The 72,089-nt window shown below is 40.8% G+C and overlaps 2 protein-coding genes and 1 pseudogene across 6 annotated transcripts in view; 2 read left to right on the top strand and 1 right to left on the bottom strand.

The window, feature by feature from the left end:
• Positions 1-15,884, bottom strand: part of DCUN1D2 (defective in cullin neddylation 1 domain containing 2) — a 20,660-nt gene extending 4,776 nt beyond the window's left edge. Inside the window, exons 1-3 of one of the 2 annotated variants that reach the window (XM_016212891.2) lie at positions 14,983-15,884; positions 11,913-12,081; positions 6,863-6,993 (exon numbers count right to left, since the gene is read on the bottom strand). In XM_016212891.2, coding sequence (XP_016068377.1) covers positions 6,863-6,993; positions 11,913-12,081; positions 14,983-15,157 — 475 coding nt within the window. In that variant the 5' untranslated portion in view covers positions 15,158-15,884. The remainder of the gene's footprint in view (positions 1-6,862; positions 6,994-11,912; positions 12,082-14,982) is intronic. The other variant, XM_016212890.2, reaches the window with a different exon arrangement.
• A 6,368-nt stretch (positions 15,885-22,252) lies between these two features.
• On the top strand, positions 22,253-67,011 carry SLC9D1 (solute carrier family 9 member D1). Of its 4 annotated transcripts, none has more exons than XM_016212882.2 (15): positions 22,253-22,349; positions 23,731-23,819; positions 26,342-26,421; positions 28,001-28,499; positions 29,398-29,577; positions 31,717-31,908; positions 33,369-33,497; positions 35,929-36,021; positions 41,778-41,964; positions 48,223-48,343; positions 55,794-55,989; positions 60,043-60,193; positions 63,391-63,470; positions 64,436-64,585; positions 66,361-67,011. In XM_016212882.2, the coding sequence occupies exons 4-15, from the start codon at positions 28,056-28,058 to the stop codon at positions 66,472-66,474; spliced, it is 2,037 nt and encodes a 678-aa protein (XP_016068368.2). In that variant the 5' UTR covers positions 22,253-22,349; positions 23,731-23,819; positions 26,342-26,421; positions 28,001-28,055; the 3' UTR covers positions 66,475-67,011. The 4 variants fall into 4 exon arrangements, with proteins under 4 accessions (XP_016068368.2, XP_016068370.2, XP_016068366.2 ...); XM_016212884.2 differs by having other exon boundaries at positions 22,254-22,349; positions 27,976-28,499; positions 48,226-48,343; XM_016212880.2 differs by having other exon boundaries at positions 22,254-22,349; positions 27,976-28,499.
• A 3,964-nt stretch (positions 67,012-70,975) lies between these two features.
• LOC107536946 (transcription factor BTF3 homolog 4 pseudogene) lies at positions 70,976-71,630 on the top strand (annotated as a pseudogene).
• Positions 71,631-72,089: the final 459 nt, after the last annotated feature.

The raw sequence follows: 72,089 nt of genomic DNA, 5'->3' as shown, positions 1-72,089 counted from the left end.
AAGCGGGTGAATAAATATTTAAGGTAACAGATCATCTTAAATGCAAAATACTAAAAGATTTTCATCTAAATCTTGTTTGGTCCCACTTGGACAAAGATTACTAAAGTTACAGCTCTAACTTGAGATTTCCAGGGTCGATCATTATTAAAAAGAGATGTATGAACAGTGATCAACTTTACATAAAATACCACATTCCGTCTGTGTTTGAAGTCCATTATAGACCTCCTCAGTCTTAAATACCCTGCAGTCACTCAGAAAGAAAGAAACGGTCAGAAAGTTTCAAGGAACCAAGAGTGCAGAAAGGCTCGCTGAACCTTACCTATGGGGCCCGCAGTAAAATGCTAAGATGATTAGTCTTGTCCTGCTAAGTCTACATCCTTACCACTTAGGAAGAACGTTAACTGAAATCTATACTCAACTCATCTTAATGATGAAAAGTCTCACACTGAGAAATGGAGGTAAACCTGGGAAGGAAAAAAAAATAGTTTTATGGCAGACATTTAATCTAGTTACTTTTGGACTAGTGTGGTCCTAGGAATCTCTCTTATAAAGTTCCTGATTTGTATGTTTGTAAACCACATGACCAAAAGTAAATGTATGCATTGTCAATATTTAATATTATTACCTTGTAAAATTTTTAATATTATCCTAATGGACTTAGCCATTTGCAAAACAACAACAACAAAACTCAAAGTGATAAAACTTGAGAGCTGAAATCAAGAACAAGAGTTACTCTAGAGGTTAAAAATCATTCTCATAGCAGCTATTTTCTTTCCAATAACCTCTGAAAACTCTTATCCCCTCAGTAAGAAGATGTTTAGAAGAAGGTATTACTGTTTAAAATCTATATGATACTCCATTTAGAATTAGATAATAAAGATGTCCCTTCTCTCAAAAAAATCCCATCTTTGGGCAGATATAAAAATTAGCTAATCACGAGACTACTACAAACCAAGATTTCTCAAAGCAAACTAATTCTCACTTTGAAAAAATAAAGCTAAGGCCCTGGCCAGGTAGCTAGCTCAACTGGTTAGTGTGTCATCCCAATATGCAAGGTTGCAGGTTCAATTCCCGGTCAGGGCACATACGAGACTCAACCAATGAATGCATAACTAAAACAACGAACTGATGTGTCTGTCTGTCTGTCTCTCTCTCTAATCAATTTTTTAAAAAAAGACTAAATGCTTAAAAAAAAGGAAAATGAAGCTAAAAAAGACTGTAAGAATTAAACTACTGAAAAGAAAAGCATTATCTAAATTTTCCTTTTGAAGTATAATAATCATCACACTCAGAGATAAACTAGCTAAATATTAGGAAAGCCGTGGGAAGCATTATTTCTAGTTCAGGTGGATATTACTTAGGAAAAATCAGGAAATGGAGAGAAGGGTGTCTTTTTGTTTTTTTTAAAGGCAGCATTAGAACAAATAATATCCATGGCAGAAAGAACCACCTGTTGGGAACAGAGCGCTTGTCCTCGGCACATGAGCAAGTCTTATCACGGATGTCCCAAGAACGCCGAATGAGCCCAACCCAAATCTTCTTCAGTACTGTTATTCTGTTGTCTGTTTGTCTGTTAGTTTCTAGAATACTGGGTGATCAAGGTGTAAACTAAAACAGGCTTAATTTTTAGTGACTATTTTGCTTCAGCCTCTTAAGAAGGAATAGAGCAGAAGAGAGGAGATCAGAAGCAAGAGTTTTAGTTCCAAAAGTAAAAGATCAGCTGATAAAGAACAGTTTTCTGCACACCCACTAGGATGGCTATCATATATATTAACAACAACAAGAAGCAGACAGCAACACGTGCTGGTGAGAATGTGGAGCCATTGGAGCCCTGTGCACTGCTGGTGGGAACGTAAAATGACACAGCTGCTGTAGAAAACAGTATGGAGGTTTCCCCCCCAAAAATTTAAACACAGAATTACCATATGATCCAGTAATTCCACTTCTGGGTGTTTACCCCAAGGAACTGAAAAGCTGGGACTTGAGCAGGTATTTGTACACCCTTGTTCACAGCAGTCTTATTCACAGTAGATAAAAGGTGGAAACAACCCAAGTGTCCACTGACGGATGGATAAGCAAAATGCGGAAATACATACAGTAGGTTATTATTCGGCCTTAAAAAGGAAGAAAATTCTGACACATGGACAGAGCTTGAGGACATAATGCTAAATGAAATCATGAGTAACAAAAGGACCAACGCTGTATGATTTCATTGATGTAAGTTATCTGAAGTAGTCAAATTCAATGAGAAAGCAAATGGAGTGGTGGCTGTCAAGGGCTGGTGGGAGGAAGAATGGGGAGTCATTATTCAATGGGGACAAAGTTTTAGTCTGGCAAGATGAAAGAGTTCTACAGATGGATGATGGTGATGGTTGGACAGCAATGTGCCACTGAGCTGTACACTTAAAAACAGTTGAAATGGTTTTAAAAAACCCCAAGGACCCCAAACTTGATGATTTAAGAACAAGCAGTTACATGCCTCAGCCTCTCCTTTCTATCCTCTGACAAGCAATTGATGAAAACTTAACACTCAAAGGCACTTAGAAGGGTCCTTGGAATGGTGGTAGAAGAGGTAGCATAGTTTTTAAATTTCTCTGAATCTTCATATAAAAACAGATAAAGCAACTAGATAGCAGTCCAAAACTTAAAGGCAACATTAACAATGAAATCAGGTGAGAAAGCATTACCATGAACCGAAAATATGCGTAGGAAAGGATAGACCCTTAGCAGCCACAAGACCTGCGTGGTGTGTGGGAAGGGGGGTCAGTGGGGCACAGGGTCTCTGATGGGTATGGCGACAGGGGGCCTCAGAGCAGCCAGCAGGTGTTCACTGCAAAGCCTGGCCAGGATGAGGTGAGGACAGAACCTACACTGGGTCATTGCTGTGACCAGTGGGAGGTGGGTGCAGGGACCTGCCACAAAGGCTGTAGGGGCTGAGGCAACCTGGCTCCCACGAACCTCAGAAGTGACCTACTACAGCACCTTCTAGACAGTATCTCACTGTAGAGAGGCAGCTGGGAGTGCACAAGTTAAACAGGAAAGAACCGCAGAGACAAGAGATAAAAAACGGGGCAGAGGGATAAGGCGAGAAAATCTTACAAAGCAAGCTTTGCATTATTGTACATGACACTCATACATGTACACAGATGCAAGTGTGTGTGCAGGCACAAACACGTGCCCACGTGCACACAAGCAGCACATCATGCACACTTGTGCACGCACCCCTCCCAGGGGGCGTAGCTCTATGAAGTTAGAACGCTGCCCTGAACCACCCTCATTCTAAAAGTCCAGGAAAGCTCATTTCACATGAGTATGAGCAAGAGAAAAGCACTGGGGTCAAATCTCTTACAACACTGTCCTAAGAAAAAAGATAGTACAGTACATCCCCAGAAAATGAATGTATGCCAGGAAACATGCCAATACAGATCAAAATTGTGACCTCCCATTTCAAAACAAGCTAAAAGACATCAAGAAATGACACAAAACATGAAAGAACATATATCAGAATTAGAAAAACTCAGAAACAAGGGGACAAAACTCAAGAATGAGAAATTTAAAAAATCATTTCAGAAATACCTAAGAGAGACACAAGGGCAAATACATTCAACCGATAAAAGAATGAGAGGTGAAAAAAAAGAGGAGAGTTTTTAATAAAAAACAAAGTAGAGATGAAAAGGGCTTGAGAGAAAGTGACCAGCTGGACTCAGGCCTCTGGACTCAACTGCCAACTGTCACCCCCAAATAACACAGCACGCAGTGTGGCTCTTCGCCTCCACATGCAGTCATTCAGACTCTGCATCAGCACCGCCACAGTCTGACTTGCCACCTCACAGGGTGTCACAGAGCCAATAACATTTTATACGTTTTTCGTAGTCTTCCCAACGTAAGTAAAATAGAGAATACCACTTACACTGTTAAATAAACCAGGGTTTGGCAACCTAAGAACTTCCTTGACGACGGAAGGTACCACTGCGCAGCCTAAGGCTAAGTTCCTGGCACTCCCTGCGCTTCCCGTGTCCTTCTTGTCTTTCAGATGCCCCTCTCTCAGAGGGTCATGACACCTGAATGCCGACCTGCTTCAGTGGCAGCCACCCAATCCTTGCTGGAGTGGAAATGGCAGCGAAGGTAGGTATACTTCCTCCAGGCCTTTATAAGATTCCTGAAGAGAAACAAGTCTTTACGGTGGAAAAGAATGGAGCTACAATAGATCAGATAAAATAATAAAGCTGAGGCTGAAAGTGTGATCAGGTAGTTGGGCCTGTGGCGTACACTGACTGTCGTGGTCAGTCTTGGATCTGGACATCAGAGTGGCAGAGAAGACACAGGGGCAGCCAGTGAATCCCCAGCTGAGGCGGCACCGCTGGGGTGACATGCTGTTACTCCACTCCAAATGTTAGCCCTCGCTGCTGAGTAGCACTGCACAAGTTATTTCTTTTTAAAGTATGCCAAGTATTTTCATTTTCCCAGGAGCACAAGACCATGAGTCCAACTCTCCACTCTGCATCAATCCAACGGGAGTCATCTGAAATTCTAATTTAACCGAGGCCCTGCTACCAATGTCTCAGAGTCCTGCCTCCCTGCGGTCCTTCTGGAAGGGCCTGGAAAGCTCTTCTTCAGGCAACACACCGATAAGCACAGAGAGCCCAGGGGCAAATCAGGGCCTGTGCCTGCAGTGGCCCCTCAGGCCCCTTATCTCAGTCGGTTGACCTCATGTTGTTCTCTATAAGGAGCGAGAACAGACAAAACCCAGCTGCTGCTGCTGCTTCTCACTGCTCACACTCAACTGTCAACCTGGTGAGCCGCAGACTCTCCTGTCCATTCAGTCTGTGCGCTTGGTTGCAAACCAGATCCTTCACTGATGTCAGGCCAGACAGGAAATCAATCATTTTCTTCCCAAACAAATGTGTCAGAACCAACTCCTCCCATGGGGTCCCACAAAAGTTTTCCATGACCTTGGCTCTCTGACTCATGACAAAATGGGGAATGTGGGAAGCCCTGTGATGTAGGAAACTCCTCGCTGCTGCCCCTTTATACAACTGACACCTCTATTTGCTCACGGTTTCCCTGAAGAGGAAAAATAACATTCGTCCCTTCCCAGCAGTTCTCCCATTTCCACCTTCTGGAGTTTTAAGTAGATCCATTCAAGTAAGTTCCTGAACGGGACGCCTTGAGGTTAGAGGCCTTTATCACTCCTCAGGTGGCAGGTGCATGATCTGTGAGGTGCCTTGCAGGGCAAGAAACCCGTCCACATGGTGGACCAACCTAGATAAAGGGAATCTGACAAGAGACTCATCACAGTGTGATGCACCAACAGTAAAAACAAATGACCTGCAACAGTGGAGAAAACAAAGAAAACGATCCCTGCCATGGGAACTAGGAAATACTGCTTAGGAAAAGAGAGCTGCCTGTCTTCCTGCTCTGAGACAGAAGAGCCTGCTGCCACCTTCCTGAACTGAGGGAGAAGTGCCTACTGCCATCACCATGGTCTGAGACAGAAGACCCTACTGCCCATCTCCCTGATCTAACCCAGAAGTGCCGGCTGCCTCAGGCTGCACCTGCACTCGATCTGCCGATAGAAGGAAAGGAAGAATGTCAGAAAGACAGAGGCATAAAAATGTCTACTGCACACACACCTGCAAACATGCACAAGTGAAATCAGGACCGGAAACTAGATGCCTACAGTGGATTTTTCTATGAATTTTCAAGCCCCTTTCAGGTTTCCTATCTAATTTTGACCATCATATATTATTGCTTTTATTTATAAAAACTTTTCTTTGAAATGTACTAATATACCTGTTTAATCCCTATATAACTCCCCCTTCCAAACTTGTAAGAGATTTGAATGAACTAAATGTAAATACATTAGTTCTGTTACATTAGGCAACAAACTGTCAGTCAATACAGATTTATTTTTACAAAGAGATAAGACAAAAATAAACTATATAGTACTTAGGGGCAAAACAAAGGAAAATAAGCAGAATAAAACCCTCAAATAAACCAAAAATTCAAACTAAAATTTTAAGTTAAAAGTTCTCCGAATGTAGCACACACAGTAATATACAAGTTATATCATAACAAAATCATACAACTCTGAAAGAAGTCCAGGCATACCTCAGAGATGCTGCAGGTTCAGTTCCAGGCCACCACAATAAAGCAAACATCACAATAAAGAGAGTTGCACACACTTTTTGGTTTTCCAGTGTATATAAAATTTATGTTTACACTATACTATAGTCTATTAAGTGTGCAATGGCATTATGTCTAGAAAACAATGCACATACCTTAATTTAAAAATACTTTATTGCTAAAAGAGGCTAACCATCATCTGAGCCTTTAGGGAGTTGTAATCTTTTTGTTGGTGAAGGATCTTGCCTCAGTGTTGATAAAAACACAGTATATGTGAAGCACAATAAAATGAGGCGTGCCTGTACTAAAGTAATCCAATGCACATCTGAATTGGTCTTGAGTAAGTTAAGTTTAAATCTCCAGATTAGGACAAGACTAATGTCACCTGGCAATCTTAGCTACGCCATCGGTGGGATCACGCACCTGGCCAGTACAAACATGCCCACTGTCAACATTAATTGCTGACCTCTCTAACTCATATCAGTATGAGACAACATAGATCATTTGCAAATTCATTTACATTTTAAAATTTAAGTATTTAAACCCAGAATTTGAGAGCGATATCAGTTGAGGTATTCGAGTATATGGTACTACAAACTGGTCTATCTGCACATGGAGCAAATCAGAGACAGAAAAAAACAAACGCAAAGAGGGATGGGAACACTACAGCAGGCAGGATCACGCCCCCTTACAGTCTCAAGATGTGGCTTCTTCCAAGTTTGGATTTTATACTCACCTAAACCTTTTTGCCCAGGGTTCTTAGCAAAGGTAAAGGTAAACTGGTAGAAATCCTTAAACTTCACTGTGTCCTTAAGCTCTTGCTCCAATCTTGGCAGAAGAGCTTTCAGCTTTTCTGTGCTGTCACACCTGTGATGAGAGATGGAGACAGCGCTCAGCAGACAGGTCTCCCCAATCCCGAGAAAGTCCTCAACTTCACTGTGACTTGGTGCAGCCTGAGGCTTGGGTCTAAGGGGGGTAGGTAGGTGGAATTCTCGTGGGCCCGTTTCTCTAGCTCAAAATGCTCCACACTGATTGTGGTGATGGCTGCAGAGCTCTGTGAATACACAGAAGCCACCAAGTTGTACACTGTAAATGGGTAAACTGTACGGCCTGTGAATTATATCTTACTAAAGTTGTCTTTAAAAGAAAAAAAATCAAAACCCAAAATTGCTTGCCCTCTTCTGTGTGAACTGAAATAGGACCATGGTTTCACTCTGCAGCTGTGATATCAGAGGCCAATGCCCTGAAATGACAGAGTGACAAGACCCCATTTTCTCTGCCAGTCTGTACCACTGCTACTGCTGTACTGTCCTACGAGAGGAAAATAAACCTGTAGCACTTAAGCTAAAGGTTTCTTCACTGTAGTGGGTTAGATTTAAAATACCCAAGTATAATAAAAATCTCTATTGTTTTAAAATTGAATTGTCCTCCAAAGTCAATAAACTTTAAGAATATTAAAAAGCCTTAAAAGCAGAATCTAGAATAGCAAAACATAAAATTCGTCATTTTTATTTTGACTGCACAGCAAGGAAGAGAAGAAAAGTAATACTTTACTTATCCATGCACCCAAGCAGAGCAGGGCTGCGGAAAGACAATGGAGAACGTCTTGGAGTGGCCAGAACCACTCACAGACCAGCAAGTCCATGAACACACTCAGGGGCACAAATGCACACCTTCAGGGACTGTCATGGGTGCTCCTCAGTGCAGCCCACTCACATCAGGAACCTGGGTGTGGCTGCAGGCCCCTCCCCATTACAACCCCTTTCCTCCACGTGGTCACTTCCTTGCTCTTCTTGATGTCTCCATCACTCCAACAAGCACTCCTTGACAGTGTGCCAGTTACCCCAGTTTCTCAGCTTCTTAAAATTTTGTTGTTAATCCTCACTCGAGGATATTCTATCCATTGGTTTTTTAGAGAGAGAGTGTGTGTATGTGGGAGAAACACTGGAGAAACACTGATGTGAAAGAGACACATCGACTGGTTGGCTGGGGATCGAACATGCAATCCAGGTACATGCCCTTGACCAGGAATTGAACCCATGGCCTTTCGGTGCACAAGCCGAGGGCTGTTTCTGAACTTTTAAAATGGGAACTCACAGTGTGTATTATTCTGTGTCTGGCTTTCTGTCATTTATGCTGACATGTGTGGCTGTGGTTGGCTCATTTCTGTTGCCATATAGCATTCCACTATATTCATATTTCATAATTTATATATTCTACTGATGATCAATATTTTGGCTGTTTCTAGTTTTCTGGTTACAAAGAATATTGTTAAAATATTTCTGTACATGGCCTGGCCGGCATGGCTCAGCGGTTGAACATTGACCTATGATCCAGGAGATCTTAGATTGATTCCTGGTAAGGCACATGCCCAAACTGAGGGCTTGATCCTCTTCGGTGGGGCGTGTAGGAGGCAGCCGACTAATGACTCTCTCATCATTGATGTTTCTATCTCTCTCTCTCCCTCTCCTTTCCTCTCTCTGAAATAAATAAAAAAATATATATTTTAAAAATGTTTCTGTACATGTATCCTGGCACACACATGCATGCATTATGTTAGCACACCCAAGAGCAGAACAGCTGGGTCACAGAGCCTAGGCACCTTCAGTTCAATAAGTAACGTCAAACCGTTTTCCAATGGGATTGTCCTACTTTACACTCCCACCAGTACACTAGAGTTCCTGTTGCCTCACATGTTCACTAATATTTGTAACTGTGTCTTATTTTAACCATTGCAGAGAGTGGGTTTTAAGGTTCTATTTCACTGCAGTTTTAATTTGTACTTTTCCAATGAATGAGATTTGAGCACATTCTTGTATTTTCACTGGTCATTTGGAAATTCTCCTTTGTGAAGCGTCTGTTCAAGTCTCTTGCCCATTTTCAATTAGGTTATATTTTTCTTATTGTTTTATAGGAGATTTTTATATCTTAGAGATGCAAGCCTTTGTCAGTTAAGTATTTTTAAAGTACCTCAGAATATGGGCTGCCTTTTCACTTCCTTGGTGGTGTTTCTTGATGATCTATTGTTTTTAGTATAGTACACTCTAACAATCTTCTTCTTTATAGTGTTTTCTTAGTGATGTTTTATAATGTTTCCAACTGTATGATCATAAAGATAGTCTCCTACATTATTTTCTAGAGGCTCTGCCTTTAGCCTTTTACATGGAGATATACAATCCACTCGGACTGATTTTTATGTATGGTGTGAGGTAGGGATCAACATGAATTTTTTTCCATGTGCCAATCTTCCCAGGACCATTTACTGAAAAGATGTTCTTTCTCCACTTTCCTAAAATGCTGCCTTTGCCATACTCAAATGTACCTGTATACATGGATTTGTTTCTGGGCCTTCCATTCTGTTCCACTGGTGTATTTATCTATTCTGGTACACAATACAGTCTTAGGTACTATAGTTTGAAAAGTCCTGACTATCTGGTAGAGCAAATTTTCTCACGTCGTTCTTTTTTTCTTTAAGAATTGTTGGCTATTCTTGACTGTGCATATTCATATAAATTTAAAATCTGCTTGTCAAATTACACACACGTAAGCCTACTACTTATTAGAGATCATATTAAATGTATAAATAAATTTAGGGATCAGACACTAAGTGGTCCAACTTATAAATGAGGTATATTTCTCCATTTATTCAGGTTTCTTGTCTCTCACTGAGTTGTTTTCTCTATGGAGGTAGCACACAATATTTAATTAAATTTATCCTAGGTGTTTTGTAGTTTTGATGCTACTGGAAATGACATTTTAAAAATTTGCTTTGTTTTGTTGCATTGTTACATTCAGTGTTTGTTTTTAAAAATATATATATATATTTCTTTATTGATTTCAAAGAGAGGAAGGGAGCGGGGTAGAGAGAGATAGAAACATCAATGGTGAGTCATTTATCAACTGCCTTCTGCACGCCCCCTACTGGGGATCGACCCCGAAACTAGGGCATGTGCTCTGACAGGGAGTCAAACCTTGATCTCCTGGATCATAGGTCAATACTCAACCGCTGAGCCACGCTGGCAAGGCTACATTCAGTGTTTTGAAATATTATCAATTTTTGTTTACTGACCTTGTGTCCTACACTCTGGTTAAACTCAAAGCTTGAGGCTACAATAATCAAGACTATGTGGTGTTGGGTGAAGGACAAATAGACCATGGAATACAATAGAGAACCCAGAAATAAAACAACACAATTTTTTTGTTTTTACAAAGATGTCAAGGTATTTCTTTAAGTTTACTGAGTCTGCTTAAGAATCCTCAAGCCTCCAACTAAAGTATGTAATATTAACTGTTAAAGGTGGTACTCTAGCCACAGTCAATAGTTAACAGCCAGGAAAAAGTGTGAAAAAATAATTATAGAGCAGACACAAAAGCCAAAGTATATTTTAAAGCTTAGTGCTATTTACACTAGAAGCCAACAGTCCTTTGCATCCCTAAAAAGCACTGAGATTGTCTTTATAATACACTTTACTAGTACATGGATGATACTTTCACTTAGTACATAGCACTTTAATATTTACAAAATGTTTTCACCTCTAATTGCCCTGTGAGATGTAGAGAGCAGTACCATTAACAATCATTAACTGGTAATCTTAAATTATATTCTCTATACTCCATATAAGAGGGCATGAAATTATCTAACACATTTTACAAAGATTCAGGCACAAACTCTTTAATGTTTTTTAAGTTATGACACTTAACAGGATAACAGACAAGAATTTAAAAAATTTACTTGTATAAAATATTTCTAGACAATGCCAGTAAGTGTTTTTATAAGAAGCACTTATTTCCAAATCTCTCATTTGGGGGAGATTTTAATAGATAAGATAATGTATAGTATTATGCTCATGGAATACTTCTTTACTAGGTTGTTTTCCATTCTAAAACTGCTGGTAATTCATCTAGGCTTTCCTGGTGCAAAGAACATGAAGAAATACGCTATTACACCATTGTCATAATGATACCTTTTGTTTGGTTGGTTTTATAAAACTACCAGGAATATGGTAAGATAACACTAGAAATGAAATTCTAGTAGAGTTTATTACCTAAACAGACAAGGCTGCCAAATATAATAGATTCATCAGTTTAATGGAAAAAACAAATGCTCTATTTTCCCCCTGGGAATGCTGTAAGCACATACCTAAGAACATGTTTACCTTAGGCTTTCAAGCTCCTTCAGCAGCTAAAAAAAGCTAGTTTAAGTTGTCAACACTGAAATATCAGAATACCAGCAAGTCAACCAAGTTGGCTTTTATATCTCATGAAATAGTTCAATAAGCTCAATGATTAAAAGACATTTGTTATGTGCTTTCATTTACTTCTTTGACTTATCTGACAAGTGAGAAACATCTTAAGTTATTAATGAAGTTTTTATCCCAACCCTGTAGGTAGAACAGAGAAATATTACAAGCAAAAATCAAAATGACATTTTATTAATGTTTAATATAGCAACACACTAAACTACACATTTAGTACACAGTATTATGAAATAAACTGAATAGCTGAAAACAAACAAACAAAAACACCCTGATGTTTGTTGTCAATTTAAAACTGGGAAAAAAATTAAAAAGTAGAAAATACGTTACAACAGGGATTAATCTGAAAAAAATTATTAAACAAAGCTTAAAGGGAAACCAAAGGTTTAATATAGCGTAATGCATAAGAAATTTATAAGATACACAAAGGAAATAAATTGATATGAAATTAATATTTACAGACTAAAAAAGAATTAATGTTGAAAGTATCTTCCTTTCTGAAAAAATTTAAACTGAGACCAATTTACTTACCCAAGCTCTGTCATGCCATCTACAAATTCCTTTTTGCTAAATTCACATTGAGTTGCTGCCCTGAATTTCCATGCTATAACCAACACGCTGATACTGGCAGGATCTAGGCTTAAATCATCACAAAACTGTTGAATCCCATCAATTCCAATTTTATTTTCATCTTGTGGGTCTATAGTTTAAATTAAGGGAAAAAGAAGTTATACTATTTTGGAAAGTGTTATTGAAATGGTTTGTTAGAATCATACATCTACTACATAGTTCTAGAAAGCTTGTTTCAAATAGATCAATCAATAGACTGTAATTTTCACTACATGTGAAAGATAGCAACAAATAATAATTTATCCAAAAAATACTCCTATTTTTAAAGTCTAGATTTCTGGGCTATAGTGAAAAAATAAATAAATTGAAACTTCTTTGAGAAGATTTCATGATTAAAAAAAAAAGTAATTTCCTTAAAGTAAAATAAAATTCAAGTTTACAAAATTTTACTTCACCCAAAGGAAAATTGTTACAAAAATACTGCATTGGTAAAGTATTTATAATATTTTAAGTTTTTATCACAACCTCACCAAAAGATTGATATTTTTCTTTTAAAAGTGATTTCATTTGCTATAGTTCTAATGTTAATGTACAATATTTATTTTCAAAAGCATTTAGTTTATGCATCCATGTTTAACAGCTCAGAAATTCAGGTTTCTCTTGCCCTTCATTTCTGGTTTATAAATAAAATTAAGAAACTTAGCATTTCTCTATCAGAAAATCAAACAGTAAAATCTATTATAAGAAGAATCCCAGCAAGACCTCACCAAACTAGATCTAGTAATTTCAGACAGATTATGTGTATCATAATATATTATCATAACATATGTGTTAATTCTGTTGGTTTAGAAGGTGGAAACAGAAAACCTGTAGCTCCTTTGCTTAAATAAAGATTAAGTGTGATAAACTTTTCTTTGGTCATACAAGGGTTAATTTTGGTCATTTAACTACTATATACATTTTATATATGTAAAAGAAAAACCAATGATTGACTAAAACCACAAATATCTTTCCAACTCTATTCTTTTTTCTTTTTAAAAAAAATATATCTTTATTGATTTCAGAGAGAGGAAAGGAGAGGGAGAGAGAGAGACAGAAACATCAATGATGAGAGAGCCATTGATCGAGCCCACAACCTGGGCATGTGTCCTGACCAGGAATCGAACCCTGATCGCCTGGATCCTAGTCAATGCTCAACCGCTGAGCCACGCCCGGCCGGGCTCCAACTCTATTCTATTAAGACTATTTCAAAAGTATTTAGTGACAGAACAACTGCAGCCATGGACTTACAGGACAAAAGTTCTATACAACATTCTCACTTGTCTTTCTATTCAATTCTATGTTCCTAACATTACAGATTTTTAGGATAATAGAAAAGTTGGTCTACGATGCTCTCACCTAACCAGCAATCTTAATAAATTTGAGTTTTAAAGTAATTTTGGAAGCACTTTCATTTGTATATATTAATGCAATAACCAACACTGTATTTGTGAATAGTCTTTGAACTACACTCTATATTTATTTTCAGAACCCAAAACGATTGTACCATATATCTACTTTAGTTGACTAGAATTGCATGGATAATAAATGAAGGGATGAAGTTTAAAATAAAGAAAAATGACAATTTTCACTTCTACAAAAGTATTTTTTTCAAAGGCAGCTGCACATATTTGAATAATTTAAAAAATCTGCATAGCATCTGACTTATAAAATTAGCTCAACAATTAACTTAGCCAAAAAATTTAAAGCATACTAAAGCTTAATTAAAAAATAACCGGGCGTGGCTCAGCGGTTGAGCGTTGATCTGGGATCCAGGAGATTGGGGTTCGATTCAGGGTCAGGGCACATGCCCAGGTTGCGGGCTCCATCCCCAGTTGGGGGCGTGCAGGAGGCAGCTGATCAATGGCTCTCTCATCATTGATGTTTCTCTCTCTCTCTCCCCCTCTCCTTTCCTCTCTCTGAAATCAATAAAGATGTATTTAAAAAAAAAAAAGTTTTGTTTTTTTTTTTAGAACTACAAGTATGAATCTTTCTTTAACCACAGAATATGTTTCTGAACCAAGATTTTTTTTTTTAAAAAGTGCAATTTTCAATCCATTCTTCAGATCTAAATAGACAGCTTAAAAAATACACACAGTACTCTCAAAAGTAAAACATGAAAATAATAAACAAGAATTTAAAGCTACGGAAGTATTTATTCTGTTTGAGTTAATACTTATTTTAATACGTATTTTTTTAATGTTTTAGAAATAAAAGGATTATTAGCCTTAGAAACTACCTAGAAAGAAAAAAGAAATCGACTCAATCAACTCTTGAGTCTCGCTGCTGCCTCCACACAGCAGATTTACATTTGACGTGAGACCTGAAAGCCTGCTGAGTGATTTGAATCTGTACATATTCAACATGCAGACTCATTTTTGCAGGATGACTGTATTTTGACATGGAAAGCTCCATTCTAGGTGCTGATTTCAATAAAAATAACAACTGTCCCCAAGCTTCAGCACAGATTTTTCTTTAGTAAGAGCTTTTCACAAAGCTCATGCAAGAACTGAAGTTGTTTCAGAGTTACAACGCTCCTACACCATGTTAAGAGAAGGATGACTTTTACCAACACATCAGAATTATTTTCATGATTTGGTACTGTTTTTAAACAACTTTCTCCCTACCCAATGTTCAGCCTAGATGGAACTGCTCGGGAAAAAACACTGTATTCACAGGCGTGGCTACCTGGCCACGACACTATACCATGGACGGCTCCCCTGCCACTGGTGATCCCCATGGGGAGAGCTTACTGTCAATCAATCTTTAGACCCCTCTCTTCTCATCCCACCCCTAATCCAAATCGATTAATAGTCACAGTTCCATTTAAACTGATTGGATTTTGCAGCTGAATATCAGGAAGAGTAGGAACAGTATCATGAAGGTGTTTTGAACACGGCATCAGAAATTCAAGGACTATAACATTCATTCTGTTCCCTAGAGATGAAGCGAGCTCTCTACTGTCCGCCTTGTGGTCGCGGTCGCCCCTTACCTTTGTACCTGTTATACAGCTGCTCCAGCTTCTTCTTGTCCACTGTGTTTCTCATGGATTCCTTGTGGAACGAGTCCGGGTTTTGGAAGAAGTTGTCGGTGGCCACGTCTAGTTTCCACTCATTCTGTGTTAAGCAGTAGATGGCAGTTCTTTCGCCAGCCTGCGTAAATGCCATAAACTGGCGGACCTTGTCCTTCTGAGATGATTTAAGCTTATGCTTTGGGATGCAAAAGAAGCAGGAAAGCCAATGAAGCCAATCCAGAGGTTTGTTTCAGCATTCTATTCCTAATGCCTATATTTTAACCGGACTTATTTTTTTTCTTGTTGGGTGACTCAAGTTCACTTCAGAATTACAGGAAGACAAAGGCTTGTTCTTCATCAGTTAAAAAGACTGCACAGTCTTCTGAAAATTGAAACGACAGCATCTATATAGCAACAGATATGCAAAGTCTAATCTTCAAAAAATTATGAGAATCAATATTTTATACAAAATACATTTTGATCTCTACCCACTTCAATTTGCGTGAAGCACATTTTTTTCCCTAAGTCTCAGTAAAATCCCTCTTTGTAACAGACATGTAGCCCCCTGATGAAATGAGGCCGAGTACGTGACCCAGTGCCTGACCATGTCACCGACACCCAACTGTTCTCTCTGACGTCAATTAATTTCAGGCTCTAATAACAGGAGGAGGGTTTTTCAGTTTGAAAACATCTTTTTAAGTTTTTCCCAGGTTAAAATCAGCAGAACCACATTGATGAAAACATACACACGTAATTAAGCATAGTGTGAAAAATAATTTACAAAAGTTCCAAAAGCAGGTACAAAAAGCCTATTATGTGACTCAATGAATATGATACTAATAGCAAGAATGTCTGTGTACATGAGACAGAAATAAAAGAGAAAAATAGGGCAGAGGCTGTGAGGTAGTGAACAGCAAAACTGCCAAGTAACTGTACTATATATAGTATATAATGAAACAAAATAACATCTTAATACTTCCAGATATAGGATGGTAAAGTTTCTATTTATCTAAGGTAACTTGATGAAAATGACATCAGAAATAAAGGTGATTCACTCATTTCTGTAGATCAAAATGGACTCAATGTACTAGATGCTAATGCTTTACACACGAGGGAGACATTTTTACTTAAGGGAATGAATACTCAATCTTGTTTTTTAAAAAAAAGATGAGGCAGTTTAAAGAAACATAAAAAGATATAACTTACAAAAACATGGAAATGGAAAACGAGATATAGATGAGGGAAAAAGGAAGACAAGACAGCCAGGGACACGACACAGACATGCATACCACATACAAGAGCTGAAAATCAAGCTCCGAGCTTCCCAGCTGCCAGCACAGAGAAGAAAATAGAACTAGTTGGAAAATCTGCTTTTATAGGATTAAAAAACCTACCAGTGGCCCAGACGTGGCACAGCTCCTCCCAGCACTGAAACCCGAAGTGTCCCCTGTGGCTGCTCATGAAAGGGCAATGTGCAATGCCCTCTTCGTACCAGACCAACTCCTCACCAAAATGCAAACAGCAAAGCAAGCTTTCAGAGCTTTTTCTTAAGGCATCCCTCAATGCATGACGAAGCCAAAATAGCACAGAATAATTCAGTAGGAGCAGAGATAATGCAGTCCAAATATAGTGCTCTCCAAGTATGGTCTGGGGACTCCAGGGTCCTGAGACCTTTCAGGGGATCCATGATGACAAAACTATCTTCATAATGATTCCCAGCCACTCTCAGCCTTTTTCAATCTCATTAGTGTACATTAGAGGCTGCCAGGGGCTACACAACTTGTGATATCACAACAGAGTGAACACAGAACATTTGAGAACCTACCTTTTATTAAGCTGGACATTAAAGATATTTGCAAAAATGTAATGTAATGTAAATATGTAATGGGCTTATTTTTAAAAAATATATAAATATTTTTAAACTTTCATTTTAATGTCTAATACGGTATATACCAATGGCTACAACCCACATAAACGAAAGTTCTTTGGGGTCCAATAATCTTTTAAAGTGTATAGGGGACCTGGGACTAAAATGTTTGAGAATTGCTGATCTGGGGTAACACAGAAAATTAACATTTTGGCCACTTAGAACAATGCTGACCATTCTGGGTCTTGGGTCCCTTTTGGAACTTAAGTCACAGATCCTTTCTCCAGGAAAACATATGTAGTACATGTGGTACACACGTGTATGTAGTTTTGCATAAAATGTCAGGGTTTTCACAGGACGCTTAAGTCCATCTATTAGTTCCTTAGAGGATAGGGGAAGGTGCAACTCAGATTAAGAACTGATGAGCTAGATCAGGAGCCATTGGTCTCTGCTGAGGCTACTCAACTCTGCCAGTGCAGTGAAAGCAGTCATAGACAACATGCAGATGAGTGGATATGCTGTGCACCAATAAAACTTTATTTATTGCCCTGGCCAGGTGGCTCAGTTGGTTGGAGCATCATCCCCTACACCAAAAGGTTGTGGGTTCGATTCCTGGTCAGGGCACATACCTAAATTGTGGGTTTGATCCCCAGTCAGGGTGTGTACAAGAGGCAACCAATCGATATTTTTCTCTCATATCGATGTTTCTCTCTCTCTCTTCCTTCCTCTCTCTCTAAAATCAATAAAAACAGCCTGGCTGGTGTTGCTCAGTGGTTCAGTGTTGACCCATGAACCTGGAGGTCACAGTTCGATTCCTGGTAAGGGTACGTGCCCGGATTGTGGGCTCAATCCCCAGTAGGGGGCGTGCAGGAGGCAGGCAACTGATGATTCTTTCTCATCGCTGATGTTTCTATCTCTCTCCCCCTCTCCCTTCACCTTTCTGAAATCAACAAAAACATATTTAAAAAAAATATATCATCAGGTGAAGATTATAAAAACAAACTTTATTTACAAACACAGGCAGCTAGCCTATGGTCTGTAGTTTATAATCTTTCTATACTATAGGGTAATACATGGAATATATATTCTATACATTATTTCCTGAAACTGAACGTTTGAAAAGAACTAGAGAAAGAGGTGCAGGTATATTCTCTGGTAAGATCAAATTTAGCTAAATTAGGGCAGATCCCATAAGTTTTGATAGTAAGGTGATAAAAATAAAGCTAGCATCTTTTTATGATAGTCTCCTCAAGGGAGGGTGGGCAAAGCCAAGAGTTACCTCAGAAAGCTTAAGATAGAAACAGATGTTCAATCTCAAAATGGTACACCATTAAAAATAACCATGATATATTTATTATGGAAACTGCCATCTAATGCTAGATTTAAACATTTTGTCATGGTTGCAAAACAAAATTCAGTATATACATACAATGAAATACAGTCATAGAAAGGAATAAAGTACTGATGCTATGATGTGGATGAACCTCGCAAACATGCTGAGTGAAAGAAGTCAGTCAGAAAAGGTCATGTATTGAATGATTCCATTTTTATGAAACATTCAGAAGAGGCAAGTCCACAGCGACTGCATGAAGCAGATTGGTGGTTGCCAGGGGCTGGAGTGAGGGAGGACTGGGGAATGAGTGTCAGTGGGTGTGGGGTTTTCTTGGGGGTGATGAAAATGTTTGGAACTAGATAGAGGTGGTGGTAGCACAATGTTGCGAATGTATTAAACAGTATTAAATGCAATTAAACTGAACACTTTTAAGTAATTAATTTTATGCTACATAGATTTTACCTCAAAAGAAAATTCAAAGTAGTGCCCTTGGAACCTCCAAGATTAATCAACAGAGTAACGTTCTGTCAGGTAACTTATTTAAGCAGCTTCATACAATTGGTAGATCCACACCAAGGAAATGTTGACAACTGAAAAATATGATGATGCCTGATCGCAAGGCACTTTTCTTGATAATTTTTGCAGCCTTTCCTAAGATGTGACCAAAAAACTGTATCAATAGTGTAAAAGAGAATGCTTTCTGAAAACTCTAGAAGGGAGGTATAGGAGTACATGGGTCCTGGCAACACAAAGTGGTCTGAATTGTCACTATGTTAAGTTACAAAAGGGGTGGACCTGCAGGTAGAGAAACAAATAGATCACTCTTCCATCTATTCCAAGTGCCTGATATGTCATAAGACAGATCTTACAAGCTTGAACCTCTAAGTGGTATGAAGGTGCTGGCTCTAGAAGGAAAAGGAAGGGAACTGTCATTAAAGTTGCAACAATTTGATGTTACCCATTACAAGTTTCTTCACAAAATAATAGTGATTATAAATAATAATCATTAAGCTAAGTCTAAAGATTGTATGTTAAAATTGTAAACTGCAAGTTGCAATTCGTAAAAAAGGGAACTAGCATAAAGCTGTCTAGAAGAAAAAGTCTCATAAATGAAAACATTATAGGGGGAAGAAGAAAGCTCTAACCCATTTAGACAGGACTAAATCAATGTAAAATTAATAAAAGTTCATAAATTGGCAGGACCAGGGCCTACCCTGTCAAGAGAATTAACTTATTAATGGTAGCTTTTAAGGGGGGGGGGATGTTTTCTATGTTTCATTGTTTTACTCTATTAAAATGTACAAAATTCTTGAAATAAAAGCCTGGATATCCAGTAGAAACATCAAATAAAATCTCTAACCTATGGGAAAAGTCAAATATTTTAACTGTGACCTTGTGAAAAAAAAATCACTTACATAATCTGAGCACCAACACTTACCACACATAAAATGAAAGAAAAAAAAGTTATTCTCACAATGAATGCCCTTCCAGTCAATATAATAAATTTTCTCTTAGGGTCAACTTACTAGGGGCTGCCAGGACAACCATAATGATCAAATTCATTACATAAACTTGTTCACTTTGACTGTTTCAGGCTGAGGGTGGTGTTAAATTCAAATGTCTCCTTTCACACTCTTGGATCTCCAACCTGTACAGTAGTTGCACAGTCATTTTCCCCAAGTTAAGCTCCTGCCCACCCAGCCCCTTCCCCTAAAGAGTGGTCTCTGCCTGCGGAGGTGGGCACATCCTGCCTGGGCGGTGCAGCTGCTCCACTAAGTCAAGTGCCTTCTGGCTGCACTGCTGACCACCCCCTACCTGGTTTGTATGACCACTCTCTTTAGTCTTCTTGTTTCTCCGACGAAGGTGGGAAGATTTGCCAAGAAGGAGATGGCAAATCTTCCCACCCTGACGTTCTCTCCTCAGGCCTCCACTCTTTCCCCTACATATTCCTCCTGGACTATTTCTCTCCTGTTTGAAACCCTCTCACCGGCCTCCCAGTACCATCAGTACAAAGGCTAACATTTTCTCCCAGTGCCCTAGAAGACTGTGCAATCTGGTTCCAGCCTCCTTTCAAGCTTCCTACTATGTCACTTTTCCCTGGCTGTCTGTGGGGTAGCCAGGCAGATCTTCTAATTCCTGGGACATGCCACATCCTACCACTTATTCTGTTGTTTCCACCTGGAGTACGGTACACCTCTGGCTGCCTCTGCCACCCCACCCACTCATTCCTGAGGGTTCAGCTCACTCTGTATCACTTGGCTAAGCCTTCCTGGCCTTGGCATCTGACACCACTGAGCAACCCCACCAAACGGATTCCTGGAACCCGTGCCACTCCCTAGCACTTATCCCAAGTGCAATCAAACGGTTTTATGCTTAGTGCTCATCTCCCCTGCTAGGACATCAGCTCCATCCATACCACACCCACGTCTGTCTTGCTCACGGTCAGACCCCAACATCTTGCACACCACCTTCCCTGCAGAGAAACCTCTGAATTACTGAATGAATGATGAAACCCATCCACAGCCATGGTTTCCACTACAGTTCAAAGCAACCTCCATTTCCCCACGCCTCTTTTCTGAGCTCCAGATCCATCCCCCCACTTCTCCCTCATTGTCACAAACCTGCGCTTCCCTCTATATTCCCTCTTTTGGTCAGTAACATGACCACCTGCTCTGTTGCCCAAGCCAGAAGCTGCTGGGTCCGTTCTTTCCTTTATTCTCCGGCTCTGAAGAGCCTGGGACAGTCCTCACCCACCCTCCTCTCACTCCCCTTATTCCCACAGACAATCTTTGGCTCGAGTCTTCCCCTGTTCTTCCCTAAATGATTGCAACGTCCTGGTCTGTCTCCCTGCAGCCCTGGCCACCTCCGATCCCATCCCTGTGCTCTTTGCAAAGGGCTTTTTTGTGTGTTTTTTTAAAAAAGCATGAACACGATCAAATCACCCACGACCCCACTTCTTAAGAACCTTCTGCGGCTCCCGCCGTCTCCCGGGTGCGCTCTACGCTCAGCACGGACAAGGCCCCGCTCCGGAGCCCGGCCAGGGTGGACCCCGCCCCGCGCCCCAGCCGCCCGGGCGGCTGGCGGTGCCCAGCGACACTCTCCGTCCTCTTCGCCGCGGCTCCGCGCCGCCGTCCGCGCGACACGTCCCTCCGGGCTCCCCGGCGGCTCGCCCCGGGGGGAGCCCCGGCCGGCGCGCCCGCGCCCCGCGCCCCGGTCCCGTCACACCGCAGGGGCTCCGAGAGCGCCGCGCAGGTCCCGCGCGGGGCCGTGCGGGTTCCCACCCGACGCCGCTCCGCTCAGGCAGCGCCCGCGGCGGCGGAGGGCGGGCCGCGACCTCGCCGCTCCGGTGACCTTCGCGCCCGGCGCTCCCGGGCTCCGGCCCCGGCGCTCGGACCCCGAAGCTCCCCCAGCCCCGGGTGCGCAGGAAGGGCCGGGCGGAAGGCGACACCGCGGGCCACCTACCATTCTCCCTGGCGCTCCCCGCTTCTCGCCGGCCCGGCCGTCTGAGCAGGAGCCCCGGCCGCCTCCCGCCCGGCTCCAGCCGCTCCGTCCCCGTCCTCTGGTCTCTGGACACCCGCCCGGGGAGGGGCGCAGGGAAGGCGGTGACAGGTCCCGCCGACAGAACTACAACTCCCGGCGTGCACCGGTCGGCCAAGGCCCCGCCCCTCTCCAACTCGGAGGCACAAAGCGCGCTGGGGGGGAGGGGGGGGCCCCTCCGGGACAAGCACGCCCCGCGCCCAAACCCGCCTCCTACGTGAAAGGACTGCCCACGGCCGACAGTACTCAGTCCCGCCCCTCCTACAAATCCCGACGTGCACTGCGCTGCCCCGGGGCCCACTGTCTCGCGGTCCCCGTTCTCTCCTACAAATCCCAACGAGCACCGCGCCGCCGCCCGGGAGCCGACGGAGCCCAAGCCCACCCCCTTAAAGGGGCCGCTTCTCCCTCTCGGCGGCGTCTGCTGAGACCGCGTTCAGGTGGAGGGGTCGGGCGGCTCGGGGCGTCCCCGTGCCCAGCGGGTCCCTGTCCCTGCCTTAGGGGCGGCCCCGTCGCCTTTGAAGGGATGTGGGCAAGCCGCGTCCCTGTCCACCCTTCGTCTCCCGGTGCCGGGAAGCCGGACCCAGGACACGCAGCATCCAGAACATCCCGGTGAGCGCTGCGCGGGGTTCGGGCGAGAGGCGCTCAGCCTCCGGTCCTGCGCGAAGGGGGCCCCCGGAGCTCCCTCCCTGGGTCGCTCCTCCCGGGAGTCTTCCCTTCCCGGGGCTTCCTCCTGGGCGGGTCTCCCAGACCCGGGCCTTCCCGCTCCCGGAGCCCGCTCTCCGCGCGCCCCCCTGCGCGTCTGGCGCCGCGGTGTGGGAGGGTCGCTCGGCCCTCCTCCCAGCCTGTGGGGAGGACGGACGGACCCGGCGGCGGCCCCCGGGGCTGTGTCCCGGAGGGAGCGACGGGGCAGTGGTGCGAGGTGCAGTGTGTGTCGGTAGCTCCGGGAAAGCCGCCCGAGCCTGCGGTGCGGCGGCCGGGCGGGGGCGCAGACCTTCGGCCGGGCTGCGCTCTAACTTAGGTGTGAAGTTCAGGTTGCTGCCGCCGGTCAGATAAACCGGGTCACGCGGAAGACCTAACGCCTCTGCCCGCGGCTGCCCCGGGCCGTCTCCCCGGAAAGAGCGGGGAGACCCAGCGATGGCTGGAATTCAACGGCCAGCTCCCCGTCACGCACCGGAAGCCGGGAGGTGGCGGTGCGCTCCCGCACCCCTTCCCCGGCGGGACCCCTGCAGCTCCCTGCTCCCTCCCCCGCCGCTTCCCCGGCTGAAAGGAAGAACAGGCGCCGGGCGCCCACCTCCGAGCCTCCTCGGAGGCCCTAGGTCTCGGCTCTTTTTGGATCTCACACGATAGCGCCCGAGGAAATGTAATGGCTGTTTTAAACACACCTTTGGAACACAAGCTCTCATGTTCACGTATTATTAGATCGGATAACGATCTAGGTATAAGGTAGCCCAGCCTCTTCATATGCATACATTTTTTGATTCTTTGGATTAGGGCACCTTACTGGTTCCAAATTTCTCTTGTAATATTAGTTTTTTTAAAAGCAGTAGCTCAATGATTGGGCTACTCAATGAAATATTTGGTGTGTGGTTTTTGTAGAGTTTAACAGTTAAATACTTTAAAGATTTCTAAGGTGCATAAAAATTTTCTTTCTCCCTTTCTTAGTTTATTCTCCGTTTCTCTTATTAGATATGGATAACCATAAGTTGTACTTACAGGATAGGAAGTGTTTTATTTTTTAATAAGTATACTTTACATCGTCCAATTTGTTAAAATTTAAAATATGCTTTTTAAGTTAAATCCTCCACAAATTAGATTAAGGTAGATTATTTGTGTTGGTGAGTTTCCTCACTAGGCCTTTCCACAAGCTCCTCTTTTGTTGCCTCTTCAGTTACTGTTTTTTTGCTGAATCTGAAAGTGTCGGTGGTATCACGAAGAAATTTGGATTTTTAAACCATTAAATAGGAATAATCCTCATATTTTCATTTTTTAGACAAAGTTAAGTAACCGGCACTGGACTCCCTGTTCCTGCCACACCCACACTGCTTGCCCGGGAATTTCCTGCACATAGCCCAGCACCAGGTCAGTACCCCTCCCACCTGGGGACCTGGTTCAGCTGGGTGGATGGGGCTAGCATCCTGGCTTGGGCTATCCTGTGAAGTGTGAGGAGCAGAGTCAGAGCCCAGCGCAGTCGCTGCTGCACTAGTGCAGTGAATAAACTAGATTCTTTCTCAGCAGTTTGATCTGGTATATCTGAGGCAGTGGTTCTGGAAGGTCCTAAGGAAGAGAAACAAAGGAGGGTCCCGTGGCTGCATGGGAGCCAGAGGCTGGGCAGCAGAGCTGCGAGGTTTTCAAATTTTAGTCCATTATAAAAAATTGAAAAAAAGAGTAGCTGCTTCTCTATTCCCCTCTGTTGGCTTTCTTTTTCCCTGAAGAGACTCCATTACCCTAGGGCTCTGGACTCTGTGGGTCCTAACAGCAGATGTCTACGAAGATAGCTTCCTCACATGCTCTGCATTCATGATGGAACTCACAGTTAGAGGTGTATGGGAGAAATCTTTAACTTGAGTGACTTCATTCTGAAAAAGCCTGATTTGATATTACATTATTATGCTTTGCTTTTGAGCTATTTATCCAATAAGTGATATGTGACATTTCTGAATTGCTAAAAATTCTCTATAGAATAAGAGTAATGTGATTTTTATGTAAAATGACAGTGAATTAAAAGCATCACTTTTTTTGAGTAGGCTTAATGGTGAACTCATTTGCCCTTTTTTTCTAAATAATTTAAGACATTAAAAAAATTTTCTTTCATGTAATCAAATAATCTTATCAGTTTTAAAGTAAGTTTTGAGATTCCTGTTCTGCCTTTATAAAAACCCATTAGAAATTTGATAAGTTGGGAAGATACACACATATATATAAGTATATATATACATACATAAATAAATACATAGATATTTTTAATCCTCACTCCTCTTTACTGCTTAGAGAGAGGAAGGGAGAGAAAGAGAGAGAGAAACACCAGTTGATTTGTTGCCTTCCGTACGCTCCCTGACAGGATCACACCCGCAACCAGGCATGTGCCCTGATTGGGAATCAAAGCAGTTACCCTTCAGTGCACAGGGAGATTGCTGGTCAACCAGCTGAGGCGCTGTGGCCGGGCAGGGAGATATATTTTAATTAATGTTGGAATAGAAACTTTTTCAAATAGAAATTTTGCTGGAGGGGTTGTCCTCAAAGTATTGATTTTGCTATTGTTCTAAGTGAAAAGTAACCTTGGGTTTTACTATAATTGAGTCATCCTGAAAACCTTTCGCTCTGTTTTAGGGCATTTTCTAGTTTTTTTAAAATACAAAAAAATGTCATGAGCTTGGTTTCCTTGCTCTGCAATATAAATGTTGATCATTACACATAATAAGGATTTAGTAGGAAACAGTAAAATATTTATATAGAATTTTTAAAACTTCACTTTGAGATGATTATAGATTCATAAACAGTTGTAAGAAATAATGCAGAGAAATCCCGTAGACCCTTTGCCCAGTTTTCCTCAGTGGTAGCTCCTTACAAAACTATAGTATAAGCAGGAAATTGCATTGATACAGTCCACTCACCTTATTCAGATTGCACCAGTATTATTACATGCATTTGTGTGTGTGTGTGTGTCATGATCTGTACAGTTCTATCACACGTGTAGATTTGTGTGGCCACACCACTGTCAAGACACAGAACATTTCTGTCCCACAGGATCTCTTCTGCTACCTTGTTATAGTCAGAGCCACATCCTCACCCTTCCCTGACCCCTGACAGCCACAATCTGTTCTCCAGCTCTACAGTTTATCATTTCAAGAGTGTTGTATAAATGGAATCATACAGTGTACATAACAGACTCTCCTCACTCAACCTTGAGATCTGCTCCAGGTTGTGCTATCAGTAGTTCAAGATAAAGAAACTTGAAGAATTCGTTATAAAAACACAACAAATCCAACGTGTCTTTTTAAAAATAACAATAACAAAATTAACACTGAAGCTAAAAATATATAGTATTTACTCAAGAAAAAACATTTTACAGTTTAGTAGTCCATAGGATTTGGTAGCCAAGTTTGAAGGGAAAATGAAATAAGTTTTTGAAAAAGAAGTGATTCATATTTTAAGGGTCTATAAATAATCTCAGTTTCATGGTGATGATTTAAGCTTGTTTCAGTGGAAATATTAGTTTGAATACAAGTAAAATTCTCAAAGATTTCTCATAAAAATTAATAGCTCCTTTGGGTATTATGATTTAGAGAGCTAGCTATTTAATTTCAGGGATTTGTTTGAGGAAGGAACTAGAAATGAATGAAGGGATGTTATTCACACACAAACTGTGCAGCAGGTTATTTTTCTAAAGTTTGAAATCCATAAAATCACTTTGGGGGGAAAATGGGAAGCATCTGAAGTTTCTTAGTTCTGAACCATACTAAAAGTGTGCACTTCTGAAGTAGCAATTCAGTTCTTTCTTTCCCTTGGAACAATAGAAGCTTAGACATTAAATGAGTCATTAAAATAACAGATCAACTATATTGCTAGGTATTACTGTGATTGGTTAATTGTTTATTTTTAAGGTGGGAACATTTACTTAAAGCTCTCAAGCAAACAGCAAGCTCTCATTTATCCTACCTTGTTAAGACGTGAACTGTTCTAGGTAAGTGAATTCTTGTAACATTAGGAGCTAAAATATCTAAAAATGTATTGAAATTGAACAGTTTCCTAACTTTTTAACCAGAATATAGTCTTCTTGGTGACATTGGGTTGTCATTGTGAACATTGGTGACTCTCCTGGCCTCCAGTAGTGGTATTTTTAGGATCTGCTGAAGTGCATAGAACAGTTCGGCCCTCACCAGGTCCCCTGGGCTGGTAGTCTTTGCTGAGTTCTTGTTTCTTTTTTCGTAAGCTCCGTTTTGTCTCCACTATCTATTGGCTACCGTTTCATGGTTTGGTCAGAATTCTAGCTCTAGAAATGCCACATTTTATATTTGCTTCATCTAATCTGCTTTGCCTGGGAAACCACATTAAACTGGTTAGAATTGGGAGTATTATTGAAATTATAAATAAATATTTCAGTAAACAGATCCCCAGATAGGGGAAATATTGGTATATTTGAAAGTTGAGTAAGAATTCTTAACGTGATAATTCATTGGGTGTTGCTAAGAGTGATGATGCGTATGAATGTTTTGTTTTCTATAAACTAGAAGTCCTGTGTAAAATTGTGTTGTTTTCTTTTTTGGCCTAACTACTTGTGCCCAGTGAGCTCCTAATTGCCAGCTTCAGTGGATTTTTTTTAGGGTGTATCTTACTGGCCTCTCATGTGTTTGTTACTTCCTCCTTCTTTAGTCTATTTTACTACCTCTGAAGTCATTCTTTCTTAGTGACGTTGCTGCCACAGTTGCCTCCCGGCCCTTGATAACGCTTTCCTCCGGTGGACACGGCCTTGCCTTCTGCTGCAGTAACCTGGGCACCACAGCTGCAGCTCCCACTGCTGCCTGTACTGAAACCTTCAGCTTGTGTCCAGGGTCCTGTCTGTGCTTCAGTTGCCAGGATAAATTCATACATATTGCTTGAGGGCTTCCTAAAGAGAGAAAGGGGTGGAGCCTGAATTTGGATCATTGAAAATGTTTGAATGTTTTATAAAGCCCTAGAGATCTGGATGTGATTATATTTGGAGAGTTTTATTTTCTATCCTTGCTATCTCATTAGCATTTAACTATAGACTGACTGGGGAAATATAACAAAATTCCAACTGATTTTGGAAAGCAAACAATATGGCAAAGCAAGCTAATAGTACCTCAAAAGGCATCATTTCTGAAATGATCTGGAGCATGTCTCCCCCAGGTGGTTCACTGATCTGTGAATTTTCTGGCCTTTGATACATGGACCCTCTTAAATAGAATTGGTTTTGTCTTTGGCACTTGGTAGATTTAGTGCATATATGAGGCTGAGTTTTTCTTTAAAAATATTTCCTTTAAGTTCAGACATAACCTTTAGTCTCAGTTCTTACCAGGCACATACTTTAACATTCAGTATTTGAATTTAACCTCGGTGCAATAAATAGTTTAGATGTTAATATTAATATAGAAAAACTAACATTTTCTTCAGAACAATGATAGTTTTCTGGATGTAATTATTTGATACTTGAACTCTGATTTCAATAACAATGAATCATCATTCAACTACATGTGACAATAAACCTTTTTTTCAGCTGAAAATGTGTATCTAAAATGCAGGCTCAGCTTAGTGGAAATCTTTGGACTGCCTTGCTCTGTCCTCTAAAATTGGATCATGAAGATATTGGAAAAAAATTACTTGTGGATGTTGCTTCCATTGCTTCATTTGATAGTGAATGCTGCAGAACCTGAAGAGGTAGTGAAACATGCCATCAAGTTACACAGAGGCAAAGGGGCAGCTATCACGCAGAGGAAGCAGTGGGTCCTAGATAGTTGCAGAAAGCTCTCCGGGCTTCTTCGCCAAAAGAATGTGGTTCTTAACAAACTGAAAAATGCAATCAAAGCAGTGGAAAAAGACTCTGGCCTGTCAGATGAAGAGAAGCTGTTTCAGGTGCACACATTTGAAATTTTCCAAAAAGAGCTGAATGAAAGTGAAAATTCAGTCTTCCAGGCTATCTATGGACTCCAAAGAGCCCTGCAGGGAGATTACAAAGACGTGGTGAACATGAAAGAGAGCAGCAGGCAGCGCCTGGAGGCCTTGAGAGAGGCTGCCATAAAGGTTAGTCATCTCACACTCATTTACCAAAAGAGCCTTCACACTCTGAGCTAGAAAGTAGAGGGAGAGGGAAAATGCACATGGTGCTGATGCTTCAGCACGTGTGGTCTGTCAGAGGCATCTGTTTATAATAACCAAACTCAGAGAAAATCTCTCGTGTAGGAGAATCTTTTCCTTTTGTGTAATATCTTAGCATAGTTAAATTTTATCACTTCTAGAAGGATTCCTTCTCTTATGCTTTTCTGTATTGTGAAATACCTGGTTTATCAAATACTTACTGAAGTTGTAACTGCAATCAACATTTTGAGTTTCTAACAAGAATTCTTTTCTGTGTGAAGGTTGACTTTTCTTCAGTGTCCACATACTGAAAACAAAAATATTAAAATTGATTTTAAACAGATGTATGAATACATTTGCATTAAGGACTTTGATGATGTATACTTTTAAAATGAGAAGAAACTACTACTGTATCAGATGTGATATTATTTATATAACTTTTAAAGTCATCATTTAAGCCATGTATTAGGTGCCAGGCACTTTAAATATATAAAATATAATTTCATTTTCATAGAAAGGCTGTGGTATTATTATATTAGTTTATAAAGTAGAGAAGATAAAGATTTATTAAACTTTATTTACGAAAGTATGGCATTTTGGGCAGAAGTACAGTCATACACCACATAACAATGTTCCAGTCAACAATGGACTGAATATATGACGGTGGTCCTTGACTTTCCCTAATAGACTGGAGCTCGAATTACACATTTATGAGCAGGAGTGTTTGATATAGAGAGTATGTTAGTTGGTGTAGTTGGGCCAGGTACCTGAATGGAAGTGAAAGAAGTGATATTCTGGTTTATTTTTAAATAAACTCCACTCTTTATTTCTTACAAATGAATAGGAAGAGACAGAATATGTGGAACTTCTCGCAGCAGAAAAGCATCAAGTTGAAGCCCTTAAAAATATGCAACATCAAAACAAAAGTTTATCCATGCTTGATGAAATTCTTGAAGATGTAAGAAAGGCAGCTGATCGTTTAGAGGAGGAAATAGAAGAACACGCTTTTGATGACAATAAATCAGTAAGTAGCATTCCAGAACAAGTTTCTCTTCACCAGCTGAGACTGAGCTACTTACTGAAAGGATGTGTTGTTGAAATGGTTTGCATGTATATTTTTAGTATAGATTGAAAACAAAGACAAAATTAAAGTAGTTCTGTGTCGTAAAAATAATTTCACTTAGTGTTGCAGAAGTATACGAGTGCTGAAAATTGTGAGTCTTGGAATGGACTCAGAAATGGGTTAGGTAATAAAAACACATTAGAACAAGATCAGATAAGAAAGGAGGGAGAATGAAAATTGAATGAAAGGAGTAGGGTTTTTTGAAACTTTCTAATTATGGAGAAGAACTCATAAGTATTTTAAGTGCTGTGAATTTTGGAAAGAATATGCCCTTGAAAGTAAAACACTTGTTCCCTTTATTCACGGCTCCCTGAACACTTCTGTACTCCTAGAGCATTGGGCTTTCCCCTATCAAACAGTTCTCTGGTTCTCTGTGACACTAGCGTGGTGTCCCACAGTTCAGTGCAGTTCTGACTCTACCTGGGGTTAGCACAGACCCCACAGGTAAGGGCTAAGTCCAAGACTGTCCCCTCCATGTAAGACACCAATCCCAAGTCCCAGGTTGTCACCTTGGAGAACCCCATAGCCCCCCTTGGGCTCTATAATTTGCTAGAGCAACTCACAGAACTCAGGAAAGCAGTTTACTTACTAGATTACCAGTTAAAGCAGGAGTGGGAGAGGTCTGGCCTGTGGGCCATATATGGCCTGCTAAATCATTTGGTCTGGCCCTGCGAAGGCAACTGCAGTGGGACTCGAAATTCAGTAAATCTAGGAGCTTTTTTCATAGCTAATTTTTAAGTTGATAATTTTGTATGGCCCACGAATGATGTCATAAATATCCAAATGGTCCTTGGCATAAAAAAGGTTCCCCACCCGACTGGGCGTGGCTCAGCGGTTGAGTGTCAGCCTAGGATCCAGGAGATCGTGGTTCGATTCCTGGTCAGGTCACATGCCCTGGTTGTGGGCTTGATCCCCAGTCGGGGGCGTTCAGGAGGCAGCCGATCAACGACACTCTCATCATTGATGTTTCTATCTCTCTCTCCCCCTCTCCCTTCCTCTCTCTGAAATCAATAAAGATATGTTAAAAAAGGTTCCCCACCCCTGAGTTAAAGGATACAGCTCAGGAAGAGCCAGATGGAAGAGGTGCATGGGGCAAGGTGTGAGGAAAGGGTATAGAGCTCTCATGCTCTCTGTGAACCCCATACTTGAAGGATTTTCATGGAAACTTCATTACGTATGCTTGTGATTAACTCATCTCCAGCCCCTTTCCTGTCCTGGAGCACTGGGCAAGGCTGAAAGGTCAACTCTCTCATCATATGCTTAGTTCCTCTGATGACCAGTCCAGTCCTGTGGTCATCTAAGGGCTCTCTAAATATCAACTCACAAATGTAAACTCAGGTGAGGTTGCTAAGGGCTTGTTATTATAACAAGATACTTCTTTCATCTTTTTTGCTCAGGAGCTATTTCAGGGACAAAGGACAAAAGACTAAATATAACAAAAGATGTTCCCATCGCTCGTTATCACTTAGGAAATTACATGGGTTTTGGGATCTACGGGTCAGGAAAGGGGATGAAGACCAAATATGTATTTCTTGTTACACATCAGTGTCACACCCTGAATTAGGTGAAGTAGGTTTTTAGAAGTAATGGAAATCTTGAACACTTCCAACCTTAAAATCACTTTTTTAATTGAAAAAAATTTCAAATTCGTGCTAATGAACATTTATCGATCTTTCCTCACACTTGACAGAATACTAAATACATTCCTATTATTCTTCTGTATAGAATTTACTTTCTAAAAAATTGAACTTGAAAACATTTGTTTAGCCCAGCTGGCATAGCTCAGCAGTTGAGCATTGACCTATGATCCAGGAGATAGATCCCAGTTTGATTCCCAGTCGGGGCACATGCCCGGGTTGTGGGCTCGATCCCCAGCAGGGGGTATGCAGGACGCAGTCAATAAATGACTCCCAATCATTGATATTTCTATCTTTCTCTCTCTTCCTTCCTTTCTCTGAAATCAATAGAGACATATTTTTAAAAAATAGAAAAGAAAACACTTGTTTGGTTTTAACTACATAATGTTGGTTATTCTTACAGGTCAAAGGGGTCAATTTTGAGGCAGTTCTGAGGGTTGAGGAAGAAGAGTCCAATTCCAAGCAAAATCTCACAAAACGGGAAGTGGAGGATGACTTAGGTCTTAGCATGCTGATTGACTCCCAGAACAACCAGTATATTTTGACCAAGCCCAGAGACTCAACAATCCCACGTGCAGATCACCACTTCATAAAGGTAGTCTTGGTCTGCTTGCTCTCCTTTCAAAATCATGCTGGGCTTTATTCCCACTAACTCCCCTTCCCATCTCCTGGAATACATGTCAAGTAAGATTGAGCTCTATTTTCTGAACATTATACCGTATTAGGGTGTGCAACTTTCCTCCTAACAGAGGGATTCTACTAGAATTCCCTACGCTTTCTGTGATTTAAAACATTTTCTCTTCATTTCCCCCCCCCCATAAGAATAAAACATTTTAATGTTTAAAATGAAAATTAATTTGCTTTTGTGAGTTTGGAAGACTTTTTGAGTTATATGATGGGATTAAAGCTTCAGCTATCCAAAAACTATTTTCACTAAAGTAGAACATTCTTATGAGGCAGAGAAGTTTTGGCTAAGGTATTGGATATGGCTTTCTTTAGACTAGGAGTGGAAGTGTATGCAGTGTGAGAACTGTCTCCTTCAGCAGTGACTGGCATTCCAGACTAAGTTAGGTGCAGATCTGTGAACTCTTAGGAAACCGTTCTAGAATATAGAATTATTTGAAGACCTGAAGTTGATGGTGTTATGGTTTAAGATCACTGTTTGGATTTGAACAGAAATGAGGAATAGATATGAGTGACAGGGTGCAGCCTGCTCAGGGAAGGCTGGCAGGTTCTAGATAAATTGTCAGGTCTCTAACAGAGCTCCCTGACACTGGAATTTGTACAGGAAAAGAAACCCAGGCAAATAACCTACTCTGAGAGATGGTGCCAGCATAGACAGGCCGAGAGGAAGATCGGGCTGATCCCTATAGTAATAGACGTCAATCAATAGATGAAACTCCACAGATGTGTTGCCTTTCTTGGTATGGCTGGAATGGCAGCTGGGAGGGGCTGAGTCTGCAAAATGAACACATTAATGCCCTCTGAATGGGTGGGATCTCCACTGTAAGTTACTCTTTTTTTTTTTTAACCTTTGTAATTAATACATAACTTCTGGAGAAATATTTTGAGACTCTATGAATATCCTGCTCCTTGTCAAACTTTCACCAGTAGTTTTAGCACCCACTGATGTGTCTTGCCTGAATCAGTTATGACTGTGGTGGTTATATTGACTTTGTGTGGTGGGAAAACCAATGGAGAAGATAAACTAGGACACTGTCCTGAAGTTTTCCCATACTAGAAGACTAAATGGAGTCCTAGTGCTCAGAATTCTTACATTATTATTATGGGGCTTATGCAAAACAGACAAATTTTGCTATATTTGTTAGACCATTAAGAGGTAACTCATCTACTCCCAGAATATATCCTGAGTGTTTCCAACTTCTCTGTAGTACACAGTAGTAGTAAAAATTCCCTCCCTTAGTTTCATTGTCTGTCCTTTATTCCCATTCAATGAAATCAGGATACTCTCCCATCCTGCTTTCTCCATCAACCAGCCCTTTCTTACCAACTATTATCTTAAATTTTTGTATTTCTTGTTTATTCTTACATTAGGACATTGTTACCATAGGAATGTTATCTTTACCTTGTGGCTGGCTATGCACAACAATAGGATTGCCTACAATGTTTGGTTATATTATTTGTGGTGTACTTCTGGGACCTTCAGGACTAAATAGTATTAAGGTAAGAACAAAATTTAACTCTTTTAGTATCTGTTTAACAATACAAAAGAAACAAAAAAACCATTTTGACCTTGAAACAATGAAGATAACAGTTTCTTATAAATCATATTAAAGAAGATGCCCTTAAAGTTTCATAAGAAATCTTTAAACCATCAGAAAGTCATTTTGTTCATTAATGAATGGGTGACTTGACTAGAGAAAATAACCCTGATCATGTCTTTAAATTACATTAGTTTTAAAGATTCTATTTCTAGTAATTGATAGATTATTCAGAGACTGAAAGCAACTAAAAATGCTGGATTAAATTATTTTTTAAAAATGCTTAATACATGGAAAAACTGATAAAGTAGTGAGGAATTGTTAAGTCTACATGTAGTGTATTGTGAGAACCTCCGAGAGACAGAGGGGCACTTCCACTGCTTTTGCTGGAGGCTGTTGAACAAATTGAGGTGAGCTTCATCTTATGTTGACAGCACTTTTGGACAGTAAGGAAGGGTTCCCAGCATTTTGGGGGCTTCAGAATTTCTCATTTAAATACGCACAATTTGGACAAAATGGAAAGAGAGTGCCAAGAATAGGTGTCATGAACCCACACAGAAGGAACAATATAGGATGGTGGAAAATAAGCAACAGAATTTGCAAACCTCGCTGGTGCTTCCCCACTGGATAGAATTGGAGTAGGCAATGCAGCCTTATCTCCTTACTGCTGAGTAAGGCACCTGCATCAGGTTAGAAGGACGTCTGTGATATTCCCAGACTGGAAAACAGCAGAAGAGCATGTGAAGAAATCATCACACCAAACTAATCTTAACAGGAGGTAAGATTAGCCAGGTGAAGAGAAGTTGTGCTCAGCGACTCCAGGCTAAAACCCTGGAACTTAGTGAGTGGTGGAATAGCTAACCGTCGTGGGAGTGTCCTCATGGACTGTGCTCAGCTTGGCAGGGTGGCCGCTGGGAAACATGCTTTTAATTTAATTTTTTGAATAAGTAATGTTGACATGATTGAAAACAACAAAAAACTGTGAGAAATCTTTTTCCTGTTCACTTCTCATCCGTCCCTTTCCAGAGTATTTACAAGCAACAACAAACACAGATGTTTTCTTCTCTCTCTTTTTTTTTCTCTTAACAGCAAAGATAGCTCATAAGGTAAGAATTAAGACTAAATAGCTAGGTAATAGATATAACTGGGTAATATAAATATAATAATTCTTAATAAATCAGGTATATCCTTGGAAAATAACATAATTACAGTAGACCAAGATAAAAATGCAAGAACACACTAGCTCAAAATGGGAGGTGGGTAACTGTACCAAAATATTTATCTTTTTGTAGGAGGAAGTTGATAGGCTTTCATTTATTAAGTTGAGAAGTATAGGTTTAAGAATGCTACTTTGAAATCATAGGTTACAGCCTGATTTTTAAAAGGGAAGAAAAATAAAAGAAAAAATAAAAGGAGCCGTAAAAACCAGAAGACATGAAATAAAAGAAGAACAAGCATCTGTTACAAGAGTCAATTTAAATGGAACAAACTTTGCTATTAAAAGATACAGCTTTGCAGACAGTTTAGAGAAGAGTACAATAAAGATTAAGTACATGAAAATAAAGCAGCAAAGGAAGGTAGAAAGCGAAAGGAAGAAGGATGCCAATAAAAAGGGCAGGATTCCTGATGTCAGTAGCTGGCAAACTGAGTGAGTGTGCTGGGTCAGGACAGCGCACAGATACATGAAAGCCGGTGTTTTATTTTCAGATGTTCAGGGAACTTTTTACAAAATTAAACAGTTAGTGGCCACAATGAAAACCTCAAATGTAAATACGTAATATAAATAGTATAAATATAATAGTACAAACAAATTCTCTCTTATAGTGTGATAACATTAAAAATAACTAGCAAATGAAGGTTCAGAAAACTTTTAACTTTCCTACAGAACGTAAGAACATTGTATATCAAAACCTGTGGGATGTGAACAAATACAGCATTCCGGGGAAAGGTCATACACTGAGTCATGCTCAAACGAATGAGTGAACCACTCTAAGTGAGTTCATCATTAAACTCAGGTTTAATGCCTCCTCATTCCTCAAAGAAAGGAACTAATGAAGATAACAGAGCAGCAATTCAAGTTGAAAGCAGGCGAATTCATGAGCTAGTTCTTAGAAAATAAAATAAAACTTTCTCCAGCTAATCAAGAATAAAGGGGGGGAAAAAGCCACTATAATCAGGAAGCCCAGATTATCTCAGATATAGAGGAAGTTTAAAGAATTAGTTGTTTAAAAATATACTGTGCTTTTTTGGGGATAGTTCCACTGAGTAAGTTAGTACGAGATTGTTCCGTTAAGTACACTTAATATGTTAAATATATTAAATTACATGGTTTTAATGGAAAAAATGAAATAATGAAAAAAATTGTATGGTTTAAAAATTTTTTTGTTTTTCAGTCTATTGTACAAGTGGAGACATTAGGAGAATTTGGTGTGTTCTTTACTCTTTTTCTTGTTGGCTTAGAATTTTCCCCAGAAAAGCTGAGAAAGGTAAGGATTTGTCAATCTGTGTTATTGCTCCCAATTTAACATAATATGGTTTTGGTTTATTTACTTTTAACATTTGTTCATGAATTGGCTAGCAAATATTTTTAGAATAGAATGTGATGTTTTAGTTTGATATTACTTTTGAAACATAAATTTTAGAAGATTAAAAATGTTAGAAAAAGTGAAAAAACTTTCCCCCCCAATATTTCTGTTAATTGCAGAGGGAGGAAGGGAAAGGGGGAGAGAGAGATAGAAACATCAATGATGAGTCATTGATTGGCTGCCTCCTGCACGCCCCCGACTGGGGATCGAGCTGGCAACTTGGGCATGTGCCCTGACCAGGAATCGAACCGCAATCTCCTGGATCATAGGTTGATGCTCAACCACTGAGCCACACTGGCTGGGCAGAAAAAGTGAAAATTTAGTGAATAAATGGAATTAGCTTTTATGTGGCTAATTTCAGAAAAGGTCTGAAGTGTAATATGCTTGAACTTTAATATATGGGTCCCTCCAAAAAGGTCCAAAATTGTTAGTGGCTGAAATATCATAGGGATTGAACATTGAGTGTTTTACCCTAGAAAAAATTTACTAATTCTAATTCCTAAATACGTGGCAATTTTTTTTTTTAATCCTCACTCAAGGACATGTTTTTCATTGATTCTAGAAAGAGAGAAAGGGAGAGGGGGAGAGAGAGAACCATTGATCAACTGCCTCCTGCATGCTCCCCGACCAGGGACCGAACATGAAACCTGGGTAAGCCCTGATTGGGAATCAGCCCGTGACCTTTCAGTGCAAGGGTCGATGCTCTAACTAACTGAGCTACACTGGCCAGGGCAGAAATTTTTATTTTTTTGTTCTGTTACTGTTAAATGAAAATATTGAAAGATTAATAATAGTTAGGACCATATGTATGAATAGATGTTAAAATAATGGCAGCAACAGTTGCCTTCTAAATTTGTTTGCTTTTAAGATTACTTTGAATGCTGAAGTATTCCAGAATGGAAATTGAGTTAAGTTGGAACAAATACATCACAGAAGAGCAAAATAGCTGATTAACAAGCTGGTGGGGAGGACAGGAAAATAAAAGGAACACTAGAGGTTACAAAAAATGTAAATTAATACCAGGTACCATTTTCCTACCAGTATTAACATGAATACTAATATCAAGTAAGGAGAGGGTTTTAAGTGACTATGAGAGGTTATAAAATATGCTTTCTTGAACCAGTTAATGAAAGCTACAACTGGTACACCCTTTTTGGAGAGTAATCTATCAGTTTAATTTAAGAGCCTTAATCTATTCATATCCTTTAACCTAATAGTTCTTCTCCTGGGTCTCTATCCAAAGGAAAAAAATCAAATATAAGTTTTTAAAAAAATGAACCTACAGAAGGTTTTTAGCTCCTCATTGTAGCATTTTTATAAAAGATTAAAAGCAACCTGAGTAATGGTTAAACTATGATATACTTGGAATATTATGTGGCTATTAAAAATATAAGAACATGTAGTAACAAATATTTTGAACTGCTAAACTTAAAAAGAAAAAAATGAGCATATAGGCATGACCATGGGAATCCAAAAGGAGCTCAGGAACCCAATGCCTGGGAAAAAGCATAACAGGGTAAATGTACCAAGTAACTCTGAATGGCTTCCTTTCCCCTTCTCCGTATTTACTAAGTTTTCTATGATAACCAATATATACTTTTTAAAATAAGGAAAAATAAGCTTTTCATTTAAAGTCCTGTGTTTGCTTTCAAGGAGTAACTACTGTTATTTTGCGGAACTCTTTTCCCATTTGTCTCCTTGGTTCATTCTGTTATTCTTTGACCTTGTTTTCTTTGGCCTCTTTTTTTTCTACTGAAAGTTCCCATTTGTCCATCTACTGATGACTCTCATTTCCTTTAAATGCTTCTCAATATATGCCTTTTCATAAAGCATTCTGAATTACTTCAGCATTTTCTCCAGGTACTTTTGTATCTTTTTACATGCTTCTGACATGATAACCTCCATATATTAATTTCTGAATCCAAAGTCTAAAGAAAATTGGCCATTTTCCTGGGTCCTAAAGAAAAGTAGCATCATGCTTTCTGTTAATTCTATTGAGGTGTGCATAGTGGGTGGGGCAGAAGAAAACCCGCTTGGGTGATGAGGACCTCCAAGGTCTCCAGAGGAGCTGAGGCCCAGTGAAAGTACAGGGCCTCTTTCCTAGCACAGCATAGGCTCATCTGGGTTTTCATGTGTGTTTAGTTTAGAGAAGTTCACAGTAAACAGTGAAGGCTCCCTTTGGTATAGAGCAAAGAGGCAGAGTTCTGGTTCTCCACTGGCTAATATCGCCATCTCAACAAGGTGCCTCGCGTCTTGAACATCAGTGTCCTCATCTATACAGTGAGGGATTTAGAAAAAGTGTCTTCCAGCTCCAAGTTTTTATAATTTATATTTTATCCACTATAGTATTTAATGTTAAATGGGGAAATAATGATATACAACATAATGTTAACATAATTTTCAATATAAAAGCTGTATACCTTTATCAGTTTGCACTAGGTGGTAGAGCCTAAGGGAGGCCTCAGGAGGGATGGTTTGCATTGTGTGAGTAAGCTTAGTAAGTGTGATGCTGTCTGACAAGTGGAAAGGGCACATATTCAGTGACTTTGGGCAGTGTTCTTTATGTCTTGTGTGTGGTGAGCTGGGGTCTATAATGTCCCTTCAGCTCTGACGTGAATCCTCACTTACCAGTCCCCAAGTGCTAGGGAACCTTGGTTGCTGCCCCCGTGTGGCAACCTTGAAACTTGACATGCACCAGGAATGCATCCTATCCCTTTCTAGGCCCATGGGCTCAGGTTGCAAAAGACTTATATCTTCCTAATCAACTACATTATTAATTAACACATTTCTTTTTATTTCTCAGGTAAAAGTAATTGACAAAACGCTAGAGCACCTGAAGTGACTAGTGCAATCATTCTCAGTTGATAGCACTCCTGTTGTATGGGTTGGTTGCCCATGTGTTCCTGTCATGGTAGAAATTATTGAATAGGTTTTTTGAAATAGTAATAATGCTGGAAGGCCCTTCTTAGGCCTTCTGTGAAATCTCCTAAAGGTCTGACTAGAAACTATTCAAAAACACTGAAGTCTTAAAACGACTTCTTCCTTGGCGCTGAGGAAAGCTGTGGTCTTTCTGTTCTGCCCCTGGTACCATTGATTGTCCGAGTCATTTATATGAAAGCCATCATCTACTGCCTTCATTCTTCTAGCTTCACTTAAACTGTTCTCTTAGTTTTCTGTCACAATAGTTACTTAGTTTTTGTCTCTCAAAATAGATTATAAAATAATTGGAGGCAAGAGTTGTATTTTCTTTTATTCCTTGTTTGTTCTCTCAACAAACACTTGCTGAGTAAGATGTTCCAGACACTATGGTAGCTTCTGAGTGTAAGGCAGTGTATATAGTCAACATTGTCCCTCTCCTTTGGGGGCCTACATTTTGGGATTTCAGAAGGATGTGTGGGAGGTGTGAGCAGAAGTCCTAGGAAAAGAAAAAGGAAGAAGAACCCGAGAGGGCACATAAGGCTAATGTGTGCATCTGGGTATATGGTGCAGATGCTCAGGGAGCAGGGCTTGGATGAGGGCATTCTCCAGTCAGTGCTTCTTAGACCCTGATGTTCGTGCAATGGCCCGGGCCTCCTGCTGAACTGGAGCTTCTGATGTGGGCAGCCTGAGGACCTGTGTTTCTATGAGGGCAGGTGGTGCAGATGCTCTGGTTCAGGTTCCTATGTTGAACAGGAAGTTTCTAAAGGATGCTCCCTGGGGGCTTTTCTGTCATCCCTTCCACACCTTGGTTCTCAGGCTAAATGGATTCCAGTCCTCCAGACCAAGGTGTAACAAGACACCAGATAATAAAGACAAAGGTCTGCTCTGGTAATGACCTCAGAAATCATTTAGTCTTTTCTTTCTCTACAGATGTGGAAACTAAAGAAGAGAGATTGTTACCTACCCAAGGTGCACAGCCAGTTAATGACAGGTTCAGGCCTGAACTTCAGGTGTCCCTTGTGGGCAGGAATACCCTGAGGGCTAACACTATTTACAGAAAGGGCTACCTAATACCTGTGAACCCTAAAGTCCAACATGCCTGGCCTCCTTAGTTGATGAGACTAGCTGTGTGGGTGTGCTCTGGTCCTTCATCGTTCCTTAGTTGTAATATACAGGAAGAGGAAGAATGGTAGGAAGAGATTCGCTTTATAACATTACTGCTGCCCAGCCGGGTGTGGCTCAGCGGTTGAGCGTCGACCTAGGATCCAGGCGATCAGGGTTCGATTTCTGGTCAGGGCACATGCCCAGGTTGCAGGCTGCAGCTGATCAATGCCTCTCTCATCACTGATGTTTCTCTCTCTCTCTCTCCCTCTCCCTTCCTCTCTCTGAAATCAATAAAGATATATTTAAAAAAAAAAAATAACAAAAACACACACACATTACTGCCAAATATAGGAAGTTGAGAACATGAAATTTGAACTTCTGAGGAATAGCCATTGGGGGGCTAACCTCTGCCCTTCTGGAAGGAGGGAGTGGGCCCTGGGTTGTCCAGAGTCACATGGGAGAAGACAGATTTGGCTCTGTATTGAGGGCCGAGCACTCAGTTCAGTTACCTCTTTTGATCTCCTGCCAGTTGGGACTTTATGGGGTTGGGAGGCTCCTGCAGTTGATTTCCTGAAGTGGTGGACCAGCAGGCTGGCAGCTGGTCATGGCTGTGGGGAGGGCCAGGGTTGGCGTCTGCTTGTTTGGCTGTAGTAGGAAATCAGTATCAGCCTAGAAAGAGCCTCCCAGCTTCCCTGATTCCCAAAGAAAATGTCATTGGTTTTACAAGAAGTATTGCTTTTACCCAAGAACCAGAGCAGGGGAAGGAAAAGCTCACACTCTCTAGAGCACCCAAAGGTGAGTAGGTGTGTTGAGACACAGACGAGGCTGGCCAGCTGGTGGGTCCTCTCAACGTTTGCCTTTTGACTTCACTGTCCCAGAGTTGTGCTGAGTCATGGATCCTCTTGCCCCATTCTTCTGGGCCCACAGGAGCTCTTTCAGTAGGGGGCCTGGATAAAGGAATCAGTTTTGATTGTGAGAGTGCAGTGAGAAGAAGGAAATGAACATGTGCTTTAACTTAGTATAGGATGCGTTGCGGATTAATTTCTTTTGTTGATATATAATACTCATATCTGTATAAATATCAGATAGTTTTTATTATGTTGTCTCATGAACTAGATTGAAAAACCCCAAAGTGTTAGGATCAAACCTGATTTAGTTCACATTTTCCATCAGGTTTAGTGCAATGCTAAGTGCATACCAAGGCATCTAATCAATATGTGTTCCATTATCAAGCCATGCTGCCTGGGTTTATGTCCTGACATTGTCTTCCATGGGACCCTGGTCAAGTCATCTAACCTCTGTGGTCTTTGGTGTTTTCATCTAGAAATAGGGGAGACAGTGATATCTACCTCCATGATGTGTTCTGAGGATTAAATTACATGCATACAGATATGTGTATACACAGAGACGTATGTGTTTAGTCCCTATAACAACACCTAGAATTCAGTAAGCATTATGCTAGTGTTTACTGTTTCTGTCATGTTAAGATTATGACTTTGGATGTTGTGCTGATGTGTCCACTGCAGAATTCAGGCCTGCCCCATTACTGGACAGTATATATGTATGTGCTCTGCATAATGCTAGTCAAGAGGTGGTCTGTCGTCACTAAAATGTGTAAATGTGTTCTCTTTAAGGTGTGGAAGATATCCTTACAAGGACCATGTTATATGACACTATTAATGATCGCATTTGGCTTATTATGGGGACACCTTTTACAGATCAGACCCACTCAGAGTGTTTTTATTTCTACTTGTTTGTCCTTATCAAGCACACCCTTAGTGTCCAGATTCCTTGTGGGCAGTGCTCGGGGTGAAAAAGAAGGTAAGTGATGACTCTTCTAAATATGTGTTGAAGTATTTCATATTTAATTTACTTGAATTCACTCTGAAGGCCCGTTAGAAAAAAGTGTAACTCTTACTTCCTCCTTGGGGCTTTCCTTTCCTAGCAATTATGGGTATTCCCTTAGGAACTGATGTCCCTGTAAACTCAGTTTCTCTAAACCTCTACTTGATTAAGAAAAACATCTTTTTATATGCTCATAAATTTAGAATAGTTTGAGGAGCATGTTTAAAAGGAAGGAATCTACATTGAAAAATGTACTATATGGAATTGGTGGGTTTAAGAGATTAATGTGATACACCAAACCTGAAACCAACCAGCTCCAGAATTCTAGCTATGAAAGATAATTTACTGTGTTTATTGTGTACACTACTATTGACTGGTGTTGCTACATGCAGCCTTAAAAAAAAAAAAAAAAATTAATGCACTCTTCTTTGATTCTGGCAAGTGCTGGGAATTAACATGCTTTTGATACCTTCTATAAAGTATATGAGGTGCTTTGGTAATTAAAGTTACTTTTACCTCTTATACTTTGGTGTTAGTTTCATCTCTGCTTGTGAAACACTGGCATCTCTAAATCATTATTGTGTATAGTGAAATCAGATTTGATAGGAAGCTTAAGAGATGAACATTCTGAGGTGTCGCTCGGTGGCACTGTCTCTCGTACACAGTTCAACTTTGACAGCATTGACATTTTTTATATCATGTTTATTCGTTATGGTAATTTTCACTGTTTTGCTCTCATTTTGTAAAAGTCACTAAAAAACCGGGTTAAAAATGTCATAGTGCCTTCGTAAGTGTTATTCGCCTGTACCAACACAGTAATGAAAGGGAAAACAGGAAGAGAGAACACCAGAGCAGTTGACTGTCCTCTCCAGTAAAACCAGGTGGGCAGTGAACAGAGCTGGCCAAGGGCTTGGGGGCTTTTCGAGTCACAGGGCCACAAGGACCACAAGGATCATACTCACACTTGACATCAGGGGCTTCCCACTGGTGAGAGGAGCTGGAAAAACTAAAATATCTGGTCTCTTTTACCCCCTCTGTGGGCCATGGGTGCAGCCTTCCTGCCAGCAACTGGACTAGCTGCCACCACCCTGGTGGTCTCATTCATTCCCAGTGTCCCTGTGGCCTGGTACTTAGGACCTTCCCTCACAAGACAGAGTGACAGAGGGAAGTGAAGAGGGGCACCATAATGAAGTAGGAAAGTAAGAACAACTCCTAACATACCCTATACGCTGTAGTACCAGTGCCTACGAAGAAATCAGTAGCCAGGAAAGACCGCTGACAAACCCAGTCATCAGAGTATGAATTTTCTTTATTTATGGAAAAGTCTAATACAAACTTTAAAATAATCATGTTTGATACACTCAAACATAGACGAAGGAATCATTTCTAATTAGACACACAGACAGAACACAGTAGAGACAGAAGAAATGGAAAGAACATGGAGCAGTCTGGAGAATAGATAAGAGACAGTATACGTACCACAAGTCCAGGAAGGAGAGTGGAGAAGACAGCTGGTAATTTTTCAGAAATGGAGAAAGACATGAGCCCTCAGATGGAATGTACATCTCCAAAACTGAGCTGGAAAAGGGAAAATAAATTCACTCTAGACATGCCTAGTAGAACAACAGAACTTAAGGACATGGGAGAATCTTGACATCTGTCAGAGCAGACAGGTGATCCAAAAAGGAATAGCACACATCTTCTCAGCAGCACTAAGGGATTCATGACAGTGGAGTCATATCTTCCACATGCTGGGCCAAGTAAGTCATCCATGCCCAGCAAAACTTATTGAAGAGTGCGAATGAAATAAAGGCATTTTCAGACATACACAGACTTCAGAGCATCAACTGCTCATCCAGTCCCACACCAAAGCACCAGAAGAGGCTGGACTGAGCGAGAAGAAACAGAAGCTAAAGGAGGTATGGCATGTGAGAACCAAGGAGCACTGGAGAGAGTTTTCTTTTAAATTAGTAAATTTTATTAACTACAGACTGTTAGAAAAGGAGGTTTTTAACATTTTTTTTAAAAAGCCAAGCTAGCCCTGGCTGGTTTTGCTCAGTAGTTAGAGCACCGGCCTGCAGACTGAAGGGTCTCCAGTTTGATTCTGGTCCAGGGCACATACCGTGGTCGCAGGCTTGATCACCGGCCCTGGTTGGGGCATGTGCAGGAGGCAGCCAGTCCATGTGTCTGTTTCACATTGATGTTTTTTTCTCTCTCTCTTCCCCCCCTCCCTTCCACTCTCTAAAATCAATGGAAAAATATTCTCGGGTGATGATTAACAAATAATAACAACAATAATAAACTGATATGCTGTGTATTGTTAAGAATGTAGAGTCCCCAGAACCCTTAAGCACTGTTAGTGGGAGTGTGAATTGGTTTAGCTACATTGGAGAACAATCTTGCAAACAGAAATGTCCATTTCTAGAGCTGTATCCTAGAAAACTTGCAAATGTGAAAGAGTATTCAAAACAATTCTTTTTAATTGCAAAAAATTATAAGTAATCTGTAATACAATGAGTAATGGAATTATGGTATATTCATATACTGAAATACTACACAAGTAAAAACGAATTAATCTTGCAGTATTGAGGGAGAAGTATAAGATACAGAAGACACCTGATCCAATACACTTACATAAAGTTTGAAATTGTGAAAAGCTATATACACTGAGGCATGAAGAGATGCCAGAGAGTAATGCCTCCATTACTCTTCGTATTTGGGTTTTTGTTAGTTGTTGTTGCCCAAATTCTGTTCCTTTTTTATTTCTCAACATTTATAGCCAATATATCAGATATTGGGGCCCAAACCCACAAAAGGGGCCAATAAGTAACTCACTCGTCCATGCCTGTGCTCAGAACCCATAGGATGATAGACAAAGGGGTCAAGCAGCTGGAGGACACAGTACTAGCTTGAATTGTGATAAAAGGTGGTATAGAAGATATGGCAACCATGAGCTTCTGATACCTAAGCCTGGAATGAGAATTGCCACCAGCTCCATGCAGCATGGACCCCTCAGATACCTCCCCTGCGGGCCTGCCTTGGGAAACTCAGGCCTGCAGGAGACCTCACCCTGTGACCTCAAATGGGCCACTGCTTACCAGAGGAAGGCAGGCTACTACCCAAGCCCAGATGGAGCCCCCTCATCTCTGTGGGAGCAGTGTAGGCAGGGTAGGGCATGAGGCCAGGAGTAGTTAGGGAATATCTTATGAAAACAAGCAAGGGAATGAGGTGTTCATAGAAAATGTACTAGAATGTTCATTACAGAATGTTCATGATAGTGGAAAAATTGAAGACTCAAGTACCCATCCAATGGGGAGTGGGTAGATTATGGTGTATTCTACAACAATTTAAGAAATGAATCATAGCTTTGCATATCAACATGGATAACTTTCAGACATAACGGTGAGCAAAAAAGCAAGTTGCAGATATATTGATTATATAAAGTTTAAAATTACAAAACAGTAAACTCAGTGTTGTTCCCAAACACATCAATGTCATTTTATTAGAGTAGAAAAACATTCAAGGGGTTAATAAGCATTAAAAATAAGGCAGTGATTGGGGGTGTGGCAGAAGAGAGTGGTTGCAGAAGCTGATGGTTGAAGGCTCAGTAGTAGTACCTGCAGTATCTTCTTTTCAAAAATCTGAAGCCAATGTATCAAAAGTTTAAGATTTATCAAAATTCAGTAGTCGGCACGTGAATATTTGTTGTATTCTTTGTTTTCTATACATTTAAAGTACAGTGGTACCTCGGTTTTCAAACATCTCCGTTGACGAACACTTCAGTTTACGAACACCGTAAACCCAGAAGGAAATGCTTCAATTTTCAGAAGTCGAACATGCCACACGGCTTCCGCTGAGGGCAAGATCCTGAGGCCTAGCTGTCGGCTGTGGATCCCTCGGTTTTCGAATGTTTCAGAAAGAACGGTCTTTTGGAACAGAGTACATTCGAAAATCGAGGTACCACTGTACTTAATAAAAGAAATGGAAAACAGGGAAAAAAATAAAATGCATATAGTAGTGATAAGCACAAAAATTAAACAGTACAAAATGCATACATGAAAAATACTAAAACTAGTATCTCTAATTTTTAATAATTCAGTATAAATTATTTTCACTTTTGTCTTGCCTGCACTGTTAACATCTTATGCTTATCACTGCTATAAGCATTTGTCGTGCTCCTCCAGCGGCAGTGAATTTGCTCACAAGCAGGTGCTTCCTAAGAACGGGATGTGTCCTATAGCAGGGCCCGCAGTGAGGAACTTTGGCTCTGTTCTGTGCTGCCTGCAGTCTGGTGGTGGATAATTGAATGTCCACTGAATTAAAACAGTTGACTATGATTAGGTGCAAAAGAACAGAACAAAAATTTTAAAACATTTATAAAATACAGGTATTATGTCAAATGCTATTTCTAAAAAAATGAGATGTAATTAGAGATTTTATGTTTCCTTCAAGTCAAGAAGAGGAAACCATACCTGTACTGTTGAGTAATGGTACAGTCTGAAATATATTAATCTGGTGTAAGGAGTAGGGGAGGATGGTCATGGTGTAATTGTGAGCTTACTACTTAGCAAATTTCCCAAGATCAAGAGAGTCACAGTTATAGTGAGCTGATCAAGTTGTATGTTGAAAATGGTAGATTTTTGTAGTGTCCAAAATATTCAATATTTCTTATTAAACTGTATAACTCTCAAAGATACAAAGCTCTAACAACAACCTAATGTGATTATCCATTTAGAATGTTTTTAAAAAATATATTTTTTTGTTAATCTTCACCTGAGGATATTTTTTCCCATTGATTTTTAGAGAGAGTAAAAGGGAGGGAGGGAGAGAGAGAGAGAAAGAGAGAAACATCGATGTGAGAGAGACATATCGATTGGTTGCTTCCCACATGCACCCTGATAGGGGCCAGGGATTGAACCTGTACACGCCCTTGACCAGGAATTGAACCCTCTGCCCTTCGGTGTGCAGGCGGATGCTCTAAGCATTGAACCACACTGGCCAGGGCAAACGTTTTAAAATTCTAAGCCAAGATATTTCATTCACCAAAATTTAACTCCATACAGTAAAACCTTCTAAAAGGATTACCTGAACTCCTAATCAAAGTTCGATTTTTGCTGGTGATGAGGGATTTTGATTTGGTTTGGTTTTATTATTCTGCTTTTATATAAATAAGATTATCAGATTGATCTTTAAATATATATTACTGTCAATAATAGCTTTTTTAAAAAAATTTGATTATTTGGGGGTACAGGGGGACATGACAATTTAGTGTTTAGAAGCACATTTAAAAGTTTCAAAGCCAGGAAATATTGGTTGAAAATGCAGATATTTGGAGTCCTGTGTGAAGTGTTTTCACACACACAAAAAAAATGTATTGTTTTCTTCTTTCCAGAGAAGTTGTATAGTCCCTTCAACCAGTGCTGGTTACTATTTTTCTATTCTGTCCATACGAGTTAGTATTTCTATACCAAATGCACATCTGTCTCAAAGGGAAGGGATTTTCAGTGTGGTGGTGATGGTGGGTTTAAGAGAAAGTGACCTGTGCAGCCAGGCTGTGCCCAGCAGATGTGACCAGAAAGGGATGGGGCCAGGTATCAGCTTAGGGAAGAAATAAAGACAGATGATGGAGACTACCGCTTCATGTGTTTTTGGGACACAGTGTTTAGAAGGATATTGGTGTGATTATCCAGGCCTATCATATTGTTTGCCATGCCATCTTGTCACAATGTCATTTTCCTGTAATTTTATTAGTAGTAAGTAACTAGTGGAAATATTTGGGAGATTTTCTTTACAGAAAGTTGTTGTTGTTGTTTTTAATATATCTTTATTGATTTCAGAGAGAGGAAAGGAGAGGGAGGGAGAGAGAGAGATAGATAGATAGGTAGATAGAAACATCAATGATGAGAGAGTCATTGATCAGCTGCCTCCTGCACACCCCCTACTGGGGATCGAGCCTGCAACCCAGGCATGTGCCCTCACCGGGAATCAAACCCCGATCTCATGGATCCTAGGTCGACGCTCAACTGCTGAGCCATGCCTGGCCGGGCTACAGAAAGTTTTTTAATCTTTAAAATGTTATAGTGTTTGATGTCAAAAAAATTTTAAAGTCTGTATTCTCATTTAATATAGAAAAGTTATTTGAATTATTTTGGAAATATGCACGATGACTTTATTTTGACTTGGGACAACTTAAAATACTGTACACATTCGACTTTAATAATTTTTTTCCTTAAGCAGGTGAGCTTGACTATAGTGCTGTGTTGCTTGGAATGCTGGTGATGCAGGATGTACAGCTGGGGTTATTCATAGCTGTCATGCCAACTCTTATCCAAGCAGGAGCCAGTACATACTCTAGGTAAATTTTTATATTACTCTATTTTACAGTTTGTTTTTCTAGTTTCAAATCATTTGTATATAAAATACTACTTGATACCTTTTCCAAAGATATGTTCAGAGCTTGTATAGGACAGACTTAAGATCGTAGACTCTGAAGTGACAATGCCTGGGCTCAGACTCTAGCTCTGCAGATCTTGGTTAGGCAAGTTACTCAGCTTCACTCTTCCTCAGGTTTGTCATCTATAAAGTGGGGATAATATCAGTACTTACCTAGTAGAGTAGTTAGAATTAAATGAGTTAAGATATAAAATGCCTAGAACATAGTGATTATGTGTGTGTGTGCGTGCACGCATACATGTACACATGCACACACTATCATTGGTGATTATCATTATCAATGTCATCATTACCATTTTCCCTGATCCTTCTTCCCATTCTCCTAATAAAATAATACCAGCACCTCAGCTGTACTTTCTTAGGTTCATATGGTGAGAAAAGCCAAATGGGAAAAATAAATTTACCCAGAAAGTTGTAGATTGAGTTGCATATACAATATATTACAAGAATACCTGCCAGAAAATAAATACACTTGCAAAATATCAGGTGCCCTATAAAATTTAGAACATTGCATGTGGGTTAGGATTATAAACTTGAGTTCAAGCAAATATACTATATGCATACAAATATTGTACTTTAAATATTTCCAGAGGATACATTTCTTTTATCTCTTACAGTAATTATACTATTAGTCAAAAATTAGTAGACTTGGAAATTTCTTTTGGAACCACTTTGAAATGCTAAGATCTGTCTCATTTACTTTATTTCTTCTGTTGTAATCTGTATGACTTCATCTAAACCTAATTACCTCCCAAAGGCCCATCTCCAAATACTGTCACATTGGGGGTCAGTGTATGAATTTGGAGGGACACAAACATTCAGTCCATAACACTCTTTGGGTTTACCATATTTGGTGTTCACTAAGCTGCTTGAGTCTGTAGATTTAAGTCTCTTGCCTAATTTAGGAATTTCAGCCATTATTTCCTCATATTTCAATCCCATTTGCTCTCTCCTTCTGGGACTCCAGTGATTTTTTGTTTTTGTCCCACAGGTCTCTGAGATTTTCTTTTCTTTCTTCCCAGTCTGTTTTCTCTCTGTTCATCCTGAGTGAATTTTTTTGATCTGTCTTCAAGTTCACTGATTCTTTCCTCTGTCATTTTCGCTCTATTATTTAGCTTATCTAGCAAGGTTTTTATTTTGGTTATTATATTGTTTAGTTGTACAATTTTCATTTGGCTCTTCTTTTTATAACTTCTATTTTCTGAGATTTTCTGTTTTTTCATTTGTTTCAAGAGGATAGTTGCTGTTGAATCAACTTTATGATAGCTGCTCTAAATTCTTTGTCAAATCATTTTAAAAATGATTCATCTTTGATGTTGGAGTCTGTTTATTGTCTTTTCTCATTCAAGTTGTGGCTTTTCCTTGATTGTTGGGGTGATAGGTGATTTTCAGTTGTATCCTGGATATTTTGTATATTATGAGTACCTAGATCCTATTCTTCATATTTTTAAAAATAAGCAGTCCCCCCATTTTGGTGTGGTGTGACACTGTGTGTGGTGTGTGTGTGTGTTCATTGCCACGCTAGGTTCCTCCCAAGTGGAGCACTGACTGACAAACCTACCTCGTTGCACATGGGTGAGGTAGAAGTATTTTGTATTTTGTAGTTATTTACTTTTGCCAGATGTTATATCAAGTTTCAGCAATCCCAGAATGATTAAGATCTCTTCTCTGCTCTCAGATAACTCAGCTATGTTAAAAATGAATGCCTTCTTAACTGAAATTCCCAGAGGTTAAGGCTCAGGTCCCGGAGCAAGGCCTCCCTGGAGCTCCAGCTCAGCCAGTTTCCAGCTTTGGCAACTTAACCTCTCTGGGCTTCACTTTTTCTCACCTATAAAATGGGGACAATATGGAAATAGGACCTACCTCATGCACTGTGTGAGGATTGCAGGAGAGGATCACATAAAGCAGTTAGACCAGTCGCTGATATATATAACTATTAAAGGTAGTTTATGAAGAAGATCATTTTCCTTTGATCCAAATTTTGTTAACCAGAAGAAAAGCAACACTTTTAGTCACAGCCTTAACCAGAGTCCATTCTTATTCTTCTGGCTACAGATTTTCAAGATAAGTAACTGAACAAAAATTTGGGCAGCAAAAGGAAGATTTGTAACTTTAGCTCAAAATTTTGAGTTCTTTTAAGAATTGTACAATAAATTATTACCTGTAAAGGTCAGAGTCTCCTTACCAAACAGGAACTAGAACCTCAGCAAAGAGTCACAGAACACTTAAAAAGCACAAATGTGACATTCATATTACCAGACTTTCCTTTCACAGATAGGTAAAACTTGCAATATGACACTGTCTCAATCAGAAAACGTTAATAGCTTTTTTATTTTCCCAATTAAAAAAAAGAATTCAATATAGTTGTTAATCCAATTACTATTGTTCCAATATAGCCATGAAATGTCATGTTTACCAAGAGTTTTAATGACATTGAAAAGTGCTCTATATTACATTCAGCTGTAAAAAAGAGTCAAAATCATAGATAATATTCCTCAAAAGGTTAAACATAAAGTTACCATATGACTCAGCTAATCAACATAAAAACCTGTGCATAGGGTGCTGGTAGCACAATAGTGTGCATGTCCTCAATACCATGGATTACTGTAAAGTGGTAAATTTTATGTCACGAATATTTTACCTCAATAAAAACTTGTGCGTGAATGTTCATGGCAGCATTAGTAATAATAGCTAAAAAGTAGAAGCAACTCAAATGTTCATTAGCTAATGAATGGATAAATAAAATGTGCTATGACCATACAATTGAATGTTATTTGGCCATAAAAAGGAATGAAGTACTGACACACACTACAACATGAATAAGCCTTGAAGATATGCTAAGTGAAAGAAGCCAGTCACAAAAGGCCACATATTGTATAATTCCATTTATATGAAACTTCCAGAATAGGCAAATCCACAGGGACAGAAAAGAGATCAGGGGTTGCCAAGTGCTGGGGAAGGGGGAATGGAGACTGAGTGCTAATGGATACAGGGTTTCTTTTTGAGGTGGTAAATACATTCTAAAATTGATTGTGGTGGTTGCACAACTTTGTGAATATACTAGAAAACCATGAATTGTATACTTTAAATGGATGAATTTTATGGAATGAGAATTATATCTCAAAGTTGTTAGAATTATATATAATATATGAACTGCATAAAGAAAAAAATGAGTGGAAAGATTGGAAATACATGTATATACGTATAACAAGTATATAACAAAGTATTAATGAGTAGAGTAATAGATTATGGTACTTTCATTGTCTGCTATACATACATTTTTATATAATTTGGGAAAACCTCTTTTCCAATTTTGAAGACCAGAGAAAATTTATAGTAAAAAATTAAATAAGATCAGTTTTAATGTTAATATAAACTTTGCCTCTGTAGTAAGCTTTATTCAGAATTACTCTTTTTTTTTTTTTTTTAATCCTTACCCAAGGATATATTTATTCACTTTTAGAGAGAGAAAGACAGAGAGAGAGAGAAACATCAGTTTGAGAAACATTGATCGGTTGCCTCCTGTACACACACTGCCCGGACATAGAACCCACAACCTAGGTATGTGCCCTGACCGGGAATCAAACTCACTACCTTTTGGTGCACAGGACAATGCTCCAACTCAGCCACCCAACCAGGGCCAGGATTAATCTTGATATCCCAAATATTTCATAGGTCATGGGCAGAACACAGAGACTCTGATAAAGAATACTTTTTAAAAATAAAGTGATTTGAATTATTAGAATTAAAATTTTGCAGAACCATGAAAGCTCTAGAAGAAAGTATGAATGAGTTTATAATATTGAAGATGGGAGGGCCTTTCTGCTTCACGCAGAACACAAATTCTAGAAGCCATAAAGGACAAGAAAAGTGTTAAGTATTACTGCATTAAAGTTGTTTAAATACATGCACATATACATGTAAACACACCCACACAATACATGTATGTGTACACATACATAAATATGTACACACACATACATATATGTACATGTACTTGTTTGGTAAGCAGACCAAAGACAAATGGGAAAAGATGTTGGTACACATATTAAATAGAGAGCTAAGTTTCTTATTTCACCAAAATCTACAAATTAATAAATATTTGAATAACCCAATTAAAAAATAGGTGAGTGATATAAGCAACTAATGTAGAAGTGAATAAATGAAAGATACTCCCCTCTCACAATGGAAAAGCAGTGGCTCTCTTACCTGTCATATTGCAAACCTTTAAAAGTGGGATGATGCCTGGCCGGGCGTGGCTCAGCGGTTGAGCGTCGACCTAGGATCCAGGCGATCAGGGTTCGATCCCCGGTCAGGGCACATGCCCGGGTTGTGGGCTGCAGCTGATCAATGACTCTCAAATCATTGATGTTTCTATCTTCCTCTCTCCCTCTCCTTTCCTCTCTCTGAAATCAATAAAGATATATTTAAAAATAAATAAATAAAATAAAAGTGGGATGATGCGGAGGGTTAGGGAATGGCACTCTGGGGTCTTGGTTAGGGGTGAGAATTGGAGCAGCCTTCCCGGCAGCCCACTTGGCAATGCCTGTCAAGTATTTACTTGCACACGAGGATGTTTCCAGAAGCTCATCGTCAAGAATCTACAACAGCCCAAGTGTCTGGCTGAGAGAATGATGGCACAGACACATGATGGAGTGCTTGCTCTGCTGTTGAAATGAGTGAGGCTTGTGCTGACATAGAAACTTTGCCGAAATGTGATAAATGGAGAAATGCAGATGCAAAGCAGGACCTTTCTGAGCAGTGTGACTTATCCTCACCACAGCGCCTGCAGTAGACAGTCGGGAGGTAGACCTGAATGAAGCTCTGGGCATGCTGATTGCAGAGCGTGCGCAGCAGCTGGGAGCACAGGCCCTGAGCCAGGTGCCTGGCACGTGACCTGGAGTGATGGCTTGGCCTTTGCCTCCACTTTCTTGTCTGTAAGATGAGGATGGTGACAGCACTTGGCTGGTAGGGCTGCTCTGTTAGGATTGTCATGAGATGCAAGTCTTAAGTGGCTGCACTCTCTTTATCAGCTGAATAAAACTGGAGTGAGACTAAAACACTTGTAACAGGGAAGGATGGCCTCTCTCAGGGAATTGCCTTGGTGTCTGGGAAAGATAATGAATGGATGATGAGTCAGTGAATGGTCAACAGGAAAATGCCTAGTGTAGGTAAGTGCTATGCAGAGGATTACAATGGTGACCGAGAACGATGGATGACCACTTCAGATTGTCAAGGCCTCTGAGCAGTTGACTTTGAGGTTGATCTGTGACGGACACAGCCAGTCAATGAGGAGAACCTGGGTTGGGGTGGGGGGATGCACTGGCCCTATAGCTGGAGAAAATATGGTCTGTCAGGGAGCAAAGGTTGGTGTAGGCTGCTTTGCAGGTGAGAGAGAGTAGAAGGTGTAGCTGGGTGAAGAAGTCTGGGCTCATCTGAATGTCACAGGAGCTTTGGACATCTAATTGATGTACTTAGCATGTTGTTTTGGCCTCTGTGGAGCATTGGGCAAGATAAGTTAGGAGGGTATCACAGCTTTACAGGGAGATCATGCCACCTAGGGAAGGGGTGCCCTGGTGCTGGACAGGGCCAGGCTTGGTGATACTGCACTTGTGATGCGTTGATGTGTGGGGTGAGCTGTTAGTTCAGTGGTCTGCTACTCGGATGTGGAAGACTGGTCAGGAATATGAGGTAGACCTAACTTACTTTATTCTGTCACAGTGAGCACATTTCTGTTCCTGCCAGAGTTGCAGACCCTGATTTCTCACACTGACTCCCTTGCTTCATTAACAGACATGGAGTCGTTCACAGTGACTTTGCTGCGAGCCCAGCTCTGTTCTAATTCCCCTAAGTAATCATGCGCAACTTGAGATTTGTGTCCTGCACTGCTATTTTAAGCCTCACTGCAGTAATGAATTCTCTCTTAGTTCAGTAGTCCCTGATTATCTGTGGGGGATACTCTCCAAGACCCTCAATGGATGCCAGAAAACAGGAACAGTACCAAATCCTATGTATGCTATATTTTTTCCTGTACATACATATCTTTTTACTTAAAGGAAGTACTTTATAGCTTTTCTTTGACATCTCTGAATTGCCAGCATCACTACTCTTGTACTTTGGAACCATGATTAAGTAAAATACAGGTTATTTGAACACAAGCACTGCAATACCACAACAGTTGACCTGATCACCAAGACAGCTACTAAGAGACTAACATGCAAATAGCATCTACAGAATGGATATGTTGGACAAAGAGATGATTCACATACCAGGTGGGACAGGACAGGATGGTGTGAGATTTCATAATGCTACTCAGAACAGCACAAAATTTAAAACTTATGAATTGGTTTTTCTTGGAATTGTCCATGTAATATTTTCGGGCCATGGTTTACCATGGGTAACTGAAACCAGTAGAGCAAAACGGGATAAACGGGGGACTGCCAAAATCAGATTTGTATTCTTCCATTGAGAATTTTCAAACCAGAACTTTGGACTGAATGGTTTCCTAAATATGGTGGAGAGCTAAGTTTAAGAAAATATGTAGTGCTGGCCAGGTAGCTCAGTTGATTAGAGCATCACCCCGATATGCCAAGGTTGCAGGTTTGATCCCTGGTCAGGGCACATACAAGAATCAGCCAATGAATGCATAAATAATGGAACAACAAATCGATGTTTCTTTCTTTCTCTCTCTCGCTCCCTTCCTCTCTTTCTGAAATCAATAAAAATAAAATAAAATATTGAAAATTGAAAATATGTATATTATTATAAATGCTACCAATATATAATAGTGCCTTTCTTGTGAAAGTCTTTAGGCTGAGATCTTAGGAATATATTTGAGATCTGAATAGCATATTGTAAAAAGATCTTAGTACAGAATCCTTTTCTTTATGGCTAAATAATAGACATAAAATTCAGAGTTCTGGCTTGGGATAAGAGAATATTTTGCTGAAAGTATAGGAATTCTTCAGTTACACTTCTAATGGTGAGCCTGCAGTGTGATATTGCAGGGTGACTATTGTCTTATGAAGAATTTCAAATGGGGGTTAATTTCTGAGAAGAATTTATTATCTATCATTGAGTTATACAAGCTGTTAGTCAAGTCATTACATCCTATAAAATGTATTTGCTTCAAAGTATTGATTGTAAAGTAATCCAGCTTCTATATTTGATTCAAATAAAAATGTCTGATATTAATATGATTGATAGGTTTTATTTTAACATTTGGAAATAAAAATATATGTGATTTGGGTCATTTATTTTAAAACATATTAAGAAATAGTGAAAGATCATTTTATTGGGTTTAGAGAAATGTTTGGAGGTGAAATAACGTGTCTCTTTTTTTCCTTTCCTAGCATTGTCATGGAAATACTACGAATACTGGTTTTGATTGGTCAGATTCTTTTTTCACTGGCTGCTGTTTTTCTGTTATGTCTTGTTATAAAGACTTACCTTATAGGACCATATTATCGGAAGCTGCATATGGAAAGCAAAGGGAACAAAGAAATCCTTATCTTAGGAATCTCTGCTTTCATCTTTTTAATGTTAACGGTAATTCTCAAAATATCTGTTATTTATATAATCTGATTTGTGGTCTGTTTGCTGAAAGCTTGTGATCAGTTCTTTCTCTTCATTTTAATAATAAAATATTTAAACACTTGTATTTTTTATTTTATGCAGTTATTATGCTACCCATCAGTGTTAATACGAGTTAAACCCATTTAACTAATACTCTTAAGCACTTTGCTAAAAAGTATTTGTGAGTGCGACCTTAAAAAACAAATCTACTATGAGGATGAAAAACCACCAGTGTCAAACCATGTTACTGTCTTAAACTTTCAAGGAGCTTTGTACCTGACTTAAGATTAACAATTTAAAAACAAATTTTAGTTATGTTTCATAATGACAAGCTAGTCAACAGAACTTCTTCTGCCGTAAATGTGAAGGTTAAAAAGAAAGCGTTTATTTTGGAAGCAGCCTTCTCCTTATTTAAAGGATAAGTTTCTCATGAGAAGGGGGGACGTGCTGTCAGACCCCTCATAAGTGGTCTAAGTAGGAATGGCATCACTGTACTACCAGCATTTGCTCTCCTTGATGTGGTATCCCAGAAATATGCAGACTATGTTCACACAGAAACTTACATGCTAATTTTATAGCAACTATTCATACTAGCCCAAAACTCCCCAGATGTCCTTCAACAGGGGCATGGTTCAACCAGCTATGGTCCATCCACACCAAGAAAGACCACCCAGTTTTAAAACCATTGGTCCATGACTTTCCAGAGAATTATGCTGAATGAGAAAAGCCAATCCCAAAGGTTGCATACTGTATGATTCCATTTATGTGAGATTTATGAAGACAAAATTTCATGATGGAGGGAAGATTGCTGGTTGCCAGGTGTTTAAGCAGGAGGTGGGTTGGGAAGGATCCTTGTGGTGACAGAATGTTCCGCCTCTCCTCATTGTGACATGTCTATCCTGGCTGTGATCTAGTGCTATGATTTGGCAAGAGGTAGCTATTGGGGAAACTGAGTAAAGGGTACATGAGCATTCTCTGTATTATTTCTTACAACTGCACTTGAATCTATGATCTCAGAATAAAAAACCTAATTTTAAAAGAAATTAGTAAAAATTACTTCCTTATACTATATATGGTTTAATTGCCTGCTAGTATTTTATAATTTTGGGAGAAGACTATGATTTGCTTCTGCTCAAAGCTGCTCAAGTATGTGACTTAATGTAATACTTTTTATGTTGTTTTATCCATTCCAGAGTATTTTTTTCTTTGAAAATAGCATCCAGCAAATTCGTCTTACCTGGATGACTTCCTTGCTATTTCCCAATGGCCACATAAGTTAAAAATAATTCCCCAGTCATTGATTCTTAGTTTTCTTTCTTCATTTGACTATAATTACTGAGTACCTGCTACAATTGCCAGGTATTGTGTTAGGTGTTGGGCATATTGCATATTAGATATTCTTATAATTCCTTTGTCAGACTCATTTATTGCTGTGTGATATTCCATCATGTGAGTATTTCACAATTCATTCTTTCTGTTGTTAGCTATTAGGGTTTGTTTCCATTTAGGGCTGTTATGAATAAAGCTGCTGTATATTATTTATGTTCTTTGGTGGACATGTGATTTCATTTTTTATGAGTATATATCTAGGAGTGGAGTCTCTGGGTTGTAGGGTTTACACGTGTTTAACTTTAGTAATTTTCCATGCTGGTTTTCCCCAAGGACTTATACTGGTTTATACCCTTACCAGAGCTGTGTAAGAGTTCAGTTTCTCCATATCCTCACCAACACTTGTGTTGTCTATTAGTCTTTGTAAATTTAACCATTCTGCTGGGTGGTCATGGTATCTCATTGGGGTTTTGATTTTCATTTCCTTGATGACTGATGGTGTGAACACCTTGCCATGTGTTTGTTAGCCAGTGGACCTCCTCCATAGGGACGTGCCTGTTAGAGTCTTGAGATTATTTTTCTTTTGGGTTGGTTACTCTCTTACTCATTTGTAGGAGTTTTTTATATGTTCTGGCAAACTTTTTGTCAGATTTTTTTCTTCACCGAATTAAAGTGGTGTTCAGCATATTCACAGTGCTCTGCAACCATGACCACTATCCAATTCCAAAACCAATTTCTATCACCCCAAAAGAAACCCCTTATCTCCCAATTCTGTCTTTTCCCCATCCCTTAGTAACCACTAATCTTTCTGTTCTACAGATTTGCCTCTTCTGGACATCTTATATGAATAGGATCGTATAATATGTGGCCTTTTGTGTCTGGCTCTTTTACTTTGCGTGTTTCAAAGGTTCATCCATGCTGTAGCATGTTTTAGTACTTTGTTTCATTTTATGGCTGAATGATATTCTATGTCAGATATATTTTTGCTAATGTCTTACAGTTGGTGACTTTCCTTTTCACTTGCTTAATGGCTTTTTTTGATGAACAGCTGTTCTTAATTTTAATGAAGTCAAGTTGTCAATTTTTTTATTGTTAGCAACTTTTATATTCTGCATAAAAGACCTTTCCCTGCCCCTGGATCATGAAGATTCTCCCTGTTGTTCTCTAGAAATGTTATTGTTTTACTTTTCTTGTGTAGATCTAAGTACACCTGGAGGTGAGTGTACCACATGATGTAAGGAAATGGAAAGAATTTGTTTTTTCACATGCTTTTCCCCACACCCTGTGTTGAAAGACCCCTCCCCAACTGTTATGCAGGCTCATCTCGTCAAAAACCAAGTGGCCATGTGAGTGCTCTGTGAGCATGTGTTTCAGACCCTCCACTTTGTTCCCTTAGCCAGCTTACCTGCCCTTACATCTGGCAGTATACTGCCTAACTTCCTTCTTTGTCAGGGTTGTCTTGACTATATTTGTGGTCTTTCTAGTGTTTGTGTAAGTTTTTAGATTCAACTTGTCATTTTTCACACACATGACAGTTTTGTTGCCACTCCAGAGAACCTATAGGCCAGTTGAGGAAAAGCTGACATTTTTATGATCCCAAGCCTCCCTACTGAATGTGGAACACACCCTCTGTTTACCAAGGTCTTCATCTGTGTTTCTCAGCAGTAGTTTGTAATATTTGGTGCAGAGGATGTGCACTTCCTTTGTTATTTATTCCTAGGTGTTCGATGAGTTTTGATGTTTATTGTAAATGGCATTTCTTCAAAAGTTCATTTTCTTCTATGTGTATGTTGCTGCTATCATCTATAGTTTTACTATCTCGAATTTTAAAAAAAGCTTCTTTCCAGTTGTTTTGCATCAGTAATGTCACATCAAGAAGTCTTAAGCTTTGCCCAGGCGGGCGTGGCTCAGCGGTTGAGCGTCGACCTAGGATCCAGGTGATCGGGGTTTGATTCCCAGTCAGGGCACATGCCTGGGTTACGGGCTCGATCCCTAGTCGGGTGTGCAGGATGCAGCCGATCAATGACTCTCATCATTGATGTTTCTATCTCTCTCCCTCCCTCTCCCTTCCTCTCTCTGAAATCAATAAAGATATATTAAAAAAAAAAAGTCTTAAGCTTTGCATTTGATGGAACTATATGGCTGAAACCTAATAAACCATAACTATTCTGTCTGAATCTGGCATTATTGAATCTACTCATTTCTAGATTTGTTGGTTTCTTGCCATCTCCAGGTAATTTCTCATTAGCTGTATCTGCTTTCTCTAAGTGGTTTGAGTTGATAATGGGAATAGTTTTTTATACACTACATTTTTTTTTAAGCCATAGTCAGGCTGTTCATTGATTCAAGGTAAAGAAAATATATCACAAATATTTAAAATAAAATTTGGAAAATGCTCTCAAAAATTTCATAGCAATCTACATGAATTATTGTTTCAAATATTTTAAATTAATTTTTTTCTCCTTGTATGGTTAATTCAACTAATGGTAGCTTCCACGTGTCATCTCTCAGGTCATCCCCACAGAGGCCGCACTGGGGACTTCACAGATGTACAGTGAGGTTTGATTTTCACAGTTTTATTGTGATGGTTCTGCTAGACCTAACAGGCCGTTTTGGAGTGTGAATCCCACTTTGGCAGAAGCTGTTGGTAACTGGTGGCACTGTGTATGTGACATGTGGTCCTTTCCTCTTCCCCAGGTCACAGAGCTGTTGGATGTCTCCATGGAGCTGGGCTGCTTCCTGGCTGGAGCACTCATCTCTTCCCAAGGCCACATGGTCACCGAGGAGATTGTATCTTACATTGAGCCTATTCGTGACTTCCTGGCTATCATTTTCTTTGCATCCATAGGTAACTTTCTTCTTTATGTTGTAATGTTTGAATTGTATTTGTTAAACACTTGCAGATTACTTCTATAATCTCTTTATAAACATATTTTAATTTGTAGACTATACTGTGAAAACAGTTCCCATAAAAATAAGAGTGTAAGGAGAAATTTTATTTAAAAAGAGGGAAAGTTTGGCCCTAGCCGGTTGACTCAGTGATTAGAGCGTCAGCCCTCGGACTGAAGGGTTGCGGGTTCAATTCCAGTCAAGGGCATGTACTTCAGTTGCAGGCTCGATCCCTGGCCCCGGTCAGGGCTCAAGCGGGAGGCGACCAATCGCTGTCTCTCTCTCACATCAATGTTTCTCTCTGTCTCTACCCCTCACTTCCACTCTCTCTAAAAAAAATCAATGGAAAAAATATCCTCTGGTGAGGATTAACAAAAAAAGAGGGAAAATTTGAACTAAGGCATGCTAATTCATTGATTGGTTGTCATGCTCTGTCAGTGCTAAGATGCACATGTAGGCAGGCAGTGGAAAGGCTCAGACATCCTCAGGGGAGGACGACTCTCTCTTTAACTCCATAGGGAAAGGCCCCAGTGCTCAGCAGGTTAGCAGCAGCTTAATGTCAGCGCATCAAAGTGGTAGGTTTGCAAGGAAATAATAATTTTTGACACAAAAAATAGTAAACTGACTGTGGGTCCCGCTCTGGAGAGTTCCCTTTGTGAGGGTATCTTAAGTGCCAGGCCTGGAGAGGTACAGGTGGCAGCAGAATCACAGCCCAGCTACTTGGCACCTCCTTTTTCACTCCCTCCTTGCTGCCTGGAAAGTCTGTGCAGTCGGCACCGGTCAACAGGTTCTGTGTGATCCCAACAAGACTTTGAGAACATGGAGAGCAGATTCTAAAATGTAATGGAAATGTGAAAGGCCCTGAATAGCCAAGGTAGTTCTCAAAGGAAGCACAAAGTGGGAAGGTCACACTTGAAAGAGGTGAAATAAGATCATTCACAAGCAGCTTTGTAAATGGATGTCTTCTGTGTCCATGAGAGAGTCCCTCCCGATGGGTGTTGGCCTCTTCCTCTCTTTCCCCTTCTCCCCTCATCCTCTCCCCCCCCCCCCCGTGTGTGTCTCTCTGCCCCTCCTTCTCCCCTTGACCCCCTCTCTTCTGTCCCTTCCTTCCCTTCCATCCCCACCTCCACTGCTGGAAACACCCCCTCACCCTGCTAAATGAGCTCTGCCAGTTCTGATTCCTTGAACTTCCATTCCTGGTTGATGATTCACTTCTTTTCTGCCAGTTCTTTTTCAGACAAGGTCTAATAAAATTGATTAAATTGTAACCCTACTCTCTCCACATTCCAGCCCTGCATTCTATTCCAGAGACCCCCAGGTCACCCTGACTAGTTGTGTCACTCATGTCCTGCCAGCTGGGGCTCTCTGGAATGTTTGCTTGTTAAAAAACTAAAACTGCATAATATGTTCTTTAAAACAGACACGTTTGCTTTAATATTTCCCAGTTAGGGTTCTTGATTCATTAAGAGCCGTGCTCTCTAACAGCAACAGTTGTACATGTTTTTGGTTTGGTTTTTCACACTCCGTATATCGGAAGGAACTCAAGTTAATTTCCCTGCCAACTGGGAGACGTGTATACAATTAGGTTTTTATTCTTGAACTGGTCAGGGACACTATTTTTTTGTTCCAGGGTTCTAAGCAACAAGTTAATAGCATCTGTTTTAAAAGACACCTTTTGCGCATATTTCAACCTCAGTGACGTGTAAATGAGTTGTGGGGTGCCTGTTTCTAACAAACATTTATTGACCTCCTGCTCTGTGCCAGGCCTGTCAAAACCACAAAGGTGACCTGAACCCATCTGCTGCATCCAGGGCCCATTAGCCATAGTTGGTTCTGGGTGAAAAGAGTGGGTCGTGGGATCACTGTCACCAACAAGTGGGTGCACCAAGGGATTCAGGCTGTGCTCCTCGGGAGAGGCCATCTTTGAACATCACAACAAAGGGCAGTTTCTAGGCCCAGAGTGAGGGAGGGCTTGCCATGCTGAAGGGAGAGCGCTGCTCATGTCATTCTTGGAAGTGCCCTAGAGGTAGTTGTCACATGTCGGTGTTACCTAGCACCTTGCAGCCCTGGATCCTTGCTCACTTTGATATCTGTGGGCCTAGTGCGTGTGTGCAGTGCCCTAGAGAACAAGTGTTTGTTAACACAGGTACCTGCTTCACACGTCATGCGGTGTTCACTCACCACCCAAATCCACAACTACACATGAGGAAACTGAGGCAGTGAGGTTAAGAGGTGTGCCAACGACCACAGTTGGTTAGAGGTAGACTTGAGATTTTAGCCCAGAGCCTCTACTGTTTACTGTTGTGCTATCTCAAATATACATTTGGTATTTGTTGCAAGAATGAATGGCTTTAAGTAGAAAAACTGTAACATGGGTTGTTTGCCCTCCTATCAAAGTTACATGTGGCAAAGACATTGTACCATGGATTTCATCTCTCTCCATTTTAAGTCGCCAAGTCCTGGCTCCAGTCAGTTTGGTGTCATCACTGCTCTGCTCACTGCCAGAAGTCATCAGTGAACAGTCTCCACCCTCAGAGCAAAGCCCCTGCCATCTGGCCTGTGTGCTGTGTTCCACTTGTGGTCTGGGGCCAGGTACTTGCTGTGATAGCGACGAACTGCGTGATCACCACCGCTCCATGGTGCTGTCCATACAGGACACAGGAGCATGTTGGGCAGACCCAGCTGTACTCTGGAGTCAGCTCCTGGGTTTCTCGGCCTTGAGGTGTGGACGGTCAGCCTTCCTCCCCTGTGGCTGCTCTCGCTTGTCTTCAGACTCCATGAGTCATTTGCATCTTGGTCAGAATATTTTCATAAAGGAAAATAAGATTGATCAGCTGCTTGCTGTCATGCTTTGCTGTGTCCTGGGGGTGAAGTCTGGCAGAGGATCGTGCTCAGCACCGAGGCCCCCAGGGCCCAGAGCCCAGGCAGCTTTCCCTGAAGCAGCTGGCTCAGGAGCCACCCACAGCAAATGCTTGGACAAGCACTTAAATAAACAGCACAACAGGATGGTGCTTACAAGAACTTCATCCTTCTTTTGAAACAAGTATGAGGAGTTTGAGAGTTAACAGACCTATCACTGAGAAACAGGTGTGAATTTGTTGGGAGATGGGCTGCGTGATTCTGAGAGAATTACCGTGTCTGTTCTCTTCCTAACAGGCCTTCACGTGTTTCCCACCTTTGTGGTGTATGAGCTCACCATCCTGATGGTCCTTACTTTGTCGGTGGTGATCATGAAGGTACCGATCCTTTCCATGATCCGTGATTGGTAAAACTCATGTTAGTTTGGGCTTTACACGTCACACAGCGCACATTACTTCCTCCAGGGCCTGACTCCCTGCCCACAGCTTTGCCAAGTCTGTGAGCCCCCAGCAGCACCATTTACCTAGAACACCTGTCTGTGAGATGGTGCACCCCCTCCTGCCACCCAGCACTGCCCCGGGGACAGGTCTGGGTTAGGACAGAGGTGGTTTGGTTGGTTCTCCTTTGTTTGTCTCAGAATTGAGTATGTTCAAAATTGGGAGTTAAAAAGCTGGAATGGGAGAAGCAGCTTTCTGGATCCTCCAGTGAGGTCCTTGCACTGTAATTGGACTTAAATCCTAACTGAGTCTTAAGAACCACAGGACTCTATTCCTGTGATGCTCGCAGACAGACATTTTCACGGTCACTGAGAATTATTTCGCCACTCTCCATTGTCTGTTCTCCATGACTACAAATTATTGAGTTGCCTGTGGTAACTTTTAATGTCTTAACCTGTTCTGTAGCTATCTGGCTTTGTGGGTTATAAAAATTGACTTAAAATATTTCCATTTGAAGAAGCCAGAATCCCCGATGATTGTCTAGCTGCCCCACCGGGTCCAGGCTGCTTACCCTTTGGATATTGTTTACATGAGAAAGATACATTCTCTCATTAAAGATAAAATTTCCATTTGAACACTACATAACATTTAATGCTGTTAATTTAGTTTGGGGGAAAAGTTTTGTTTTCCGCAAGTGAACCTAAACTCTTGATTTTGCCTTGGTTCTGTGTGGTTTTATTTCAGACATTTTGGGCTTATTTGGTGCCTTCAGCATAGAAGTGCCCCTTTGTATGTCCCCTCTCTGTGCTACTCAAGGGCTGCCCCAGCGTTTATGTCCTCTCTGCCCTCTCTGTGCTTGGCCGTCGGGGCTCTGGTTAAGCAATAACACGTGGTCCCTCTTGCAGTTTGTTCTGGCAGCACTGGTCTTGTCTCTCCTCTTGCCGAAAACCAGCCAGTACATCAAGTGGATCGTGGCCGCAGGACTGGCCCAGGTCAGCGAGTTCTCTTTCGTCCTGGGGAGCAGAGCACGCAGAGCGGGCATTATTTCTCGGGAGGTGAGTGTTCGTGATTAGCAGGTGCTTTGTCATTGTCCTGTTCCACAGTCCTCCTGCAGATGTTTGAGCATCATGAGCAGTTGTGTGTGCAGTTGAGTGTGTGTCTACCTCCCATTTGTACTTACATTTTTCCTCTGCAGTTTTGCCCATTTCTATTTTTCTCAACTTTATTATTTGCCCCTTTTTAACTGGCTATGAACTAGAACTGGATGCGTATCACTTGATGATCCATGATTGTCACTAAATTTGATAAGAAGGTTTTGTGCTTGGCTGTGGGGTGCAGGGTGTGGCTATAAAGTGAAAAAAAGGGCTCCCAACCCCAGGGGTAAATATGTCGCAGTCTGTGCTCCCCAGTGTTAAAAGGTTAACATTTAAAATCTGAGTATGCTTTCAGGACCAGATAAACGGAGTTGAGTATTAGCCCTGAGTGATCTAAGGGCAAATTGATGCTGTAACTAAGTAAGCATTAATTACTAAAATTAGAGCATTACTGATTCAGTGAAAACAAGATGGAGATTAAAGGGAACATTTTTTGTTGTCAAATGTATAAAATGTTGGGTAATTGTATAGAAATCTGAACTACCTACTTTTGAACTGTTGGTTCACTATGAAATTGCATGTGTGCCGGGGCTAGAAAACTGCATTCTATGTAGACTCGTAGACTGTGGAAATCAGCTGTTTTTATATTTCCCAGGGTAGAAACAGTTAACTTCAGGATGTTTTTAAATCATGGATTTATAGACACACAAGTTCCTGAACAGTAACTTGCCCTATTTAAAATTATTTTTGATCCTATAGCTCTCTTCTGCAATCTAAGTTTTGCTTTTTGCCCCTTTTTATATCTACACAAGCACAGTTGAACTTCTGGGCCTGATCCCTGAAGCCAGGGCAGGGGTTTGCCCTGCTCTCACTCCCCTCCACATGGCAGGGACCACAGTGGGAGGGTCTCCTGACTGCCCCACCTTGCCGTGCCCCTCCCTAAGTCGTGATGTTGTGATAAAGTCTCCCTGCCAAGTGACACTTTGAATATTTGGTTCTGCACACCTGCTCCCTAATAAGTGTGGACTGAATGAATAGGAAAGCTCTTATTGGACCCTGGCCAGGTTTGCTCAGTGGTTAGAGCATGGCCCTCGGACTGAAGGGTCCCCGGTTTGATTCCAGCCGAGGGCACGTACCTGGGTTGCAGGCTTGATCCCTCGTGCAAAAGGCAACCAATCAGTGTGTCCCTCTCACATCCATTTCTCTCTCTCCCCCTTCCACTCTCTCTGAAAAGCAATGGGAAAAATATCCTGGGGTGAGGATTGAAAGTAAAGTTCTCCTTGGTACCGTGAGATGCTGGTGAGCATCCAAAACTAAATGGTGGTCTCCTTGTGTCCATAGTGTGGGAAGGTAAGTCAGTATATTAAAGAGCACTGAAAACAATTGCTGAAGAATGGAATCTGTGCGTGAGCTCCATGCGAGACCTGCCCTGAGGCTGTGCCCTCACTGTAAGTGACCCCCAGGGTCCTTCTGACGGCCCAGTGAGCCCAAGGGGCGACCCGATTGACAGACTCCAGTGTGTGAACCAGTGATGCATCGGCCTGACGAGTTTCCACTGATGGTCAGACCTCAGTCCACCCTCATCCTGATGTCGAGATGCCTGTGTCTGGGGTGTACCTAAGAGTGTACCTGTGGTTTGAGGCAGACATAGTAATCCTGAGCACAACTACACCCAGACTTACCTGTTACAGGTGCACCTCCTAATCTGAGGTGACGCTCAGTCTTACCTGTTGCAGGTGTACCTCCTAATCCTGAGTGTGACCACACTCAGTCTCTTATTGGCCCCGGTACTGTGGAGAGCTGCAATTACGAAGTGTGTGCCACGGCCAGACCGACGGTCAAGTCTCTGAGGACTCCGAGATGCTAAACAACTTTGCAAAGCAAAACCTGTGTGCAGGGAAGCAGACGTTTGGACAGTTCTGTACCTGCACTTTGGAGAACAAAATACGCTCTTAAGGAGAGGGGTGTCTTATTTGCCCAGCTTTACAATCTATTACTGCCATATTTTAGAATCTTCCAGAGTAATTTATTGTGTTCAATTGATCATGCACAATATAAACATAACGCTGCATTTACAAACCGCCTTGACTATTTTGCCTGGATGTGCCTTTTTTTCTGAAGTTAATGTTAACTTTCTATTGTTATTCATCAGTTCGTGATATTTTGGTAAAAGAAAAATTAGAAAGTTTTTTTATTTATTGTACAACTTTGGTGTTGTAATCTGTTGGTCAATATTTGTTATTAAACATTTCTGTGATGTGAAATTTTAATTCTGGCAGTGAGTTTGGAAACTTACTTTTGATCCTTAAAGCCTATGTTTTCTAAAATGAGATAAATATCTTGTGTTTTTTATTATAAAAATTTTAAATAAAATACTTTCATGTCAATTTTTATTAGGCATATAATTCTTTTAAAATGTTTGGTTTTGGCATTCTTTAATAAAGATCCTTTATGTCAGAATATAATTGAAACTTATTGAAAAATATTTTAATATTTTTCTGTTTTACTAATCTTTATCATTTTTTTTTTTTTTGGTATGATGCTTTGTATATTCTCCAAGAGACCATATTAATGGAGAGCTACTTACAAAGCCAAAGTTTTAACTTTAAATTTTAAAGGTGTATTTTGATGATTATGTGCCCCATTTTAGAAAACCATGCAGATGAAGATCTGATCCTTACAAAGCTTTCCCTAAAGGGACTTTAAGCCACAGTTTTCCTATAAATATTGGCTTTAAGAGCCTAAAAATTTGACCAAAATGCTTAGACATGGGTCTAATTGTGTATTGTAGATATAAATTATGGATTGCAGTAATATAAATTAAAACACTTTAAAATGAAGTAAATTACATCTAATCTGAAGTAAATCAATGGAGAAATGATGTTAAACGTGCTTAATTTTAGAAAATAATGTGGGTCTTATTTCTAAATCATACAGATGGTCCGGTGCCATCCCCTTCGAATCATTGGGTGTATGCTCACAGCAGTGTGCTGGGCATGCTGGGCTTGGCCTGCTCATCTGATGATGCTGAGGCCTTCCTATCCCATCTGTAACACTGTCTTATCCCGTCCCGAAAGCTGAAATACACTGAAGGCCTCTGGGATACATTTTATTTTGTTTTGTATCTCCAACGCCTCCAACAGATCCAGAAGCTCATTACATTTGGTTGAACTGAATAAAACCTATTTGCTGCACTGACATCAAGTTTTCAACAAAACATGGAGTTCATATCACTGTGAGAATGAAGTAAATAAAGATGCACCCTTAATGACAAGAGGAAATGCTTTTAGAAGCCATCTGCCTATGGAGAATGCTCCTTGGAGAGTCCTAGATCCTCAGAACACCTTGAAGCCATAGACAACTCCACCTTCACCTCCCCTGTGCCCACCACCCTCTTCCCCTCACCCCCACCAGGGCCCACCCTCCCTCCTCCAACCACCCAGGCTCACCCTCCTCCAGCCCTAGGACTTGGCTTCTTCACCTTTTGCTTACCTGTGTCTTCCGCATCTATAAACTTGCTCCAGTCTGCCCCATATTGAACTCACAAAGCCCTCTCTCAACCCTGTCCTCACTCGCCCCTTTTCATCCAGACTTGCAGAAGGCTTAGAGCACTCATCTCCATCCCTTCAAACCCCTGCATGTGGGAGCTGCAGACCACCTGCCTCCCAGATACCAGCATTGAACCAGTGCAAACTGTTCCATCCTGCCCCCCCCCCACAAACACAGGCCTAGCTCCTCAGCATTTCCCCTGTGTGTGTGTGTGTGTGTGTGTGTGTCTAGAGTGTGTAGAGTGAATCCTATTGTAGATATGTCTGCCAAAGGAAAGGTGTGCTTGCTGACCAGCCCAGTAGTGCATCATTGTCTTGAATTTTAAAATTGGTGTCTAAAGGTTTGATTCAATTGCTACAAGATCCACATGCTTGGAGAATTGAGCTTCCAATCCTGGGAATTCTAAAGACAGGTTGGGAGAAGGGTGTGTTGGCCACCTCAACACCTACAAAAACCTGAGCAGTACTAGCTGGCCGTGAGTGCTTTGTGCCAGGTGTCCCCCAAGCACTTCATTTGGATGGTCAGGTGTCACACCTGGATCGCTAACCTGAAACTTCCACAACCGCTCCACGCCCCTAGCTCTTCCTGCTGCAAGTCCCCACGCTCGTCACACATGCTTCAACCTGTTGGCACCCACGTGTGGTGTTCCTGGTTTCATGGGTCTGTGAATTCCACCTCCCAAACTTCTGACAGGCAGGACCATCCTCTTCCGTGGTGTCCTGAAACTTTGCTGAGGGTGTGGAGAGCAGGCCCGCAGTAAATCAGCTCCCTCAGTTCGCACTGCTTGAAGTGTCACTCTAAACGTGTTACAGAACTTTATTCAGGCCTAAAGGAATCAAAAAGGATTATGTCGAACTCCAGATAGCTACATAATTACACAGTAGAAGATTAAGATGTGAGTAATGGCTATTACAGCAAATCCTTCATGGGGGGTCAGTTAGCAAAGAAACTTGCCTCAGTTTGTTTAAGCAACATATAAAATCAAACATTAAGGCATCATCAATTATACACAAAGCAGAGGTGAGGGGTGTGTAGAGTGAAGAAGATGATTAATGCCTCTAGGAACCCATGATCTGGTGTAGCAGACACAAATGAATGGTGCAGAAGGGACTAGATCAGGAGAGCCAGGGAGCAGGCAGGAGGAGTTAAGTGCTGACTATGGTCTGCAAGACCTCTGGGAGAGGCAAATGGGCTGGACTTGCAGGTGGGCAGAGGTCAGTGTAGAAGTGTGCAAGGAGGGCGTTGCTGACAACACCCGGGCTGGAGAAGAGTCATGGCACTGCAGGGGTGTGGCTCTGCTGTGTCAGGGCGATAGGTAAGGGAAGTGAGCAGAGCAGAGGCCCCAGGGGGCCCTGGAGCTGAGTCTTCCTCAGCGCACTAATCCGTGGTGTGATGACAGCAGCAGTGCTGCAGGACACATCCCCTGGGGGTGAGGGTTCTTGAGAGACAAAGCGTGGTGATGACGACTACATCTGCTTTGGACACAGCATTTCCTGCATTGGAAACAGTCGAGCCCTGGCCAGTGTGGCTCAGTTGGGAATCGTCCTATGCACCGAAAGTTTGCCGTTTTGATTCCCAGTCAGGGGCATATGCCCCAGTTTCTACGCCCTAGGGGGCGTACAGGAGGCAGCTGATCAAGTTTCTATGTTTCTCTCGCTCCCTCTCCCTTCCTCTGTCTAAAAAAACAAAAAAATATTTTAAAAAACAACCAAGGTGTGTCAAAATCCAGGAGGGTTGAAGGTGAGGCACAGACTCAGACCCATCTACAGGTATGAGTGTGGGAGGCCTTGGCGCCTCGAGCCAGGTGAGGGCCAGTGGGGACATAGCCCCAGGTGAAGCTGAGACCCCACCAGGTACATGCAGATGGCTCTTCCAGAAGACAAGCAGTGACAGGTATTTCAGAAACATGCAGGTGAAGGTGATGAAGGGGAGAGGCAAAGTGAACGGGTTCTGCAGGATGGGTGACTGCTCTGATATCTTGGACTCTGGACATCCTACTCCCTGGAATTCCTAGGATATCACTCTGATGTTCAGCCCTTGGCTGGCAGCACAAATGCCAAGATGCTTCTGCAGTGTCATCACTCATGGTTCATACAGTGTACCCCCTGTCGCCCCACCAAACAACATGGCTGTCGCCTCTGACCCGTGGGTTGACACCTCACCCTTAGAACCTAGTAAAGAGCCCCAGGTCCACACCCTCTTTCTACCTGTGACCTTGCTGTGTGGCCTTTGGGTATGCCGTGTACATTCCAGGACTTGTGAGTAATAACTCTGTTTCTCAAAATTCCCTGATGGTTTCTGCTGAACTGCATCCTCTGACCATAAGACCACACAAACGCCAGCCCAACCACAACATTGGCCCTGGTGGCGGAAATGTTCATGGGGGCTTATTATGAGTAATATGAGCTCAGAGGAGTGCCTCCAGCATTCCTAGCTGAGAGCATCCCTATCGATAGGCTGGGAGTGACATAACAGTCTGCCAAAGCTCACACAAGAAGAAACAGACCATCTGAATAGGCCTATATGTATTAAATAAATTGAATCAATAATAAATGACCTTGAAAACAGAAAGCACAAGGCCTATATGGGTTCACTGGTGAGTGAACCAAACATTAGAGGAAGAAATTGTACTACAAGCTACAACAGGCTATAGAAGAAAAATCACATATCAATAGACACAGAAAAAGCATTTTACAAAATTCAATACTCATTAGTGATTTTTCAAAACTCAGCAAACTAGCAATAGAAGAAAATTTCCTCAATAAAGAAGAGCTGCGGAGGCAGTCATCTTGCTCCTGCCGCGTGCTGGTGTTGGAGGGCCCTCCCTGCTTCAGATTTACCAACAGCATGAATCAAGAAAAGTCAGCCAAACTTCAGGCTCAGGTCCGGATAGGGGCCAAGGGTACAGCTCGCAGAAAGAAGAAGGTGGTACATAGAACAGCTACAGCTGATGACGAAAAACTTCAGAGTTCTCTAAAAAAATGGCTGTGAATAATATAGCTGGTATTGAAGAGGTAAACATGATTAAAGATGATGGAACAGTTATTCATTTCAACAATCCCAAAGTCCAAGCTTCCCTTCTGCTAACACCTGTGCAATCACGCAGAAGCCAAACCAATCACAGAAATCTTCCTGGAATATTGAGTCAGCTTGGTGCTGACAGCTTAACAAGTCTTAGGAAGTTAGCTGAACGGTTCCCTCGGCAAGTGTTGGATAGCAAAGCACCAAAACCAGAAGACATTGATGAGGAAGATGATGATGTTCCAGACCTTGTCGAAAATTTTGATGAAGCATCAAAGAATGGAGCTAACTAAAATCTTTTCTGGTTTTTGGAAGCTGGCATGGACTAGACTTAACAAATCAGCTATGTGGTTCCAAAGTTTTACAGACACGGAGAATATCAACTGTTACTAGTTCAGTAATATAAATATTTTGTATATTAGAAAAAAAAAAGAACAGCTGCAAAAAAGTACAGCTAATATATTTAATGGTGAGAAACTCAAAGCTTTCCCGCTAACGTCAGGAGAAAGGCAAGAACGTCCTCTCTCACCACTCCTTTTAAATATTTCACTAGAAGTCATAGCTAACACAATAAGACAAAAAAAAAAAAAAAAGGCACTGAATTGGTAAGAAGGAAATAATTGTGCATGAAATGAACAGATGAAATGATTGTCCATGTAGAAAATCCAAAAGAATTGCCAAAAAAACCCCTCTGGAAATAATAATTATAGCAAGGTTTCAGGATACATAAGATACATTAACAAGGTTACTATACAAAAGTAAATTGCTTACATATATACCAGCAATGAACAACTAGAATATGAAATAATATCATTTACATTAGTACCCTTAGTGTGAAATAGGTAAATATAAACCCAGCAAAATTATGGGCACTTACAAGAATCAACCAATGAAT

This window comes from Miniopterus natalensis, chromosome 2, assembly GCF_054644295.1.
Source record: "Miniopterus natalensis isolate mMinNat1 chromosome 2, mMinNat1.hap1, whole genome shotgun sequence".
NCBI lineage: Eukaryota > Metazoa > Chordata > Mammalia > Chiroptera > Miniopteridae > Miniopterus > Miniopterus natalensis.
The sequence above is the reverse complement of the archived record's forward strand: the minus strand, read 5'-3'. Positions and strand labels throughout refer to the sequence as shown.

Coding starts and splice junctions, on each gene's coding strand:
- SLC9D1 (XM_016212882.2), top strand. CDS start 28,056: ATGAAGATATTGGAAAAAAATTACTTGTGGATGTTGCTTCCATTGCTT. Junction 33,498..35,928: donor CAGGACTAAATAGTATTAAG/GTAAGAACAAAA, acceptor TTTGTTTTTCAG/TCTATTGTACAAGTGGAGAC. Junction 48,344..55,793: donor GGAGCCAGTACATACTCTAG/GTAAATTTTTAT, acceptor TTCCTTTCCTAG/CATTGTCATGGAAATACTAC.